Source organism: Diprion similis, chromosome 4 (genome assembly GCF_021155765.1).
Source record: "Diprion similis isolate iyDipSimi1 chromosome 4, iyDipSimi1.1, whole genome shotgun sequence".
Classification (NCBI taxonomy): domain Eukaryota; kingdom Metazoa; phylum Arthropoda; class Insecta; order Hymenoptera; family Diprionidae; genus Diprion; species Diprion similis.
This window is the reverse complement of record NC_060108.1, coordinates 12,915,987-12,986,609: the sequence shown is the minus strand read 5'-3', so window position 1 is coordinate 12,986,609 and position 70,623 is coordinate 12,915,987. Positions and strand designations below refer to the sequence as shown.

At 37.6% G+C, this 70,623-nt stretch overlaps 3 protein-coding genes and 2 long non-coding RNA genes across 11 annotated transcripts; 2 read left to right on the top strand and 3 right to left on the bottom strand.

Moving 5' to 3' along the window:
• Positions 1 to 18,406: 18,406 nt before the first annotated feature.
• On the bottom strand, positions 18,407 to 26,410 carry LOC124405279. Of its 3 annotated transcripts, XR_006929079.1 has the most exons (4): positions 26,275 to 26,410; positions 23,492 to 23,638; positions 20,396 to 20,745; positions 18,407 to 18,602 (listed from the first exon to the last, which is right to left on the bottom strand). It is a non-coding gene; the product is annotated as an uncharacterized LOC124405279 (long non-coding RNA). The 3 variants fall into 3 exon arrangements; XR_006929078.1 differs by lacking the exon at positions 18,407 to 18,602 and having other exon boundaries at positions 20,064 to 20,745; XR_006929080.1 differs by lacking the exons at positions 18,407 to 18,602; positions 26,275 to 26,410 and adding an exon at positions 24,529 to 24,728 and having other exon boundaries at positions 20,064 to 20,745.
• LOC124405278 lies at positions 23,524 to 28,357 on the top strand. Of its 5 annotated transcripts, XM_046880060.1 has the most exons (11): positions 23,639 to 23,657; positions 24,449 to 24,502; positions 24,818 to 24,937; positions 25,226 to 25,324; positions 25,419 to 25,539; positions 25,674 to 26,202; positions 26,277 to 26,482; positions 26,711 to 26,948; positions 27,095 to 27,311; positions 27,406 to 27,578; positions 28,173 to 28,357. In XM_046880060.1, the coding sequence occupies exons 3-11, from the start codon at positions 24,916 to 24,918 to the stop codon at positions 28,269 to 28,271; spliced, it is 1,704 nt and encodes a 567-aa protein (XP_046736016.1). In that variant the 5' UTR covers positions 23,639 to 23,657; positions 24,449 to 24,502; positions 24,818 to 24,915; the 3' UTR covers positions 28,272 to 28,357. The 5 variants fall into 5 exon arrangements, with proteins under 5 accessions (XP_046736013.1, XP_046736012.1, XP_046736014.1 ...); XM_046880057.1 differs by lacking the exon at positions 24,818 to 24,937 and having other exon boundaries at positions 23,524 to 23,657; positions 25,140 to 25,324; XM_046880056.1 differs by lacking the exon at positions 24,818 to 24,937 and having other exon boundaries at positions 23,524 to 23,657; positions 25,125 to 25,324.
• A 3,685-nt stretch (positions 28,358 to 32,042) lies between these two features.
• On the top strand, positions 32,043 to 34,832 carry LOC124405265 (protein starmaker-like). Its single transcript, XM_046880026.1, has 6 exons — positions 32,043 to 32,202; positions 32,391 to 32,534; positions 32,629 to 33,022; positions 33,153 to 33,493; positions 33,578 to 34,333; positions 34,405 to 34,832. Exons 1-6 carry the CDS (start codon positions 32,143 to 32,145, stop codon positions 34,672 to 34,674), a joined length of 1,965 nt encoding a protein of 654 aa, XP_046735982.1. The 5' UTR covers positions 32,043 to 32,142; the 3' UTR covers positions 34,675 to 34,832.
• Positions 34,833 to 41,455: 6,623 nt separating this feature from the next.
• On the bottom strand, positions 41,456 to 57,880 carry LOC124405965. The gene is made up of 2 exons (XR_006929146.1): positions 57,841 to 57,880; positions 41,456 to 41,641 (listed from the first exon to the last, which is right to left on the bottom strand). It is a non-coding gene; the product is annotated as an uncharacterized LOC124405965 (long non-coding RNA).
• Positions 42,895 to 59,246, bottom strand: LOC124405962 (solute carrier organic anion transporter family member 74D). The gene is made up of 13 exons (XM_046881231.1): positions 59,241 to 59,246; positions 53,686 to 53,690; positions 52,424 to 52,893; positions 51,172 to 51,506; positions 49,969 to 50,189; positions 49,486 to 49,626; positions 48,821 to 48,943; positions 45,082 to 45,246; positions 44,763 to 44,958; positions 44,452 to 44,629; positions 44,021 to 44,261; positions 43,579 to 43,707; positions 42,895 to 43,399 (listed from the first exon to the last, which is right to left on the bottom strand). The coding sequence occupies exons 3-13, from the start codon at positions 52,757 to 52,759 to the stop codon at positions 43,233 to 43,235; spliced, it is 2,232 nt and encodes a 743-aa protein (XP_046737187.1). The 5' UTR covers positions 52,760 to 52,893; positions 53,686 to 53,690; positions 59,241 to 59,246; the 3' UTR covers positions 42,895 to 43,232.
• Positions 59,247 to 70,623: the final 11,377 nt, after the last annotated feature.

Below are 70,623 nucleotides of genomic sequence, written 5' to 3'. Positions count from 1 at the left end.
GTTTCGTGGTTTTTCTGCTGCTGGATTTCTGATCGTAATTTCGTATCAACGTATCAAAAGTGACAGCCAAAAAACGCAAGAGGTATTTTCTCAATTTTTCTGCTGCTGGTCTTTGCGTCGCCATTTCTCTGCTGCTGGTCCTACGCTGTTTTTTATGTGTTTTCTGAGTTCCTGGGCGTCGAATTAGTCTAAAAAGCGTCATACTAATCGATTCCCAGACAAAAGATTTTTCGGCCAAAAAAAATCCAAGGCTAACCCCTTTGCATTTTTGGTGAAAATTTCGACGACTTTGAAAAGTGCTGCAATTAAATCTTTAGAGCACTATTCCGACGTAATTTTGCGAGAGAAATCGATTGATCGCAGTCCCAATGCACTGCGAGCAACACCTGTAAAGTTACAGCCGAAAAACTGCAGATTTTCATCGCCATTTCTCTGCTGCTGGTCCTACGCTGTTTTTCATGTGTTTTCTGAGTTCCTGGGCGTCGAATTAGTCTAAAAAGCGTCATACTAATCGATTCCCAGAAAAAAGATTTTTTGGCCAAAAAAAATCCAAGGCTAACCCCTTTGCATTTTTGGTGAAAATTTCGACGACTTTGAAAAGTGCTGCAATTAAATCTTTAGAGCACTATTCCGACGTAATTTTGCGAGAGAAATCGATTGATCGCAGTCCCAATGCGCTGCGAGCAACACCTGTAAAGTTACAGCCGAAAAACTGCAGATTTTCATCGCCATTTCTCTGCTGCTGGTCCTACGCTGTTTTTTATGTGTTTTCTGAGTTCCTGGGCGTCGAATTAGTCTAAAAAGCGTCATACTAATCGATTCCCAGACAAAAGATTTTTCGGCCAAAAAAAATCCAAGGCTAACCCCTTTGCATTTTAGGTGAAAATTTCGACGACTTTGAAAAGTGCTGCAATTAAATCTTTAGAGCACTATTCCGACGTAATTTTGCGAGAGAAATCGATTGATCGCAGTCCCAATGCGCTGCGAGCAACACCTGTAAAGTTACAGCCGAAAAACTGCAGATTTTCATCGCCATTTCTCTGCTGCTGGTCCTACGCTGTTTTTCATGTGTTTTCTGAGTTCCTGGGCGTCGAATTAGTCTAAAAAGCGTCATACTAATCGATTCCCAGACAAAAGATTTTTTGGCCAAAAAAAATCCAAGGCTAACCCCTTTGCATTTTTGGTGAAAATTTCGACGACTTTGAAAAGTGCTGCAATTAAATCTTTAGAGCACTATTCCGACGTAATTTTGCGAGAGAAATCGATTGATCGCAGTCCCAATGCGCTGCGAGCAACACCTGTAAAGTTACAGCTAAAAAACTGCAGATTTTCATCGCCATTTCTCTGCTGCTGGTCCTACGCTGTTTTTCATGTGTTTTCTGAGTTCCTGGGCGTCGAATTAGTCTAAATAGCGTCATACTAATCGATTCCCAGACAAAAGATTTTTCGGCCAAAAAAAATCCAAGGCCCCCTTTGCATTTTTGGTGGAAATTTCGACGACTTTGAAAAGTGCTGCAATTAAATCTTTAGAGCACTATTCCGACGTAATTTTGCGACAGCAATCGATTGACTGCAGTCCGAAGACACAGCGAGCGATGAATCAAAAGTTACGGCCGAAAAACGAGTTACTTTGTAGTCTTATTCTTCTGCTGCTCGTCTTTGCCACGTAATTTTCCTGGTGTAGGTCATACCCTGTAATTACTGTATGTTTTCAGTTCCAGGGGTATCAATTCTTCTGGAAAGGCTCGTACAAACTGATTACGAGACAGAAGATTATTCACTCAAAGAAAATAAAGACTAACCCCCCTGGATTTTGAGGAATATTTCGTGGATTCCATGAGATGCTGCAACCAATTTTCTGATGCACCCTTCCGACGTTTTTTGCGTAGGAATCGATTGCCTTCAGTTTTCACTCGCAGCAAACAACGGATTGGGAAGAACTGCAGCAAAACACGGAATTCGCAACAGGCAGTCAAAAAGATGCGTCAGGAAAATAACAACTACTACAACGTTAGGTTCTGTTTATTGTAAGTTTGAGTTTGCTCAATACGTTCTTATCCTAATACAAGCGTTCAGATAGAAGGGTATAGTATGTCATAAAATTACCGAATATTGTAGAATCGGATAGAGAAAATGTAAAAAAATATGATTTGGTCTTTCATAACAATGCTGACGATGACAATAGGGTTTAAGAGTAAAATACGCTAAGCTGAATGTAAATAGTGGTATATGGAATGGTTATCATTGTGGTTCCTGAATTTATATTAAGAACCGCAGTGCGCACAGGTGCACTGCACCTGCATATGATATGATATGTATATCACTGTATTCTTTTATATAACCTGAATTGAAATAAATGTGAAAATGAACTTCTGTGCGTTTTCTTTATATTTCCTCAACTGTCGGTCCCATGTTTTCTTTGATGTCTTTTTCTGGTTGCTCAATTCTTCCAGCAAGGATCATACAGATCAGTTCAGAGATAAAACTATTCTCACTTAGAAGAAAGTAAAGCTGAATGACGTCTTTGGAGTTTAAGTGTAAATTTTAATTTGAATAATGCTGCCTGAATGCTGATTTTATGTAAAATTGGGTAAATCGGAGAAATTTCTGCAAAAAAATACTCCTGGTATCAGGAGAACATCTGAGCCAAGGAGGTCTTCCAAAAACAGGGACTGATTGATTGACTGCTTGCGACGTTGATACTGTGTGCTTCTATGCATGCCTACTTACTTGAGAAGGCATGCGATCGCTTGCTTACATGCTACAGCCACTTAGAATTAGGCAAATCGGAGAAATTTCAGCGAAAAATTACTCCTGGTATCAGGAGAACATCTCAGCCGAGGAGCTCTTCCAAAAACAGGGACTGATTGATTGACTGCTTGCAACGTTGATACTGTGTGCTTCTATGCATGCCTACTTCCTTGAAAAGGCATGCGATCGCTTGCTTACATGCTACAGCCACTTAGAATTAAGCAAATCGGAGAAATTTCAGCGAGAAATTACTCCTGGTATCAGGAGAACATCTCAGCCGAGGAGCTCTTCCAAAAACAGGGACTGATTGATTGACTGCTTGCGACGTTGATACTGTGTGCTTCTATGCATGCCTACTCACTTGAGAAGGCATGCGATCGCTTGCTTACATGCTACAACCACTTAGAATTAAGCAAATCGGAGAAATTTCAGCGAAAAATTACTCCTGGTATCAGGAGAACATCTCAGCCGAGGAGCTCTTCCAAAAACAGGGACTGATTGATTGACTGCTTGCGACGTTGATACTGTGTGCTTCTATGCATGCCTACTCACTTGAGAAGGCATGCGATCGCTTGCTTACATGCTACAGCCACTTAGAATTAAGCAAATCGGAGAAATTTCAGCGAAAAATTACTCCTGGTATCAGGAGAACATCTCAGCCGAGAAGCTCTTCCAAAAACAGGGACTGATTGATTGACTGCTTGCGACGTTGATACTGTGTGCTTCTATGCATGCCTACTCACTTGAGAAGGCATGCGATCGCTTGCTTACATGCTACAGCCACTGAGAATTAAGCAAATCGGAGAAATTTCAGCGAAAAATTACTCCTGGTATCAGGAGAACATCTCAGCCGAGGAGCTCTTCCAAAAACAGGGACTGATTGATTGACTGCTTGCAACGTTGATACTGTGTGCTTCTATGCATGCCTACTTCCTTGAAAAGGCATGCGATCGCTTGCTTACATGCTACAGCCACTTAGAATTAAGCAAATCGGAGAAATTTCAGCGAAAAATTACTCCTGGTATCAGGAGAACATCTCAGCCGAGGAGCTCTTCCAAAAACAGGGACTGATTGATTGACTGCTTGCGACGTTGATACTGTGTGCTTCTATGCATGCCTACTCACTTGAGAAGGCATGCGATCGCTTGCTTACATGCTACAGCCACTTAGAATTAAGCAAATCGGAGAAATTTCAGCGAAAAATTACTCCTGGTATCAGGAGAACATCTCAGCCGAGGAGCTCTTCCAAAAACAGGGACTGATTGATTGACTGCTTGCGACGTTGATACTGTGTGCTTCTATGCATGCCTACTTCCTTGAAAAGGCATGCGATCGCTTGCTTACATGCTACAGCCACTTAGAATTAAGCAAATCGGAGAAATTTCAGCGAAAAATTACTCCTGGTATCAGGAGAACATCTCAGCCGAGGAGCTCTTCCAAAAACAGGGACTGATTGATTGACTGCTTGCGACGTTGATACTGTGTGCTTCTATGCATGCCTACTTACTTGAGAAGGCATGCGATCGCTTGCTTACATGCTACAACCACTTAGAATTAAGCAAATCGGAGAAATTTCAGCGAAAAGATACTCCTGGTATCAGGAGAACATCTCAGCCGAGGAGCTCTTCCAAAAACAGGGACTGATTGATTGACTGCTTGCAACGTTGATACTGTGTGCTTCCATGCATGCCTACTTCCTTGAAAAGGCATGCGATCGCTTGCTTACATGCTACAGCCACTTAGAATTAAGCAAATCGGAGAAATTTCAGCGAAAAATTACTCCTGGTATCAGGAGAACATCTCAGCCGAGGAGCTCTTCCAAAAACAGGGACTGATTGATTGACTGCTTGCGACGTTGATACTGTGTGCTTCTATGCATGCCTACTCACTTGAGAAGGCATGCGATCGCTTGCTTACATGCTACAGCCACTTAGAATTAAGCAAATCGGAGAAATTTCAGCGAAAAATTACTCCTGGTATCAGGAGAACATCTCAGCCGAGGAGCTCTTCCAAAAACAGTGACTGATTGATTGACTGCTTGCGACGTTGATACTGTGTGCTTCTATGCATGCCTACTTCCTTAAGAAGGCATGCGATCGCTTGCTTACATGCTACAGCCACTTAGAATTAAGCAAATCGGAGAAATTTCAGCGAAAAATTACTCCTGGTATCAGGAGAACATCTCAGACGAGGAGCTCTTCCAAAAACAGGGACTCATTGATTGACTGCTTGCGACGTTGATACTGTGTGCTTCTATGCATGCCTACTTCCTTGAGAAGGCATGCGATCGCTTGCTTACATGCTACAGCCACTTAGAATTAAGCAAATCGGAGAAATTTCAGCGAAAAATTACTCCTGGTATCAGGAGAACATCTCAGCCGAGGAGCTCTTCCAAAAACAGGGACTGATTGATTGACTGCTTGCGACGTTGATACTGTGTGCTTCTATGCATGCCTACTTACTTGAGAAGGCATGCGATCGCTTGCTTACATGCTACAGCCACTTAGAATTAGGCAAATCGGAGAAATTTCAGCGAAAAATTACTCCTGGTATCAGGAGAACATCTCAGCCGAGGAGCTCTTCCAAAAACAGGGACTGATTGATTGACTGCTTGCGACGTTGATACTGTGTGCTTCTATGCATGCCTACTCACTTGAGAAGGCATGCGATCGCTTGCTCACATGCTACAGCCACTGAGAATTAAGCAAATCGAAGAAATTTTAGCGAAAAATTACTCCTGGTATCAGGAGAACATCTCAGCCGAGGAGCTCTTCCAAAAACAGGGACTGATTAATTGACTGCTTGCGACGTTGATACTGTGTGCTTCTATGCATGCCTACTTCCTTAAGAAGGCATGCGATCGCTTGCTTACATGCTACAGCCACTTAGAATTAAGCAAATCGGAGAAATTTCAGCGAAAAATTACTCCTGGTATCAGGAGAACATCTCAGCCGAGGAGCTCTTCCAAAAACAGGGACTGATTGATTGACTGCTTGCGACGTTGATACTGTGTGCTTCTATGCATGCCTACTTACTTGAGAAGGCATGCGATCGCTTGCTTACATGCTACAGCCACTTAGAATTAGGCAAATCGGAGAAATTTCAGCGAAAAATTACTCCTGGTATCAGGAGAACATCTCAGCCGAGGAGCTCTTCCAAAAACGGGGACTGATTGATTGACTGCTTGCGACGTTGATACTGTGTGCTTCTATGCATGCCTACTTACTTGAGAAGGCATGCGATCGCTTGCTTACATGCTACAGCCACTTAGAATTAGGCAAATCGGAGAAATTTCAGCGAAAAATTACTCCTGGTATCAGGAGAACATCTCAGCCGAGGAGCTCTTCCAAAAACAGGGACTGATTGATTGACTGCTTGCGACGTTGATACTGTGTGCTTCTATGCATGCCTACTCACTTGAGAAGGCATGCGATCGCTTGCTTACATGCTACAGCCACTTAGAATTAAGCAAATCGGAGAAATTTCAGCGAAAAATTACTCCTGGTATCAGGAGAACATCTCAGCCGAGGAGCTCTTCCAAAAACAGGGACTGATTGATTGACTGCTTGCGACGTTGATACTGTGTGCTTCTATGCATGCCTGCTTGCTTGAGAAGGCATGCGATCGCTTGCTTACATGCTACAGCCACTTAGAATTAAGCAAATCGGAGAAATTTCAGCGAAAAATTACTCCTAGTATCAGGAGAACATCTCAGCCGAGGAGCTCTTCCAAAAACAGGGACTGATTGATTGACTGCTTGCGACGTTGATACTGTGTGCTTCTTTGCATGCCTACTTTCTTGAGAAGGCATGCGATCGCTTGCTTACATGCTACAGCCACTTAGAATTGAGCAAATCGGAGAAATTTCAGCGAAAAATTACTCCTGGTATCAGGAGAACATCTCAGCCGAGGAGCTCTTCCAAAAACAGGGACTGATTGATTGACTGCTTGCGACGTTGATACTGTGTGCTTCTATGCATGCCTACTTACTTGAGAAGGCATGCGATCGCTTGCTCACATGCTACAGCCACTTAGAATTAGGCAAATCGGAGAAATTTCAGCGAAAAATTACTCCTGGTATCAGGAGAACATCTCAGCCGAGGAGCTCTTCCAAAAACAGGGACTGATTGATTGACTGCTTGCGACGTTGATACTGTGTGCTTCTATGCATGCCTGCTTGCTTGAGAAGGCATGCGATCGCTTGCTTACATGCTACAGCCACTTAGAATTAAGCAAATCGGAGAAATTTCAGCGAAAAATTACTCCTGGTATCAGGAGAACATCTCAGCCGAGGAGCTCTTCCAAAAACAGGGACTGATTGATTGACTGCTTGCGACGTTGATACTGTGTGCTTCTATGCATGCCTACTCACTTGAGAAGGCATGCGATCGCTTGCTTACATGCTACAGCCACTTAGAATTAGGCAAATCGGAGAAATTTCAGCGAAAAATTACTCCTGGTATCAGGAGAACATCTCAGCCGAGGAGCTTTTCCAAAAACAGGGACTGATTGATTGACTGCTTGCGACGTTGATACTGTGTGCTTCTATGCATGCCTACTCACTTGAGAAGGCATGCGATCGCTTGCTTACATGCTACAGCCACTTAGAATTAAGCAAATCGGAGAAATTTCAGCGAAAAATTACTCCTGGTATCAGGAGAACATCTCAGCCGAGGAGCTCTTCCAAAAACAGGGACTGATTGATTGACTGCTTGCGACGTTGATACTGTGTGCTTCTATGCATGCCTACTTCCTTAAGAAGGCATGCGATCGCTTGCTTACATGCTACAGCCACTTAGAATTAAGCAAATCGGAGAAATTTCAGCGAAAAATTACTCCTGGTATCAGGAGAACATCTCAGCCGAGGAGCTCTTCCAAAAACAGGGACTGATTGATTGACTGCTTGCGACGTTGATACTGTGTGCTTCCATGCATGCCTACTTCCTTGAAAAGGCATGCGATCGCTTGCTTACATGCTACAGCCACTTAGAATTAAGCAAATCGGAGAAATTTTAGCGAAAAATTACTCCTGGTATCAGGAGAACATCTCAGCCGAGGAGCTCTTCCAAAAACAGGGACTGATTGATTGACTGCTTGCGACGTTGATACTGGTGCTTCTATGCATGCCTACTCACTTGAGAAGGCATGCGATCGCTTGCTTACATGCTACAGCCACTTAGAATTAAGCAAATCGGAGAAATTTCAGCGAAAAATTACTCCTGGTATCAGGAGAACATCTCAGCCGAGGAGCTCTTCCAAAAACAGGGACTGATTGATTGACTGCTTGCGACGTTGATACTGTGTGCTTCTATGCATGCCTACTTCCTTAAGAAGGCATGCGATCGCTTGCTTACATGCTACAGCCACTTAGAATTAAGCAAATCGGAGAAATTTCAGCGAAAAATTACTCCTGGTATCAGGAGAACATCTCAGCCGAGGAGCTCTTCCAAAAACAGGGACTGATTGATTGACTGCTTGCGACGTTGATACTGGTGCTTCTATGCATGCCTACTCACTTGAGAAGGCATGCGATCGCTTGCTTACATGCTACAGCCACTTAGAATTAAGCAAATCGGAGAAATTTCAGCGAAAAATTACTCCTGGTATCAGGAGAACATCTCAGACGAGGAGCTCTTCCAAAAACAGGGACTCATTGATTGACTGCTTGCGACGTTGATACTGTGTGCTTCTATGCATGCCTACTTCCTTGAGAAGGCATGCGATCGCTTGCTTACATGCTACAGCCACTTAGAATTAAGCAAATCGGAGAAATTTCAGCGAAAAATTACTCCTGGTATCAGGAGAACATCTCAGCCGAGGAGCTCTTCCAAAAACAGGGACTGATTGATTGACTGCTTGCGACGTTGATACTGTGTGCTTCTATGCATGCCTACTTACTTGAGAAGGCATGCGATCGCTTGCTTACATGCTACAGCCACTTAGAATTAGGCAAATCGGAGAAATTTCAGCGAAAAATTACTCCTGGTATCAGGAGAACATCTCAGCCGAGGAGCTCTTCCAAAAACAGGGACTGATTTATTGACTGCTTGCGACGTTGATACTGTGTGCTTCTATGCATGCCTACTTCCTTAAGAAGGCATGCGATCGCTTGCTTACATGCTACAGTTACTGAGAATTAGGCAAATCGGAGAAATTTCAGCGAAAAATCACTCCTGGTATCAGGAGAACATCTCAGCCGAGGAGCTCTTCCAAAAACAGGGACTGATTGATTGACTGCTTGCGACGTTGATACTGTGTGCTTCTATGCATGCCTACTTACTTGAGAAGGCATGCGATCGCTTGCTTACATGCTACAGCCACTTAGAATTAAGCAAATCGGAGAATTTTCAGCGAAAAATTACTCCTGGTATCAGGAGAACATCTCAGCCGAGGAGCTCTTCCAAAAACAGGGACTGATTGATCGACTGCTTGCGACGTTGATACTGTGTGCTTCTTTGCATGCCTACTTACTTGAGAAGGCATGCGATCGCTTGCTTACATGCTACAGCTACTTAGAATTAAGCAAATCGGAGAAATTTCAGCGAAAAATTACTCCTGGTATCAGGAGAACATCTCAGCTGAGGAGCTCTTCCAAAAACAGGGACTTATTGATTGACTGCTTGCGACGTTGATACTGTGTGCTTCTATGCATGCCTACTTCCTTAAGAAGGCATGCGATCGCTTGCTTACATGCTACAGCCACTTAGAATTAAGCAAATCGGAGAAATTTCAGCGAAAAATTACTCCTGGTATCAGGAGAACATCTCAGCCGAGGAGCTCTTCCAAAAACAGGGACTGATTGATTGACTGCTTGCGACGTTGATACTGTGTGCTTCTATGCATGCCTACTTCCTTAAGAAGGCATGCGATCGCTTGCTTACATGCTACAGCTACTTAGAATTAGGCAAATCGGAGAAATTTCAGCGAAAAATTACTCCTGGTATCAGGAGAACATCTCAGCCGAGGAGCTCTTCCAAAAACAGGGACTGATTGATTGACTGCTTGCGACGTTGATACTGTGTGCTTCTATGCATGCCCACTTCCTTGAGAAGGCATGCGATCGCTTGCTTACATGCTACAGCCACTCAGAATTGAGCAAATCGCAGAAATTTCAGCGAAAAATTACTCCTGGTATCAGGAGAACATCTCAGCCGAGGAGCTCTTCCAAAAACAGGGACTGATTGATTGACTGCTTGCGACGTTGATACTGTGTGCTTCTATGCATGCCTACTTACTTGAGAAGGCATGCGATTGCTTGCTCACATGCTACAGCCACTTAGAATTAGGCAAATCGGAGAAATTTCAGCGAAAAATTACTCCTGGTATCAGGAGAACATCTCAGCCGAGGAGCTCTTTCAAAAACAGGGACTGATTGATTGACTGCTTGCGACGTTGATACTGTGTGCTTCTATGCATGCCTACTTACTTGAGAAGGCATGCGATCGCTTGCTTACATGCTACAGCCACTTAGAATTAGGCAAATCGGAGAAATTTCAGCGAAAAATTACTCCTGGTATCAGGAGAACATCTCAGCCGAGGAGCTCTTCCAAAAACAGGGACTGATTGATTGACTGCTTGCGACGTTGATACTGTGTGCTTCTATGCATGCCTACTTACTTGAGAAGGCATGCGATCGCTTGCTTACATGCTACAGCCACTTAGAATTAGGCAAATCGGAGAAATTTCAGCGAAAAATTACTCCTGGTATCAGGAGAACATCTCAGCCGAGGAGCTCTTCCAAAAACAGGGACTGATTGATTGACTGCTTGCGACGTTGATACTGTGTGCTTCTATGCATGCCTACTTACTTGAGAAGGCATGCGATCGCTTGCTTACATGCTACAGCCACTTAGAATTAGGCAAATCGGAGAAATTTCAGCGAAAAATTACTCCTGGTATCAGGAGAACATCTCAGCCGAGGAGCTCTTCCAAAAACAGGGACTGATTGATTGACTGCTTGCGACGTTGATACTGTGTGCTTCTATGCATGCCTACTTCCTTAAGAAGGCATGCGATCGCTTGCTTACATGCTACAGTCACTTAGAATTAGGCAAATCGGAGAAATTTCAGCGAAAAATTACTCCTGGTATCAGGAGAACATCTCAGCCGAGGAGCTCTTCCAAAAACAGGGACTGATTGATTGACTGCTTGCGACGTTGATACTGTGTGCTTCTATGCATGCCTACTTACTTGAGAAGGCATGCGATCGCTTGCTTACATGCTACAACCACTTAGAATTAAGCAAATCGGAGAAATTTCAGCGAAAAATTACTCCTGGTATCAGGAGAACATCTCAGCCGAGGAGCTCTTCCAAAAACAGGGACTGATTGATCGACTGCTTGCGACGTTGATACTGTGTGCTTCTTTGCATGCCTACTTACTTGAGAAGGCATGCGATCGCTTGCTTACATGCTACAGCCACTTAGAATTAAGCAAATCGGAGAAATTTCAGCGAAAAATTACTCCTGGTATCAGGAGAACATCTTAGCCGAGGAGCTCTTCCAAAAACAGGGACTGATTGATTGACTGCTTGCGACGTTGATACTGTGTGCTTCTATGCATGCCTACTTCCTTAAGAAGGCATGCGATCGCTTGCTTACATGCTACAGCCACTTAGAATTAAGCAAATCGGAGAAATTTCAGCGAAAAATCACTCCTGGTATCAGGAGAGCATCTTAGCCGAGGAGCTCTTCCAAAAACAGGGACTTATTGATTGACTGCTTGCGACGTTGATACTGTGTGCTTCTATGCATGCCTACTTCCTTGAGAAGGCATGCGATCGCTTGCTTACATGCTACAGCCACTTAGAATTAAGCAAATCGGAGAAATTTCAGCGAAAAATTACTCCTGGTATCAGGAGAACATCTCAGCCGAGGAGCTCTTCCAAAAACAGGGACTGATTGATTGACTGCTTGCGACGTTGATACTGTGTGCTTCTATGCATGCCTACTCACTTGAGAAGGCATGCGATCGCTTGCTTACATGCTACAGCCACTGAGAATTAAGCAAATCGAAGAAATTTTAGCGAAAAATTACTCCTGGTATCAGGAGAACATCTCAGCCGAGGAGCTCTTCCAAAAACAGGGACTGATTAATTGACTGCTTGCGACGTTGATACTGTGTGCTTCTATGCATGCCTACTTCCTTAAGAAGGCATGCGATCGCTTGCTTACATGCTACAGCCACTTAGAATTAAGCAAATCGGAGAAATTTCAGCGAAAAATTACTCCTGGTATCAGGAGAACATCTCAGCCGAGGAGCTCTTCCAAAAACAGGGACTGATTGATTGACTGCTTGCGACGTTGATACTGTGTGCTTCTATGCATGCCTACTTACTTGAGAAGGCATGCGATCGCTTGCTTACATGCTACAGCCACTTAGAATTAGGCAAATCGGAGAAATTTCAGCGAAAAATTACTCCTGGTATCAGGAGAACATCTCAGCCGAGGAGCTCTTCCAAAAACAGGGACTGATTGATTGACTGCTTGCGACGTTGATACTGTGTGCTTCTATGCATGCCTACTTACTTGAGAAGGCATGCGATCGCTTGCTTACATGCTACAGCCACTTAGAATTAGGCAAATCGGAGAAATTTCAGCGAAAAATTACTCCTGGTATCAGGAGAACATCTCAGCCGAGGAGCTCTTCCAAAAACAGGGACTGATTGATTGACTGCTTGCGACGTTGATACTGTGTGCTTCTATGCATGCCTACTCACTTGAGAAGGCATGCGATCGCTTGCTTACATGCTACAGCCACTTAGAATTAAGCAAATCGGAGAAATTTCAGCGAAAAATTACTCCTGGTATCAGGAGAACATCTCAGCCGAGGAGCTCTTCCAAAAACAGGGACTGATTGATTGACTGCTTGCGACGTTGATACTGTGTGCTTCTATGCATGCCTGCTTGCTTGAGAAGGCATGCGATCGCTTGCTTACATGCTACAGCCACTTAGAATTAGGCAAATCGGAGAAATTTCAGCGAAAAATTACTCCTGGTATCAGGAGAACATCTCAGCCGAGGAGCTCTTCCAAAAACAGGGACTGATTGATTGACTGCTTGCGACGTTGATACTGTGTGCTTCTATGCATGCCTACTTACTTGAGAAGGCATGCGATCGCTTGCTCACATGCTACAGCCACTTAGAATTAGGCAAATCGGAGAAATTTCAGCGAAAAATTACTCCTGGTATCAGGAGAACATCTCAGCCGAGGAGCTCTTCCAAAAACAGGGACTGATTGATTGACTGCTTGCGACGTTGATACTGTGTGCTTCTATGCATGCCTGCTTGCTTGAGAAGGCATGCGATCGCTTGCTTACATGCTACAGCCACTTAGAATTAAGCAAATCGGAGAAATTTCAGCGAAAAATTACTCCTGGTATCAGGAGAACATCTCAGCCGAGGAGCTCTTCCAAAAACAGGGACTGATTGATTGACTGCTTGCGACGTTGATACTGTGTGCTTCTATGCATGCCTACTCACTTGAGAAGGCATGCGATCGCTTGCTTACATGCTACAGCCACTTAGAATTAAGCAAATCGGAGAAATTTCAGCGAAAAATCACTCCTGGTATCAGGAGAACATCTCAGCCGAGGAGCTTTTCCAAAAACAGGGACTGATTGATTGACTGCTTGCGACGTTGATACTGTGTGCTTCTATGCATGCCTACTCACTTGAGAAGGCATGCGATCGCTTGCTTACATGCTACAGCCACTTAGAATTAAGCAAATCGGAGAAATTTCAGCGAAAAATTACTCCTGGTATCAGGAGAACATCTCAGCCGAGGAGCTCTTCCAAAAACAGGGACTGATTGATTGACTGCTTGCGACGTTGATACTGTGTGCTTCTATGCATGCCTACTTCCTTAAGAAGGCATGCGATCGCTTGCTTACATGCTACAGCCACTTAGAATTAAGCAAATCGGAGAAATTTCAGCGAAAAATTACTCCTGGTATCAGGAGAACATCTCAGCCGAGGAGCTCTTCCAAAAACAGGGACTGATTGATTGACTGCTTGCGACGTTGATACTGTGTGCTTCCATGCATGCCTACTTCCTTGAAAAGGCATGCGATCGCTTGCTTACATGCTACAGCCACTTAGAATTAAGCAAATCGGAGAAATTTTAGCGAAAAATTACTCCTGGTATCAGGAGAACATCTCAGCCGAGGAGCTCTTCCAAAAACAGGGACTGATTGATTGACTGCTTGCGACGTTGATACTGGTGCTTCTATGCATGCCTACTCACTTGAGAAGGCATGCGATCGCTTGCTTACATGCTACAGCCACTTAGAATTAAGCAAATCGGAGAAATTTCAGCGAAAAATTACTCCTGGTATCAGGAGAACATCTCAGCCGAGGAGCTCTTCCAAAAACAGGGACTGATTGATTGACTGCTTGCGACGTTGATACTGTGTGCTTCTATGCATGCCTACTTCCTTAAGAAGGCATGCGATCGCTTGCTTACATGCTACAGCCACTTAGAATTAAGCAAATCGGAGAAATTTCAGCGAAAAATTACTCCTGGTATCAGGAGAACATCTCAGCCGAGGAGCTCTTCCAAAAACAGGGACTCATTGATTGACTGCTTGCGACGTTGATACTGTGTGCTTCTATGCATGCCTACTCACTTGAGAAGGCATGCGATCGCTTGCTTACATGCTACAACCACTTAGAATTAAGCAAATCGGAGAAATTTCAGCGAAAAATTACTCCTGGTATCAGGAGAACATCTCAGCCGAGGAGCTCTTCCAAAAACAGGGACTGATTGATTGACTGCTTGCAACGTTGATACTGTGTGCTTCCATGCATGCCTACTTCCTTGAAAAGGCATGCGATCGCTTGCTTACATGCTACAGCCACTTAGAATTAAGCAAATCGGAGAAATTTCAGCGAAAAATTACTCCTGGTATCAGGAGAACATCTCAGACGAGGAGCTCTTCCAAAAACAGGGACTCATTGATTGACTGCTTGCGACGTTGATACTGTGTGCTTCTATGCATGCCTACTTCCTTGAGAAGGCATGCGATCGCTTGCTTACATGCTACAGCCACTTAGAATTAAGCAAATCGGAGAAATTTCAGCGAAAAATTACTCCTGGTATCAGGAGAACATCTCAGCCGAGGAGCTCTTCCAAAAACAGGGACTGATTGATTGACTGCTTGCGACGTTGATACTGTGTGCTTCTATGCATGCCTACTTACTTGAGAAGGCATGCGATCGCTTGCTTACATGCTACAGCCACTTAGAATTAGGCAAATCGGAGAAATTTCAGCGAAAAATTACTCCTGGTATCAGGAGAACATCTCAGCCGAGGAGCTCTTCCAAAAACAGGGACTGATTTATTGACTGCTTGCGACGTTGATACTGTGTGCTTCTATGCATGCCTACTTCCTTAAGAAGGCATGCGATCGCTTGCTTACATGCTACAGTTACTGAGAATTAGGCAAATCGGAGAAATTTCAGCGAAAAATCACTCCTGGTATCAGGAGAACATCTCAGCCGAGGAGCTCTTCCAAAAACAGGGACTGATTGATTGACTGCTTGCGACGTTGATACTGTGTGCTTCTATGCATGCCTACTTACTTGAGAAGGCATGCGATCGCTTGCTTACATGCTACAGCCACTTAGAATTAGGCAAATCGGAGAAATTTCAGCGAAAAATTACTCCTGGTATCAGGAGAACATCTCAGCCGAGGAGCTCTTCCAAAAACAGGGACTGATTGATTGACTGCTTGCGACGTTGATACTGTGTGCTTCTATGCATGCCTACTTCCTTAAGAAGGCATGCGATCGCTTGCTTACATGCTACAGCCACTTAGAATTAAGCAAATCGGAGAAATTTCAGCGAAAAATTACTCCTGGTATCAGGAGAACATCTCAGCCGAAGAGCTCTTCCAAAAACAGGCACTGATTGATCGACTGCTTGCGACGTTGATACTGTGTGCTTTGATGCATGCCTGCTAGCTTGAGAAGGCATGTGATCGCTTGCTTACATGCTGCAGCCAATCAGAATGAAGTAAATCGGAGAAATTTCAACCGAAAATTGCTCCTGGTATCAGGAGAACATTTGAGCTGAGGTTCTCACTTAACGAGATTGGTTGCTTCTAATAAGGCGCTCTTACGTGCCGTAAGATTGGTTGCCTACAATAAGGCACTCCAATGTTACGTAAGGTTGGTTGCCTATAATTAGGCACTCCGCCGGTACGTAAGATGGGTTGCCTATAATTAGGCACTTTTACGCTACTGAAGATTGGTTGCCCATAATTAGGCACTTATTCATTACGTAAGATTGGTTGCCTACAATTAGGCACTTTTACGTCACGTAAGATTGGTTGCCTCTAATTAGGCGGCTTGTAAATGAACCGAAACGGCCCTCGTCGATTACGCTATCATCACCCTGTTACTTAGACAAAATTTTGTGGAAATTTCTGATGACATGCAGTGGGGGCAGGTAAGTCATAAGTCATAAATTCTTTATCCATATTTTTATTCAGGCTTTACAGACATGTTATCAACGATTAGTTCTATGGACGTAGGATCCTTATTTTCCATTCAAATTCACATAAAAATAATAAACAAGAAGATTCATTACAGAAACCAAAAAATAAAATACCTGCAACTATATCTGCAACTATTTTTACATACAGTATTTCGACGTAATTTTGCGAGAGAAATCGATTGGGCGCAGTCCTAATGCGCCGGTTGTATTGAATCACAAGTTACAGCCGAAAAACGAAATGTTTCTTTCGTGTTTTTTCTGCTCCGATCGATCGATTTCCTCTTCACTTTAAAATATCAATTCCGAAGTAGAAGTACCAGCGTTCCCACCTATAATCGCTATGCTTGTAAACTGGAAAATAATGATTTTAGACTTTGATTTTTATAGTTATAATTATATCCTTTGCTCTCGCAAATTTACGCTGATACATTCCGTGTCCAGTCTTATTTCAGCCTGTTCTAAAATCAGTCGAAATTCCTGCAAAACGTAGAGGAGATTCACAATTCCGTTACAAGACCCTTTTATCAAATGACATCAACGAATCGCTACTGATTATGACACATTTTGAATCTCTCACGATTGGTTCTTCTAGTTGTAAGTATTCGTTGCTCGTTTCCGTCAAACTGCTTCAACCAGGCATACATCTAGCGATGCGCCTAACGAGCCCCGAAAAGACAACTTATTATACGTAACAACATACCGGTACTGCAGGAGATAGTGTCTAGGCGCTCATTTTACTTTCTTTGGTGCACCTCAGATTATTTCTATAAATGAATTAGCAATTGTTTTGCGTCTGCTATTGCACCAGTTCCCCTTAGCATCGATGCCTCCATCCAGAAATTCCTCTAATGAGCCTAATAACGAAAGACCCATCTCTTTTATGCTTCTGGGGTGAAACGGTCAAGAAACAGAAAACCGACAGAAGACCGCTTTTTATCTAATCGACGACAGATTGTAATCTCTTCAATGAGAATTCAAGTGTCACAATGAACAAGTGAGATAGGAGATTTTATTCCATGGTACGTTAGATTATGTTACGATCACAATTCAATAATTGAAATGCATTATCCGGTTGACGGTTTTTTCCACTGTCTCATGGGTTTATTTTATCTACATCCTCCATAACACTCTATAAGTGAAAAGACTGTCAATTAAAAACTACGAAACAGTAAAATACTCAGCTGACACATAAATTACTTGGAAGGAAATACGCATTACATGGTTGTAAAAGATATCGTTCTCTGCATTTCTTCTTATTTGCGTTTCTTTTTCATCCTCTCTTATAATTACTACTGCATTCCGACCTATGTTTTTCGCTTATACGTAATAGACTATTAATATCTTAAGTAAGAATAATGTATAGCAATAACAATAATGATGATATCCGTGTTTCGTTGATACGCATATATAAGTTTTACAAATAATTGTTTCCACGATTCCTCAACTGAAATTTTACTCAGTTCTTTATTCAATTTTTCTTTGCAATACTAATACATTTTAATAACAGGCCGTCTCATTTACTCCATGTGTAATATCTATACACTATAATATACATCGAACTCCCTTGAATTATAATGTGAGTCTAGTAGTATTCTCATATTAATCATCGATCAATTTTCTCGAATGGGTCGATTTCTTTTGGATAATAACTACAAGGGAAATATATTTCGAACCCTAAACTGACGAGAACCAAGAGTAAGTTTCGATCCGCAGAATTTATAAGTTTCAAACAAGATCAATCAAGTTAAAGATAGTAGCTCATTGTCAGAGCTCATTCGTGCATACCAACACGCTCCGCGGTTTGTTTTTAAAAATTTAACGTCATAACACTCGCAATCGTGTTATGATATTTAAGTAGAGATATTTCATGATTCCTTTCTCCTTGAAAACACATACTTTAAAAAACAAAAATCAACATTGAACAAAATTAAGTCCCAAAATGCAGTAGAATATTGTCGACTGATAAAATAACTAATAAAAACATTGATCAAGAAACACAGACATTTCATGAAAAAAATATATTAGTTAAGCGAGGAATTAGTAAATTCCATAGTTTTGGTATGTCTATGCACCAGACTGCCGGTATAGAAGCCAATAGAGCCTCGTAACTCCTGTACGCTCCGTCCGAATATAGCATACAGATGCTGCCTGCGCAACTGGAAATCGGGTGGAGAGGGAAGAGCTCGGAACTACGCATCGCGCAGTAACTTTAGTTTCAGTTCTTCTCATCGTCAGTCTTCACCATAAGTTGTCTGTCCTGTTGCCTGTGAGTCCTTTTGCCGGCTAAGCATTACGCCATGCGTTGCTCCTCATGTCCGTGAATGGAGGCGTATTTACCAGTCCCAACTCGATCCTAACGTGTACAAAAACGTTTCAATAATGTTGTACAATGGTTTGCAAGTTTTGACATTAACACGAGACAACAGTGAATCCTGCTACTCATCGACAGTGCGACAAATTCCTAAAAACATGCGGCTCTCTTTGCTGGAGTGAGGTAATATTGTAATTATACCGAGTTCTGGCCTTTATAAGCGGCTAATCGTCGGTTACCGAGTCAAATGCCGTTTGCTGCGTGCCGTGCTTGCCGACACCTAATATACTCGAGTTCAGTGCTTGTAACGGGTGCAAGGAAGATAGATTCCGACCGATTCATGGTCACTCGTGTCGTCCGCTAGCACCTATTAATACTACAAAGCATAACAGTCACCGGTGGCTTCGAGTCGGTAAGATCAACACGTTAGTGATTCGTAATTCTTCTACGATTATTGAAGAATCGATCTTTGTGAACTTGGATTAATCGATATTATTCGATCTTTCAAAGTTTCGGTTATCACCGAATCGATTCTTTGTCCCCACGAACTTGTCCCCATCAACGGCATGTAGCAGTCCTACCTTTACCGACTGAGCAAGCTCACGAAATTTGAACGGCGCATAGATCTTTCGTAGCGCAATCGAGAAGTGTTACTCATATCCCGAAAATCGTTCGTATTAAGACGGTCGTATTAAATAACGACCGTCTCTCATAATTCATCAAACAAAGTCATTTACTGTTCCTGTTATCTGATTACGTGAAAAATGTGATAGAAAACTTGGAAATAGTGCTTATTTGCTGCCAACAATAATACACCGAATAATAGTACTAATGCTGTCAATAATAAGTACACTATTCCTAAACCGTGGCCAAGATAAATTCTTGTTATAATACGTAATCTTCATTATTTTCAATTAGCTCATTTGTTTTAAAAATATTATGCCGATTATTCAGAATCTGTGATATTTTCATCCGATATATCTATTCTCAGAATCGGAGGAACGAATGTAATTTTTTCAATTTTCAGAACCGATTCTTTTATTTTCTCGAATCACTACACACGTGCAGCCACTTATACCCTAGCCATTCTATTGACGAGAATTTAGCGCCAATAATAACAATTAAGTCCACATTTCTAGAATAATTTTCATTGATAATGAGCCTTGTAAGGACTTCTATTCCACTGATGAACTTATTCGTACTGTCGAAGATTTACTAGTCGGTGTCCTAAACACCGCCATTTGAATCTAATGGTCACCCGAAATGATTATACCTATGCCTGTATGACGAATATCGATCGGTATATCCGAATGAGAAAGGAACCAGAATGATATTTACTTTGAATACCTGTGAATATAATTCGTCTCTAGGTCACGTAATAATAGCCTTCGTGCAGCAGACGTTCGACGAAGTTTCACATGGTTATTTACCGGCGAATATTCTATTGAGTATTGATCCTGTATCAGAGCACCTCATTATATAAGTTTCTTACAGTACGGCTTGTTTCAATTCGTCGCAGTACGTTTTTGTCGAAAGATAATTATACCTGCAGTCAATACAAAACTGGCTCTAACTGTGTTTTTCCTAACAATCAATTTAACTTACAAAGAAACTTGCATACAGTTTTTAGACGACCTGCAGAATTGGATTTGGCGTCCAAAAATCTACCCCGAGGCTAGTGTAGTGGCTCTTAGAAAAATAAGTATTAATAATGAGAACGCGACGAATGGTTTAAAAAAGTGTAATTCTCAATCAAAAACTACCCGCTTTTTCAATTCGCTACTTGCGACGGCGGGAAAACAACCAGGCATCGAATCTAAGTCATGTCTACCAACCTCATAAACAGCATTCGGAGTTTTATCGATCGGTCCTCGGCTCTTCGAAGGGTTGATACTCCACCCTGTCTCTTTAGAACGTTTGGTGAGGCACTGGCGATTGGCGAAGACTTCTGGAGTCTGAAAGACATCTGTATTAAGAAAACGTCCAGATCTTGGAAATGTGCGATAATGTTCAACCCAGTGCCATTTCGCCAACTTTCAGGTTTCTCAGCCTGTTCCACCCCATTCTTCGTAATTCTCACCTCTTTGCCTGAACTCACATCGTCAAACCATCACGACGACGGCGCACTGAACGTTTCCGAGCAGTCCAATCATCGGCGCTAAGTTTCTCCTGGTTTTCACCCCATCTGCAACGAGGAAAACGTAGACATGTTCATTGTTCATAATCTGTGTAGCTAGCTAGTTCATGCACTTTATAATCCAGTGTATGTATGCTGTCTGCTGTTACAGAGTAATCCAGAAATTGATGTGTAATCGTGTTACTGGTCACTGGTCGTGGGCGGCGTGGGTTAGGCATCCGGTGTTCCTATCGCTTTTCGCTCGTGGTCTCTTGATACGCAGCAGTAACTTCAAACCATAACCAAACCTCGACAGCATTAGCCAATGTTCGAATTATTTATTCAATTCGGCTTTCCTTCGAACAAACGTTGTGTATACTCGATTATTACCCCCGTTTCTGCATCGAAGAAACGATATGTAAGTACATCAATTTTTCGCACTGTAATTAGTGGTCGAATGTTCGTGATAATTAATGGTGACTAACATTATAACTTTGTTATAATGATTAAAAACTTTGTTATAATACGTATATTGCTTATGTTTATTGATGTGGGTGAATTTGATCTGTTTTCGCTTACAGTTTTACTTCGTTTACATCGGAATTATTAATATCGTGATAATACTGGCATAATTTGAATGGAAACAACATCGGCGACGATACTTGTAATCGCAATGAACGGTTGCTGTGTATATGCTGTGTATAAATTATTTTTAAACCTTGATAATCGTGTTTCACTGTAATTATAATTCTTGCAGTATTAACAACACAAACAAACATTCCAGTTTTGATTTAAGCTAATTTAACATCTATATTAGCACCGTTGATAATGATCTTTGAAGAAGTTAGCTTTCTCGATGTTAACAGCTTTCACGCATTGCACCATTGAGCCACGCTTGACTGTTAATTTTTTGCATCTTGCGGCGTAAAGGTTGATACTAGCGTCGCTTTTAAACTGAGGAAATGGTAATTTGTTATCACTGTAAAGATTAGCAAAACTTATCTTCCTTCATTATTTTTTTTCTCCTTCTTTCTTTCTTTATTTTTCAACGTTTTGACCATTACGATAAGCTGAGTAAAAAATTCCCGGATCTTTGGTCATTTATTTTTTGTGACATCGGGTCCAAATTTATTAAGGAGGAAAGCCACCGAAAAACTAGCTGATTTTTAAGATTCCTTTTCACACGGATAACTAATTAATGAAGGGCCGGAATTATTGGTAATTTATTAAGTGCATGTTAAACTTGTTTTATATACATTTTCACTGAAAAATATTTAAAATTAACAAAGATGTGGGCTTTAACTTAACGACTAATAAAAAACTTCCTCTCCATCCTGGCATTGATATATCGGTAAAGGGTTATCTGAGCATAAAAAACAAAAATTTATCAATGTCTATACATATATGTAGCTATCGTTGTACGGGGCTACCTTTGTTAATTTTGAATATTTTTTAGTGAAAATGTATATAAAACAAGTTTAATGTGCATTTAATAAAATACAAACAATCCTATACCTTTATTAATTAGTCATCCCTGTAAAAAAAAATCTTAAAAATCGGTCAGTTTTTCGGCGGTCACATTGGCCTTCTTCTTTAATATACTTGAACTCAACGTTACAAAGAATGAATGACTAAAATACCCGGGAATGTTTGACTAGGCTTAACGTTATGGCCAAAGCAATATATACTATATATAATGTATAATTGTTGAATAATATAATTATTCATTACAATTATACATTTATTATATATGATGTAGATATGAATAATGTAACAGAATGAAGAAAGAAAGAAAATAATGCAGGAAAATAAGGTGTGTAAATCTTCACCGCGATAACGAATGAACATTTCCTTAGCTTTACAAGCGACGCTGGTATCAAACTTTCCATTGTAAGGTAAAAAAAAATTAACACTTAAGTTAGTTATTTTTTCTGCAGTCACAGTGGCCTTCTCCTTTAATAAATGTAAACGTTTAACACGTCTGATTATAGCTGGCACCGATCGTTTGAAACGTTATAAAAAAAAAAAATATATGTTTGTACTAAAGAATGGTTATCACTTTACTTAAAATACCTCAGCAAATAAATTTCACCTTTCTAACAACCCATGAAAGTACTCTTAAAGTGTAAATGTGAATATGACGTCATTGTAAACATTTGCAGTGCATTTGAGGGTTTAAGAGGGTATCCCTATCTTAAGAGTTAAAAATTTGAAGAACTTTCCAATAACTGTGTCAATAAAATAAATAAGACACATTCATCGCGATGTTCACCAATGAAATTAATTGAATCCTATAATTAGACGTTTAATAAATTACATATTACGGAGAAATGGATCGAGATACCAGATTGAAGAACTTTGATTCTTAACTTGAAAAATCTCTCCGACTTCTTCTTTAAATGTTATCTGGATCATTCAGTCACGTTTTTGCTTGAGCAAGATATCTGATTTTTACTCACGATATAAAATTCGAAAGGTGATCCGGAACTTTTGCACGGTGCTACATGGTGTATAGTGTATACTGCACAATTCGTGTTAATTTGATAATTTATATTACGTGAACACGAAACTCAGTATAAGCTTGAATATTGCCTGCAATCCTCAAAACTGCCAAACAGTAGCAATTCGGTTACCAAAGCTTTGAGCTGGATATAGATATCGCCTTTACGCATGGTGTAAGACTATTCACCCAAATTGATCGATCCATTTTAATTATCATGTGTAATAATTATGGAAATACATTCATGCATACGTATTATCTATTTTAATTACTCACACAAACGTGTAATATATAATAAATTTTTCTCATACTTACAGATTCAATGCGTGTAGTTAGATAACTGCAAAATGAGAGTTGCTTTGTTCTACCCTCGGCGCTTCGCTTTCGCCCTCTTCCTGGTAGCACTCGTCTATTGCGTAATCCAGGCCTTGAGATCGGAACTAGGATTCAACGACGTAGATACTTCAAATATAGACAGACTGTGAGTTACAGCTGTTTCTTTTTTTTTAAATACAAATAGCTCACAGTAATTGTAAATATGATTTGCTTCTCAGTTTTTTATTCAAATTATTGTTATTATACCAATATTAATCGTTACGCGTTGAGGGCTGAGCTTTAATAAAATGCATGTCAGATACTGCATTCAAGCGTAAAAAAACTGCGGGGATTTTCAGAAAATTACCGTTTAACAAATAAACTGAATCGCAATCATATAAGCCACTCGAAAATTTTACTCAAATTCAAATGGAGAATTGACATGTATCGTCTCACGATTAAAAATTTTCAGAATTGCCCATGGAATTATAGGTATAATCTAATTTAGCTAGTTACTGTTTTCTGGGTGTCAGTAGATTAGCAATGCCGATTCTAAACACAGATTCCTAGACTAAAATTTTACCGACACTTTGCGAAGATACAAACTTTTTTCTACAATGTTCAAGGATGGAGGATTTCCTCACTCTGACTGACTTTGTAAATTATTCGTTTATTCAATTGCTCTACCTTACTGACAAGTTGCCCTAGTCAGGCAAAATCCCTTGAAATTGCGCTTTGCCTTACCATAATTTCAATCCCCATAGATGCGATTCAGATTCCAGAAGATCCTTTCTAAGTTAGCCGAAATTCTTTGATCTTTGCAAGCCTGCCAACGTGTCAATTTGCCGTCTCATGTCAAGACCTATATGACGGTGATTCAGTACTATTTTGACTATATATTAAATAGAAATTTAAAAAACATTTATTATTCAGTATTTAATGTGTGTTTCATGACAGCGCTTACATATCACAAATGATCAAATCTTCAGCGGAAAATTCGCCGTATATCGGGTAAGCTAATATTAAAAATGGTGAACCATATTGTCTCTGTATCTTTGTAGTGAGCACTGAAATCCTCGCATGAAAACGAACAAGATTTTATTTATAAGTCACGACATACCTAACAAAACAACTACTGCTGTTTGATTGCATGATGTGTACAGTACCTAATATTATCAATTAATACTTATCTCTGATCAGTTTGGATGGTCGATAATTTACTCATTTCGCACTCGAAAGTTAGTTAATGTACTCTCCAAGTCTGATTTCATTTTGGATATACCACTCAAGGAAGAAATTTGTAGAATAATCTCTTCACAATATCAGGGATGCTTGCCTGGGTTTAATATTCAATGTACGATTATGTATATACAGATGGGCTTCAATCTTCCTGATCACTGACTGTTTGTAGTTTAACTTTCCGCATGCATGGGGCTTATTTTTGGGGTCTGATTCTCTTGACATCTCTGTAAAAAAATTGATCCGAATATCTTTATTTATATTTATCTCGAAAACGATATGCAGCTTTTTGCCGATCTCTACGTGAAAAATTATTACTGACATGTTCGATGACTTAATTACTTTTACACAAATTATCCTCGATCTTCTAACTTCCCATTGGTTTTGAAAATAGATGGTTATTGCGCAGTGATGGGGTTGCGGCGTGCAGGCACCCTGACTTGGAGCTATTGAATCCAGAAATAATGAAATTCATAAAAGATGTTCCTCCCCTAGAATGCACTCCAGAGGACTGGGTTATAGTAAATCGTTCGACCCTGGTCGTTACAGAGAAAGCCACGAAGCGATTTGGCCCCATAACTTGTGCTTTCAAGGGTAGGTCATTAGAGCTATTTCGATACCCTGTATCTACGCAATCGAATCAACGATTAACCCTCATCCATCAACCAGTTGTAATTTTCATTCGCAGAAATCATCCGCGTTGACGACTACACGAATAAATTGACCAACTCCGTCGAATCGCAAGTTTCCTACACTTTGAAAGACAGTGATTACGCCGAAGTCGACTGTCAATCTGAAACTGGAAAACAGTTAGTATAATAACAGTATAACAGTTCAAATGATCTCTTGAGAACGACCCTTTTCCCGCAAACTTTCGTATTCAGTATATTTATAATAATAACTCTGATTTCTCGTAAAAAATCTTTCCCACAATGTTATGCAGATGGCACAGCGTTTTGGCAGGCGTGCAAAGCGATCCGTTGGCAAAAACGAAATGGGATTGGGCCAAAGTGCCGAACGATGGTCTGAAGTTGAACGTTCTGATGTTCGGGTTCGACTCGCTGTCGCGAAACACGTTCATAAGGAAGCTGCCAAAGTCTTACAGATACCTGAAGCAAAATTTGAACGCGTTGGTTCTCGAAGGTTACAACATCGTGGGCGATGGAACGCCGCAAGCTTTGATACCAATTCTGACGGGGAAGATAGAACCGGAATTACCGGAAACGAGGAAGCGCATGGGTGCCAAAGCGAACTACGTCAACGTTTATCCGTTCGTTTGGAACGAGTATAAAAAGAGCGGATACATGACCGGGTTCTTCGAGGACGTTCCTGATATTGGAACATTCACGTACCGCCTCAAGGGTTTCAAAGACCAACCGACTGACCACTACATGAGGACATATTACCTCAACGCTAGTCCCCACTTTAAATATCAGAAGAAGTTTTGCATGGGCGGGCTGCCCCGTCATTCGGTAATAATAAACGCAAATTCGATCTTCATCTGACATGTTATGAACAAGTAACACCAGTTTTTTCTTACTTACAGTTGATGATGAATCACATTAAAGACGTCTTTGATACTTATCCAAATCAACCGAAATTCGTTTTCGGTTTTCACGGTGAACTTTCTCACGATTCCTACAATGATATTGGAGCTGCTGATGATGACGTGTACAAGTGGATAAAATCACTGAACGACTCTGGTCATCTGAATAACACGGTTCTAATTATCATGAGCGATCACGGGCATAGGTGAACAATATTTTCATACTTATTTACTGGCGTGTATTTCTCTGTGCACGATTGCCAAAAGATGATTTTATAAGCTCATTTTTCGTTCACTCGACGCTTTGGAAAATTCGATTAGTACCAAGTATAAAATGTGAACATAGTTCTAGAAAATTTGGTCAAAACAATATCGTGGCGTTTAAATAACTTCACTGATTGTGTGTTACGTTTTTGACGACGTGAACGTTACAGATTTGCCGAGATTCGCAACACTCTTCAAGGTAAACAGGAGGAGAGGTTGCCATTTTTTTCATTCACATTTCCAAGTTGGTTTAAGCAGGCATATCCACATGCATATGCTAATTTTGTCTATAATACCCAAGATTTAACGACACCGTTCGACATCCACAAAACGTTGGAGAGTATATTGAAATTTGAAACCCCGAAAGAAGGAGATCGCACTCAACGAGCAATAAGCTTGTTCAACAAGGTATTTGGACCGAAAAATTGCTAGAGCTTGTGAGAGATTTTCGTCCGACAGATATTACTAAAACTAATCATGCTTGCTAGAGAAGAAAGTTCACCCTGTACAATATTCTTACTTCACATCATTTCGAAACTTTGCTGGCTGTTTAGATTCCACTGGAAAGGACTTGTGCAGATGCCTTCATAGAGCCTCACTGGTGTGCTTGTCTGGGGTGGGAAGAAGTTGACAAAAATAATGTGACCGTAGTTGAAGCTGCAAAATACTTCGTTAAGTTCCTGAATGATTATCTGTCGCCTTATCGAAATACCTGCGAAATTTTGAAACTAAGTAAAATTCTGTGGGCGGCGAAACTGATTCCAACGAAAGGTGCCGATAGTGTAAAGTTAACAGCATGAGTATTATAATTTACATTTCTGATTTCTAATTTACGCGTGCTTTTGTTTTTACCCCCCAATTACAGGGTTACTGAAATTCGAAAAAGCTGGTGATCTGGATGGTTTTCTTGGAGATTTTAGTGCCAAGACGAAAATAACCACAGAGTTGTATCAGCTCAAAGTTAGTACGGAACCAGGGAATGGGCTGTTCGAAGTGAGCATAAACCACAACCTGATTGACAATTCGTACACGACGCGGGTACGTACGAAATGATAATTTTTTCATGTAACTTTACTTGATTTTCTAAATTAAATCAAACCAACAAGTGCTCGAACTCTGGTGTACTGTGCATGAAGAATGTTTGAACTCTCTCAGAGTCCCATCTAGTCATTATTTTGAAGTTACGTGTATTTCATTAAAGTCCTGAAAAATGATTCGATGTTTGTATTGGAAATCACATAGAGATATTAAAATATTTAAAAATCCTTTCTAATCGTGTTACAGTCACGTTAAATCGTAGGAAGTCATTCATAGTAATTTGCCATAGCTTATACTCAACCAATCCTTTGCAGTTCTTCAACGGTATTCAAAATCTTGAAATTTTTTTAAGGCAACTGAAATGGTTTTGAGGTCTTGTAAGGAATCTCTAATCAATTTTTTGGATAAACGAAATCGATTCATGTCTCACGTCTTGGTTTTACCTGTTTAACATCACAAAAATAATTAGATATAATAGAAATTATATATACATATTTGTGTAAGATATTTTTTTAGTCTAGTTGTAATAAAGTACTCGTACATTTTTATAAATATGTTACAACTGTTTTTCTAATAATTTGTCATTAATTCCAGATTACTGACGTCAGTAGAATAAACAAATATGGATCTCAAGCTAGATGTATAGAAAATAGCCAATATCACTTAAGGAAATATTGTTACTGTAAGGATTGATAACTACATACCAATGAATAGTTTTTCAGTAACAGTAAACCTTAGTCGGCGAAACTCTTAACTTTCAACATACATCATATGAAATCGAGCTGAAAGAATGATCAATAAATTACGACAGTGATATTAATTTCTTAGTCTCGTAAGTATTAGACTAATGATAATTCAAATAACGACAGCAGTACGAAGAAATATACCTTAACTTATTATAAAGCATATGTAAAAACCTATTTTTCTGAAGAATGATGTGTAATAATTAAATGAGAGCCAAGTGTTGGATATAAATCAACGGAAAACATCGATGTTCCGAAAATGAATGTTACGATTATAGGTATTAAAATAATTTATATATTATACATTAGCTGGAAGAAGAGTTTTTTTGATTCTATACACATACAGATATGCCGTTTGAAAAACAATCTTCCTCTCTGTTAAGAATAGCTTGTTCTTACGTAATTTTATTACTTAGGAGGTAATGTACTTTTAATGTATTATAATTGCCAAACATAAGTACTTACTATATAGATGTATGGTGTTTCGCGAGAACCGATCATATCCATTATTGACTATGGAAAATATTAAAGAAGTCATAACAATTACGTGAAAAAACAAATTCTCGATGTAATTGTGGGTTAACGCGTTGCGTATTGTCATCTTAAATATTTTGAGTTGAGCATATTACAAAGACAAGACAGCATACGCGTTAGTACGTGAATCTCGTATAATAGTATGAGAAATGCCAAAGTTATTTTTCATCTTATAGGTGTATTTGTTTCTTTAATTTTGATTAGATTTTTTCTATAAAAACCTATGAAATCCATACGACGTATTTTTTTTATGTCTACCTTTCATTGAGAAACTTAATGTATCATGTATTTTATTAGGGTTTCAAATCAACCGCTTATCGAAACTAACAATTTGAGACAACAAACGAAAAATCTAAGTGTTGAAATAATTACATTCCATATACTCCTTTAAGTTAACTAAAATAGTTCTAACTGTTCCTGCAAAATTCTTGTCATTAATTGTGTAATTATTATACGTGTTTTTCCAATTAAAAATATTTGCATCAAATGATATTGGTCGTTTTTATATTCGCAGTCACTTCATTAGTGTCGTGAGTGAATGCAATCGCACATCAAATAAGATGAAAAAAATTGAACGTATACAACCAGTTTCATGAAAAATTGCAAGTCGAACATTTTTGGTCTTAAACTTTTTTCGATAGCACTTATATGGTAGCTGCTATAGCGGTATAAGCGATATAAATGATTCCAACGATAAAACGAGCCATTTTGAAAACAAATACGTTCTAGATATAGATTTTTCGTATTGAAAAGTATTGAAAAAAAAAAAAAAAAAAAAAATTTATCGCTGAACCTCATTTTAGCGTGTGAAAAATTTTTTACCTTTATTTTGCAAATTTTCCGAAACACGGAAGGACTAACCGTTTCAGGAAACGGCACGTGACGGAAGGATGGTTTTTCTTCTCTCTTTGGTGTGCCTACACTTATTGGATATTATTTGGGCAAGGTTATCAATATAGTGGTAAAATCTCGTTACTGCACGCCCACTTTTCAGAGAAGCTGGAGAAGATAAGATAGAGGAGACAAAAAAAAAAAAAAAAATAGACATAACGGTTTACAAAAATATAGAAAAAAAAACTTGAATCTGTAGAAGAGAGATTGTACAGGACGGAAATCGGATACTAAAGGTGTAATTGAAAATCACTTTTTATTAGATATAAAATGCGATTTTACTTTTGCGTTTTTCTCGAAACAACCTTTTTCACAATGTCTGTGAAAAAATCTCACCGACTGCTTGTCCGATTTACTTCAAATTTGGGTTACATATTCTTTATAAAATTATCTAAAGTATAACGATACGCTTAACCATTTGTTTAATATAAATTTTTTAAGTATAATATCTTTTTTGGGTCGAACCGAACGAGAGTTGTACTGAACACAATAATTTTTGTCTTTGAATCCTGATGCTATACCATAGCTACATTATCGCTGAATGAGAAATTTCTTGTTTTTTAGATTTAGACAAATCTGCACCTCGGAAAAATAAAAACCATCAGAAACGTAAAAACAGACGATTTTGGCTGCCTACAGAAATTGAACAAAAGACACTATTTCTCAAGGAACTATAACTAAAATATTATTGTACAAGACTCTTCTAGAACTTTTCAGATCCATCGACTTATACCGACAGAACTGTGCAGACCGTGGAGCGCAACAGTGACCTAAAGAAATGGAACATGAATGTAATTAACCCACCATGCATATCTAATGTTCCAATCAACTGCAGGTACTCGCATCTGAATTAACTGTAGATTCAAATTTGATTCACGCCTCGTCATATCCAGAGAACACATTAGGTTACCATTCCGTTTATTACGATTCAATTCTAATAGCATCTATCGTCACCTGATTTGATGTTTTAATGTTAATTTTATCATGAATAAAAATTACGATGTTAAATTTTTATGCTCCAGTGTCACTGTTGTGAATTTCTTTAACATCTTATTTTTAACGAAGAAATCGATGGTGATAAATAATCAAAATTCCTGACAATAAGTAAGGCAATAAAGAAAAAAAAAATAATAAGTTGGAATAATTAAGTGCATTGCGGGTGAATTTTTACGGTGAAAATAGTATGAAAATTTGAAATTTTTTAAAATAAGTAAATAAGAACTTTTAACTTTAATTGATACAATTACGATTTGATCAAATATAACTCGCAAGGAAGGTATCCCATGTTGACCTCTTCGATTTTATAGTAGACTAAAAACTAAGCGACGCGTGTTTTTTTATCTGCCTTTGGACACTTTAAAGGGGTGAAAGCACCTTCCGAAGAAAAGCATGTCAAGAGGCAATTTGGCAGATTTTTTTTTTGTTTTCTGTTCTCTCTTAATTGAGAAAAATACTTTTTAAGAGGATTTTTTTAAAAATATTATGTGTTTGTGGGTGAAACTGCCAAATCGCTCCTTGACATGCCTTACTTTGAAGGATGGTTTCACCCCCTTAAAGTATTTGATGGCAGCTAAAAAAAATACGTGTCGCTTAGTAGGTTCTCAGTCTCATAGTAGGTGAATACCGGGCTAAAATTTGAAGTTTTTAAGTAACACGAAAGGCTCGGATTCAAAACTAGCAAAAATAAAAGTAACCGACGTTTGAAATAGCAAAATCTCAATTTCACGTTTAAAGAATGAAAATATCATTGTGAGGGCAGTCAATAGCTAGTTTTAATTATACTACTTAATGAACCGTTGTGATAAACTGGCGAGCCGAGAACCAACGCTGTTTGTTGTGTTCCTGTAATTTGATTACTGCATATCTTGCCATGGACACTAACAACTAAATTACGCAGCACAGATACGTGGATATTAGAAATATTTCTAATCATAATTTTTACATGATATGCTACTGACCGGTTTTTTCACCAGATACTACGTATTGGGCTTCTTCACTTTGTTAGGTACAGATACTTATAAAGTAAACACTTTTCGTAAGACAGTATTAGAGGACTGCTATTCGAGTTGTAAAAGAATTTTGCATTGTTTATATTGAGGAAAATTTTTTTACAGTTGAAATAGACGAGCGACATAAATTCACGATAAGTTTAAGCGTGTGAATTCTACATCGGCTTTAATTAAGATTACGATGCAAATCAGCCTTACCAATGGATGACGAATGTGTGACGGGCTGGTGTTGCTAATTGTTGATTTGGTTGTCGGCGGACCTTGTTGATATGCGATTGTTATCGGGAATCGGTTTGCACCTATAAACACATATCAACACCGGAAAATTTCTCATTGTTAGAATTGTTCCGGCAAGAGTGCCTGACAGAGTAGCCAAAGAAGAAAATCATGGCTCGCCCGTCGATTTTGGTAGCCTTAGTGCTGTTCAGCATTATTGCTTGCATCCAGGTAACCCGGAAGGCTGATAAAAAGAAGTCTGTCGAACGTTATCCGTGCAATGTGCCAATGTATCTAAATTATGAACAAAGTTTTTAAATCGCACAAGCCTGTCAGTGAAAATATGGCTAATTTTATGGTCTCAATATAATTGCTATATCAAACTGCTGCAAGCACTTAATATATATTTTTGGCAACAGGGAAAACCTAAGGGGCATGATTCCGTGAACAAAAATGAGAATACGAACGAGCTTTTACGACGGAGTTTCAATAATGGTTCGAACACGAATTCGTTGTCCTCACAAACGCCCAAGACTCCCAGATCCGGTAACAACCCCGAAAAGGTAAGTAGTTATCGTCTGGGATTTCTGCTATATCACCCCACTCCTCAATCCCTCGCTAGAATGATTTGAAAAATGAAAAACAAAAAATTGTTAGATTAACACAGCCGCTGTGACGGCGCGGGCAAGTCATGACGAGACGTCCGAATCAACGACGGCTGACAACACGATGACCAAAACACCGATAGAAAGGTCTGATTCGGTTGTAACTGATGCCGACGCCGAATCGGATGCCGAAGCCCTTGAGTTGAAAAAAACCAAGGATTTAATAAAGGCTTTAAACGAGGCGTCCGGAGATAAACTGAGTAAAGAGAATGCGCTGGCCTTAATCACAGCTATGGGCTCTTTGCTGGAGAAACTCGACAACGCTACAAAGACCGGACAAATAGCAAGGCGTGATTACAATAAAAATATAAACAAAAATACTTTCAAACCGAGAATGCCGATGCAATACGTGAACCCGCAGCCTTTGGGAATTGATACCAGCAACCGTGAGTCTGCCTCAGAGTATTGCAGGACATATATTTTCTATCGTCAATTTGCACTCGCCTCGAACTGGAAAGATAAGTAAGCATATGTGTAGAAGATAAAATGAATTTCAAGTAATAATGTATTTTATAGTTGCTCGTCAAAACATTAACCAAGGGCAAGCCATGGAGAACAAGACCGATGCCATCGAAGGTGATTCTCGAACCGATCAGGATAATGATAGCCACGATTCTGATGATAATGAGGATGATGGTGAAGGTCGTAGTGAGGATCATAGCGAGGATGATAGTAAGCGTGACAATGAGGATCATAGCGAGGATGATAGTAAGCGTGACAATGAGGATCATAGCGAGGATGATAGTAAGCGTGACAATGAGGATCATACTGAGGATGATAGTAAGCGTGACAATGAAGATCATGCCGAGGATCATACTGAGGCTGATAGTAAGCGTGACAATGAGGATCATAGCGAGGATGATAGTAAGCGTGACACTGAGGATCATAGTGAGGATGATAGTAAGCGTGACAATGAAGATCATGCCGAGGATCATACTGAGGATGATAGTAAGCGTGATAATGAGGATCATAGTGAGGATGATAGTAAGCGCGATAATGAGGATCATAGTGAGGATGATAGTAAGCGTGATAATGAGGATCATAGTGAGGATGATAGTAAGCGTGACAATGAAGATCATGCCGAGGATCATACTGAGGATGATAGTAAGCGTGATAATGAGGATCATAGTGAGGATGATAGTAAGCGCGACAATGAGGATCATAGTGAGGATGATAGTAAGCGTGACAATGAGGATGATAGTGAGGATGATAGTAAGCGTGACAATGAAGATCATAGTGAGGATGATAGTAAGCGCGATAATGAGGATCATAGTGAGGATGATAGTAAGCGTGACAATGAGGATGATAGTGAGGATGATAGTAAGCGTGACAATGAGGATCATGCTGAGGATGATAGTAAGCGTGACAATGAGGATGATAGTGAGGATGATAGTAAGCGTGACAATGAGGATCATGCTGAGGATCATAGTAAGGATCATAGTGAGGTGAGTGAGGACCGTAGTGAGCATCAAAGTGATGAGGGCGAAGATAGTTCTCGCCAGGAAGACCACCACGAGGAAGACAATGAGGATGACGATTCAGATGAGAGCAGCGACGAATCTCCCGAGTCGGGGAGATTATTGGTGAATGAAAACTTCAATTACAACAAGAACGTCAACCAATTTGGCCTCCAAGGCAAGAAGGATGATGAATATTATAAAAATCTATTTCGGCGACGACTGACTAATAATATACAGGTCGGTACCGCACGTAAAGCATTTTTCTATAACAGTCAACCTCTTTTGATTCTTCGTTTAATTTCTACCAGGGTTTGGAATCGTCAAAAAAGAACTTGAATCATCTCAGAAGAGGCGTTAACATCAATGAGAATACGAACGATTTGCCGTACTTGGAGTCAAGACGCAACATTGGAAGCAACGAAGAGAGCAGAGAAAACTTCTCCGAAAAAGTTGGCAACATTGACAAAGATTTTAGTAAAATTATGAACACGAAGAAAGACACAAATGTCAACTATAACGAGAACTTGAATCTCTTCAGGCCGGCCAATTCAGGCCTTGCACCCCATCAGCCTAGTTAGAAATGACGACTAATCATCAAGCACGAGATTGTTAGACCGAGGAACAACCTGAAAGATAAATGATATCTGCAGCTTGATCGCGTCTTTGTATAATACAATATCTGCAAAGTAAAAATTGGGTGTTATTGTATTGCAGTATGACTCTATATAAACTGTTTAAATTACGAAACCCACTGTACCCATATACAGCTTCCTAAATTACAATTCCAGACTAGCTTTCGTTTAAATTGTTATCCGTCAGGTTAACATAAACGAGTTAATGCTGTTTTTGTTATACTTCAAATTCGATCATTTCGGAATTGCAATTCTCGATACATACCGATATAGAGAGTTTGTAGTTGATTATTTCTGCGTTAACTTTTTTTCTATGTCTTAAGATTGTAACGTCAAATACGTTTTAGGTATTCATTACCAGATGTGGGTTATTCCATAAAATTTCTTCGTCCAATCAAGAAGCAGTTTAATTTTTGAAAATCATTCAAGAAATGTCATACGTGCTGGCTTGTCTAGTCAAAAACACGATTTGATCACGAAGATGCGAACGATCACTAATTGTTTTCGATCTTAGGATCCATACAAATGTCTCGAGAAGTTTAACACCGTCAATGATCTGTAAATTACAATTCATGAAACCAAAATGATCCAATCAGATTACGCTGATTTGCTGTGATGTATCAGGCAGTCATTTCGTGGTGCTAGAAGACCAAAAGACCAAAATTTATGGAATTACTGTGTAATGATCAAGTGATAAATGTATGGTGACTGTTCTACATAGAATGATAAGCCAAGTATTTAGCTGATTCGATTCCTCGATTGAAAAATTGCAAACTATTCTTATTCACCGTATGTTGACCTCCTACCTTACAATTGGAGGATAAGCTATAGGTCGTTTTAGTATGATATTTGATCTTGATTTGTATTAGTGGTGATAGAACTAACCTTGAGCTCTCTAGTGAAAATGGTCTCACCAACTTCGATGGCAGCTGGCAACAGTATAATGAATATGTAGCAATAAGGGTAGCACCTTCGGCGTATCCACAGATTTTTTTTCCACATTCGAAAAACCTCCATACCGAAATTGCATCCCTGAAACACCATGAAGTAAAGTGAATATGACTGCGACTGAAACTCAAGCGTTGTTTAAAAGACGCTTGATGATTGTATTAAGAGAATTTTAGGAGTCTTTCTGTAGATTCTTCTGCCGAGTAAACAGTCATTTGAAATTTCCAAAGTCTCAGATTCCTGAAGCCAGGCTAGAATGTCGAATTCCCTAAGATGTTCTGAAATTTTTCATCATGTTTCAGGCTCTGTGACACGCTACCGCTATGATATTTATATGTAAAACAAGTACAATTTATGGGCTGTTCTTATTGTCATCATTCTCATTCCATAATTCTTGTTTCTGTATTACTATTACTTATATACGACTAATGCTATCATTATCATTCTTATTATTTTTAGCTGCATTGGCTCTATTCTATTAAAAAAATAGTATAGGATTGTCATTTGACCGCTGATGTCGATACATCATGTCGACGTATCATCAAAGATTTACCGTGATAATGACGAATGGCAAAATAATTTGGGCTAATAGGGTAAAGTTAAATCGATTAGACCATAATTGAGAGAAACGTATAAGGCACTACACTTTCACGAACCAAGATCTCAGTTTCAAGATTTCCATCCACTGCACGATGCAATAATGAGTATAAGCCTCGGTAAAATTTAACCGATGATCGGCGTTTTACTTTGCGTAACATTTATTATTTAAGAAATAATATATACATTTTTTTAAATTACCGCTTTAAATTGCCTTTTATTAAAAACAAAGTCGTTAATTATAATTAGAAACAACGTGTATGTGTGTGTGTGTTTATGTTGAAACTGTATTGTGTATACGTATAATATTAATTGAAAAATATGTAGTAGTACATTGGCATTCCTTTATGCGTGTTGCTGAATCAGTTTTCGCATTGTGTGTATATAACGTATATGTATAATTAAAACAATAACGTAAGAGGTATAATTGTGATGTAACATTTACGTAACGGATTGAGTCGTGTCTAATGTAAAAATCAAGATATTTATAATGTAGTACGTACATTACCACAAATGTATGTGGATTCGGAAGTAAAATATGTAAAGAGTAGTCGAGTAAAATAATAATCATGCCCGAGCAACTAAGGTGATCAGTTAAAAATATGCTAGATACTTCGAGTGAACAAGAAAAATAAAATCATTTCTGCGTTCACGAATGGAAAAAAAAAAAGAGAGAACCATGATATAAGAATAAAATTTGTCAATGCTTACACCCTTCTTCTATTTACAGGATTGATTTTTTAAATTTGTAATATGAGTCTCACCATAGCTCTCAAATACGTATAATATTATCAAATGTTGAAAACGCGAATACCACGATAATAGTAATAATAATCACCTGATTAGACTATTTTATAATTCAATTCTATCATAGATTTATAAAGTAAAATAATAAAAATTAAGAAAAAATTCAAAATCATTCACCAAATGCCTATACAGCGCTCCATTTACGTAAAGACAGCTGATTAAAATATTCATGCTGATATATCCAAGTTTCACATCACATGCACACATACATTATATTAATATAATTACAATTACGTTTCTTAATTCGAGAAAAAAAAAAAAAAAAAAAAAACAGACGAATAAATTTTATATATAAAACATATGTATAAGAATCAAAACATTTTATAAATCATGTACTATATCGTATGTATACGTGTAATAATAATAATAATAATAATAATAATATGATATAATATTCGATCATATTTTCATTTTATCTACATCTAGGTATGGTAATAACAATCATTATAATATATGGCAATTATCATTTCGTATTTGTCTGCATGTAGGTACATGTATTATACATATAGGTATATTTAGTTTTATATACCTATACTAAACGCACATTCGCCCACCCTAATTGTGAAAATGTTTACATATGTAAACGCTATATATTATTTAAAGACTAGCACTTATGTTTCAGTAGCAAGACCGAAAGCTACACTGTGTCATACTCATTTGTATGTATATACTATTAGGGGGTAGAACTCTTTTGAGTTTTGATATTATTCTTATGCTACGTACATTACGCTAGATCCTTATTAAAAAAAAAAAAAAGCAAACTTTGTTTTACTGAAAATATAAAATCCTGGTACCAACAGTTATTTCTCATCATTATACGAGAAATTCATCATTAAATTAAACACAAACCAATGTGTTTCATGAAATCACAATGTACCGAGTTCAAAATTTGAATAAATACACGTGTTTTCGGTTTTAATGATGAGATAACGACAGAGTTCGAAAATAGTTAAGGGCTGTACCACTAACTTCTAATCGATCGTCGATAATCGGGATCCTTAATGTACGCAATATACTTTTCTGCACACTCAATACTATTTATTACGCTCCTAAAGTCTTACTTCCTCAATTATTCATTCGTTTTTCTTCGATTTTGCAATATCTCATATTTCTTTTCGACTATATCCATATTATTCACTACCTGAGCAGCAATAAGATATTATTCATTATTCTAGCATCGTAATCATTATAATGGTATATATAATATAATAACGATATTTGTGTTTACTTGGGCGTATGTATGAATGTATATACATTATACATACGAATTAAGGGGAAAAAAAAAAAAAAAAAAAAAAAATGGAAATTTCAAGAATACATAACATCATTACGAAATGGAAAAATTGTATACTTAAACCCGCAAGTGAGTGAACCTGACAGTTTAGACTATTTTCATAGATGGTATTTAGTCGTTGATCAGGCTGTGCTTATACACTCGTTTTATACCGCGAAATACAAATATATTGGCAATTACTCAGTGTGGAAAATTGATTGACAGTAGAAGCATAAAAAAAAAAAGTAATTGGAACAACACAATTCACAATATATTAAGTAATAAACAGCCAAAATTGCGCAGCTCCAAAAAAACGCGGATCTGTACTGATTACATCTTACACGTTATATATATTATTCATATTTAGATGTAATTTTGTAATGTTATCCTACATTATTCTATATGCATGCGTGCGTGTATGTTTGTGTTTTATCTTTGTTCGTCAGTATAGTGATGCGTGATTTGAGATAAAATGAAATATGTAAGTATGACCGCGCGTACCTTAATATCATATACATATTATATTGTATCATGTATAATATATTATACATTTACGGTAATGGTTAGATATAAAAATATGATTTCTGAGGAAGATTATTGTTATTGTTATTGTTATTGTTATTATTATTATTATTAATATTATCATATCAGTTTCCTAATAAATGATGTTAATCTTGACTTTATTTCATCGTCGTCATCAAGTCTTTTGTATTATATTATATAGATATAGGTAATTACGACTATTAATGAATGTTACATTAACCCGTTATACCTATATAGGTATATATCTATGTGTATGTATAGATGCATACATGGATGTAAAATGATGATTAGTGCCAGATTAAAATATGCTTCGCGGCAGTAAAAAAAATATTTATCTCGCCTTTTTTCCGGCTTCTTCCTTCTAATAATTTTCAAAACGTTATACATATAATTATAAATTGTTTCGTTACATATATATATATACAGGGGTTCCAAACCAACTTAAGAAACTTCCGACTCTCAACCCATTCGATTTCGTTGCTGATATGTTATTACATTCCTTAGGACAATTCGAGTTCTTTACTTTAAAGATCGGATTTGGTATTCAGAAGTTATAATCGTGAATTAAAAATATTGTTCAGCTCGCAAAATGTCTAAATTGAAAATTTCAGATTACCGAAAACTTTGCGACAAAAAGAAATTTGGAAGAATAGTGAGTATATATATTTTGTCGTAAAGAATGTAATAATAAGAAAAAAAAAAAAAAAATAGCAAGAAAATTGTAAAATGGTTAAGGTCGGACTTTTGTCAAGTTCGTACGGACTTCCTCTGTATGTGTGTATGTATTCGACGTCCAAGCATGCTATATCGGCCATAGATGCATGCTAAGCAACTTGTTATTGATTTAATATTGCAAGTATACATGCACGTGTGCTCGTATGTATGTATGTATGTATGTATGTATGTATTTATGCATGACTTTATGTAGAGAATTTCTCATTTTTTGTTCTTTCTTAATTACCGTTGCTTCGTAACGCGTATAGTAAAGTATGTTCGTATCGATAAAATCACGTTAATCATACCGTTACACTCAATTCTGAAAAGACAATAGTAAAAAATTAAGTCTGTTGAAAATATTTTTCGAAAGACGATTAAAGTGTAGAGAACGATTTTCCTAATGAATCTATTGTATTATTGTGTATTGTGAGTGAGATATACTTATGGTTGGGAATTATTTTGCAATTTAACCCTCCATCGCACAGGCGGATTCGTTTAATACCCCGTCAAAGTCATAGTATATTCAATTCTAAAGACAATTTGAGCATGTAGTAGAAGTGCGGATGAGTAACAATGAATTATTTCAAAATTTTCAGAAGCTTTCAGGAAATAAAAATGACATGACGGACATGAACGATTCACCTGTGTGACGAAAGCGGTAAAAATAAATTTTATAACGGAGGGTTAAAATAACATCTCTTAATTTTTTTTCCAATAAAATAAATTGTGAAAGAATTGTTCTTTTTACAGTTTTGAGGTGTTCAGATAGTTTTTTGTAAGCCGATTGCTGTGTATTATACGTATACCTTTTGTTTGAATATATTCCTATAAAGTTGATAGAAAATAATGCAACATATTGTCATAACCCTAACTGGTCACTCTTGGTGAATTTTGCCCTAAACATTTTTCGAGTCCAGAAATAAACTTTCAGCTTTATTGCTCGAAGTAAATTCTGTAAGAAAGAAAAATTCCATACAATTTTTTTTTTCCAATTTACGTTAACTTTGCCGATGTTTTACAATATTCAAACAATCAATTTTGGAAAAAGTGAGAGAGCTTTTTTTATGATCCTTACACAATACCATGATATTGTTTTTCAGATTTTTAGAACTCATTATTTAAGTGGAATGTCACTTCTTTGGAGCTGGAGTGAATTTCACCTGGTATAACCGCTATGCGATTCTACTGAGTTGTAACCAATTAGGATTAATTCAGTCATATACAAATTTTTGTATTAATATGACTCGGGTGAGGGGAAAAAAGCTGGTACAATATTTCGTAGAGTTGCTTTAAAGGTCTATCCCCAGAATATTTCGTCAAAAAAAGTATTACTACGTGACAAATTTTACTCAGAATCGACTTACATTCGAAGCAATACGATAATATAAAATACCCTATATTTTCCGACGATTCGTAAGAATACATTTTTTTAAACATATTTTTAATATGTAAAATTGCGCTTCAAAGTATATTCTTAACTCATCACATACTGGTAGGTTTTTATTTTATATGCACGATACTCTGTCACCGAGTCTTCACCAAAATGAGTTACGAAAAAGGTTAAACCATATAGGACACGCGTTTCATGCGTATTTTGCGTGTGTAAAGTGCACCATATTAAAATACATTTTTTTTTCGTTTCTAAATTGTCTTTTCTTCTTTTATTATACATGTGCTTCCTCAAAATTATTACTCTCCCGCATAAAACGTCACGGTAATATTTATGCTACATTATAAATACAATTTTTTGTTTAATATTCATCAAATTTCGTTTAAAAAAATATCTCGTGTATTTTTTGTATGTATGGTTGTGTATTGAATTTGTATTTGTGTAATTGTTGGTTTTTTTTTAGTGAATACTTTTCTTTGATTTTTATTCTTTTACGAATTCGTCACTTCTAGACTTCTCTTCCTCCCCTCACCTATTTCTATATCTTCTCTCAGATGATTATAAATTTAATCAATATAATAATAAACTCTCATTTCTTCTATGTACATACGATACGTGAAGGTATATATAAAATTGAACTACTAAAACACTGCACCCCGATTAACATAAATAATATAAATAATCGGGAAGGGAAGTGATAAAATGAAAATGTAATGTGATTCTTTCTTCAAAGCAGAACCTGTCAATCAACCTAAAACTCCCAATGTCCTCGACAGATATACGGCAATAACAATAAAAATATGATGCTCTCCAACTGAGCATGGATCAATAATATTTAATACGGTAACCTTGTGATCCTAATTCAGCTGATTTGCTGTAAGAATTCTTGTAAAAATAATTATCGTAATTGTACCTACATAGCTCAGCGCAATTATCAATCAATTAATTAATTACAATTGAAATTTGTATAATTATACATATATGCATGTATACGTATTGGATGTGTATATAGGGTGAATTGCTAACGAAGAAGTGGTTTAATGGAATTTTAGCGCATGCGCATTAAACCAGTCAGTCGTTACCAATGCACTCTGTATAAAGTTGCAAATGTAAAATGTACAGTATCACACTTTTACCGTATATATATATTACGATGTAAAAATATGGTGCCAGTCACAATCCCAATTAGGCACGAAAGTCGCAATAACTTAAGCACACACGATTGATAACAAGATAGAAAAAAAAAAATTAAACAAAATTACAGAAGTGAAATATAAATTCCTCTTTGCAATACTCAAAACGTATTTGTTATAGTTACCTATATCCACTGAGATTAAACTAATCCTAGAACAGGTGTATAACATTCTCACACTCTCTTTCACTCACTCTTACTCTCTTTTCTCTTTTTCTCCCTCACACTTTTATACTTCGATTCTGCACTTTCAGTCAGTCAGTTTTGTTTTGTTTTTCCTTTTTTTCTTCTTCGTACCCTTGTAAAGTGAGTGTGTGATGTAACTGGTATAATTACTCCCAAATATCTCTTCACATGTAATATGCGTATATATATATATATATATATATATATATATATATATATATATCCCGCCCTTTGCATCAGTTCAATAATTTTTTGTTGCATTTTCTTTTTTTAGTCTTCTTTTTCACGCCTGTATTTTCTCGTATTTTCATTCGAAAACGACACGTCAGTCGTACGCAGTCAACACCACGCACGCGTTTAAAAATTATTTACAAATATGGCATTTTTTCCGCGCTGAGCATCATAGTTGTACATAATTTTACCTATATACATGCGACTTCGTATATTATATTATCATGCGCTCGAATAAAGATCTATCGTTTGGATACGTTTTTTCACTTCATTTTCTTTCCATTTTAGTAAACCAAATGAGACTCGTATAACAGGTTGTTAAAATGTCGTTGTAGTAACCGTCTATAGGCGTGATTGACGCCAATATATCATTTAAATGATAATAACGGTTGACCGTCATTCGCTCGACTACCCGAAGCGCAGTTCCAACGTTTAAAAACACAAGTTCTCACGTACAAAATGGATCGTACAACGAGTACAATACCATTTCACAAGCACCTTTGTCTTTGATTCATGTATGTATATATGTAATTTAAAAAAGCAACAAGAAATGCAATCTCTGCCTTGTCTTCCATCGCCTCGCCGAAGGAATTCTTCCTTGTCGGTTTTTTTTTTACCGTTTACAGGTAATCGTTCTCGGGTGCCCGTTGTCGATCCGACCTCTTCAAATTCACCATTTCCTCTGCCGTTCCTTCCTCGTTCTCGTCCGCAAAGTTTATACTGCCTGCTTTGTACCATACGACAAGGTCAGTAATGAATGCGCACAGCAAAATACCGCCCGTAGTACCTGAATATCGAATGAAAAATGGGTGTTGTTTCTTTTCTACCTTTGGTTGTTAGATCTATCATACATTGTGTTACCACATACGGTGTATATCATTGTAAAACTAAGCGTGAAATTCTTTCTTTAATGTTTGATGCTGTAACAAAAGCGGCGAATATTTTATCGTCACGTTTTTAACTTACCATGATAAAACATTCGGAATATGTTAGAATCGTAGAGCCAACAGGCACCACGTTCACCGCACGCAACTTCCCACACAAGACAAGCCGAGTCTACAACAGCACCGTAAACTATGGGGCAAGGAACGTTACCTGAAAGAATAGTAAATAGTGATGCATACAATTAAACAACAGAGATAAAGAAGGAAAAAAAGAGAATGCGTATTATTGAACGTTTTCATAGCTTTATCAATCAAAGACGACACATTTGAAACCGTTCAGTTGCAATCTGTATATATTGTTCGCAATTGCATATTGAAAAATGGTCAAATTCGCAATTTCCTTTTACAAACTTTTGTTTCTAAAACACCCACAACGAAATTATCAAGATGATTCTTTTTCTTTCTCCACGCTGAGGAAACATTTCTAAGGAAGTGGAAGGAAGATTTTTGTCGCCTCTGCTCACCGAAAAGGCCAATTGCGAATTGTATCAACCCCAAAGCCATGGCCTTGTCCCTAGGGTCGACACATCGGAGTATCAGTAACATGGAGCCAACTTCACTGGTAGAATGAATGAAAACAAAGACTGAGAATAGAATCATGTAGACCCAGAAGTTGTTGCAGTCTAAATCACAGTAACCAATTGTTGCAGTGTCCAGTGGATCGGGGTGAGTAGAATTCTGATCGATGCACTGACAGTCCGAATACTACAACGTGATAGCAAAAATATCTTGTCAATAGTGAAAAATAATAACAATATACACATTGATATAGGAACCTTGAATATGGAATCTTGATAGAATAGAGAAAGAAAATAAGCGAGAATATGCAACAATATTGACATATTTGTACAAAATGGTTTTTTTAATGAAAATAAATAAATAACTTAGTACTTACGGAAACTACTTTATCGTTTTCAACAACGTAGTTAGAACAGCCCGCGTGACATGCCGAGTAGTAAGTTTTACCATCAGATCCACAGATCGGGCTAAATCTGTTGTAATCACATTCGCAATCTGTTTCACAGGTCAGTGCAAAACTAGACATCCTGAAGACGTTTTTATCTTCAACTTTCCTGGAATCATGTTAAGTAATCGTCAAGATTACAATATTTTAAGGTCATGGTACTGGCTTGAGAAGAAAAAAAAATTCAAACAAATTCTAAAATCGTTTGCACACGCATTTAAAAAATAGCCTGATATACTGACTGTTCGGGATGTAACACAAGTCCTGCAAAATCATCCATCGGACATCCGATGAACATCAAAATCCCCATGCCAACAGCATATACGATAGCTGTGAAGGCGATCCAGGCAGCGACTAGTCTGGCATTGGGTTTCATTTTCAGAATAAATACTCCGCTGAGCACTATACCAAGGCCCATGACAAGGATACCTCCAACTCCTGGTTAAAAATGTTATCATGTTTACTTTCAAACATATCAGTTAGTTATTTAGCAATATTTTTGATTCAGACCACCCGAAAGTCGGGATGAGCCTAAATTTTATAACTGATATCCATACCAACCTGAAATCATATTAGCATGATGAGCTGGAAGTCGGAATTGGCTCTCCAGATATTTTGGTAGAAAAGTGTAGAGGCCAGCGATAGGTAAAATATGCAGGACGCTGCTCGCAGTTCGAAACATGAGTATATCATTCTTGAGTAACCTTTTGACAGCTTTTGGAAAGTCTAAAACCAAAGATATTCAAAATCGAATTAGAAACTTGACGAATATCATGAAAAATTATATTCATTGCATTGTAAGTTATTATAATGAATTACGAACGGGTGAGGATTAACAACTACAATTGTGAGGTATTTAAGAGTAACTACAATAAACACCGACTTCAAAAGACCGTTTAATCGTTAATAAAAAATTGGCAACATTAATTTGGTTAACAAGTTTAATCCAGAAAAACTAAGACTCGTTGACCTGCAGTAACTCGTGTCGTGCGTCGTTACACGCACGTATATAATAATACAAGCATACCTCGGTATGGAGCTTATTGACAAAAGCGCTACCGTTCAGAGTTCTACGAGATCAGAAGAATATATATTCACAGTACAATATACATTCACAGTATAGATATACACAAGAATAGTAACAGAAGGAAAGGAATACATATGATTCTGGGATTGTTGAACGGCTTCGTATGAGTTATCTAAATGCGAGATCTTATTTTTTTATCACACCAAAAATTAAATCATTTTCAAAGCGGACAATAATTATGTCTAATCATCATTTTTATTATTAAAAAATTCATGTAAATGTATTTCAAATTTCAAATGAAATTTTATTCGTCAAAAGTTTCGTATGAAAAAAATTAAAAAACAAATGCAACAATTGTATTGTATCGTGTCAATCGTTTGCGATTCAAAGGCGCGTATATTAGAGTGAATTGAAATACAAAAAAAGTGTTTCCAAATTAGATTTCACGAACTCGTTTCATTCTACTGTGTGGATATTCAATCTTTGTTATATTTTTCTTGCTTCTCAAAGAAAATCATCAACGCAGGATATGATTAGGCTCGATCTCAAAAACTTTACCTAACAACATCTGAACGAGCCGATCCATCAATTTTCGGCCAGGTTTTTGGGATAAAAATCTTAATTTGGACTCAATTGGGATATGTTAAAGTATAAACTAAGATATTAAAATCCCCCAATTTTCCTGATATCATGCTTCACTTTGTCTTTGTATTTTCAAACCACTTCCTGCCATTGGAAAAAAATATCATCTAGTGTAATTTTTGTGTAAAAAACAGTTTGACCTTCTAGATGCTTATGAGGTATCAAAAACAAGTTTTCGAGTATTTTAGAATATTTTCAGAATGAAATGAAAATGGGATCTGAATCAAATTGGTATATTATCATTCCAGGGATATCGAATGTTCTGAATTTAATATTTTTAAACGAAAAACAATTAAAATTAGTTGTTTTTGGGCTTTCGCATGCACAGGACTGAAAATGTTGACAAAAAATTGCTCAATTTCTAAGATTTTAAGGATCCAGCTTGAAATGAATTTCATATTCGAAACAATCAGACATTTTTGCGCACAAAAACACATTAGCTCATATTTTTTCCGACAGCAGGGAGTGCTAAAAATTCGATGACAAAGGTTCAATACGGCAAACACATTAAACCGACCAACGTGTTTCGTACAAATAGTAATGCTTAAAAGCCAAAAAATTTTAAGATTTCAAATCTCAGTGTACACCATAAGAAATCTGAATTGCAGTCAGATCGAAATATTGAGCTTAAAAAAAAGGCTAACAATAAATTGGCAGATCGGCCCGCAAAACATCTACATTACGGAATCATTCACAGTAGAACCTTGCGACATGTTCCGTTTTTCGTTTCCAATATATCTTCCCTCCACGCATATTGCTAAAAAATCCGCAAGATGTCGTAGCAAGCATTCGAATTGCAGGAACGTGATTAGTGAATTTTGGATGCAGGTCGCGTCTCAAGATTCGGCAACAGCGGAATGGTGGATGATGGGAGGAAAAGGGTGAGGAGGGGAAGGAGGTCCCTCAAATTATTGAGAGATTTGCTTTATTGTTAGTCTCAGACTTTGCCTCTCTGCTTCTTCGCATCGCGGCAAACCTCTATTATACAGACGCATATGTTACATGTATTTGTACACATATGTATTATGTATAGGTATATAGTATTCGCGGTTAATACCTAGTCGCTCGGTCGTTTCGCCGCAGCGGCCGGCCGCGAGTCAAGTCGAGTCGTTCATACACACAATCAACAACTTCTGATGGTGTATTTTCATCCATGGAGTGCTGCTTTATGTATATATAGATATATTATACAGGCGCGTGTGTTCGTTCATGAGGTACACGTACGTGAAAACGACCCTGAACTTGCCCCACCTAACAGACGGCTATATATGTATACCATACGCGTTCATTATGTTATTATGTATAAACGCGTGCCATTTCGTGGTCAGCCAATGCGTCACAACGATAAAACGACGATCAGAGTCCCGAAATCACTGAGTTTTTTCTATATATTTTACACACAACAAACGCATTTGTATTAATTATTATCAAAGCTGCGTGCAGAATAATGAGAAGATAATAAAAATAACAATAACGAATCGATAAGATTCTGGATATTAAAGTTTCAGATATGGAAATTGTTATCCCGGCATGTATTTTTTAATCTACTTTTCTCGTCTCATCGTCAAGAGAGAATGTATCAGAATAATTATACTTTTTCGAGCAGATGGAAGATACAAATTGTTGATCGAATCCGCGTGATAAGCAGCTCATTCTCACCGTAAAAACAAATAAAAATCCGCAAAGTGATTTGCCTAATTTGCCTGTTATTTTTCCCTTTTTGATTTTTTCGGGTCCGATACTTCAAAATACTCGAAAAGCTTCGTTTCTCCCGGAGTTTGGTCTACATCAATAACCCCGCGAGCGTGTTTTACAAATATCCGATTCAAATCTGATTGTATTAATAAGTATTTTTCACACTACCGACATGATATAACGAATTTAAAATAGCCCGATTTCTAAACAGATACGTTCGCTCGGCACTGGAAACAACTTGTTTAAATTTCGAATCATTACCGTATGTTCGAATCGTTGTGTTGAAAATTAGCATGTCGTTTTAAAGTTGATTCTACATGTGTCATAAGTCTCAGTGTAAATAGCCTGAAACGTCTGTTAAACGGCAAATTTAACAGAAGTTGGATAAATTCAGCACGATTACGATCAGGCTTAGACTGAGTTTTAAGTCACATCTGGAATAAAAATTTCAAACCTCTTGTGTTTTATTTGAGTGCGAAGCAACGGGACATGTGCGAGTCATGCAAGAAAAGACACATAATCACTGCCTTGACTTTACTTCGCGTTGATTTTGGCGATGAATAAATTACGTGAGAAATTTTTAGGGCGAAATCTGAATTGACATGGATTTTTGAACACCTCAGATTCGCTGGAATATTTATAGAACGTATCGACAGCCTTTCACTAATATTTAATAGTATGAAATATGTATCACAGTTCCAACTAGAAAGTAGTGAGTATATATAATTTATAACGATATTACAAACAACAGAGAGAATGCTCGATCTTGAAAATCGTTTCACAAAAAAGAAAAGAAACGATCCAGCCGCGATACTTTCTTATTTACAATAATTCGCAATCGTTGTCATTGGCAGTAATTATAATTAATTATACTTAATAATTTTAGAAAATAAAAACGAAACTATATTTTTATAAAATGCGAAATTGTTAGCTTACCTTTGAGACTCGGCTTGTTCGCATCATCACGCCGAAGCGGTGCTTTGCTAGACGGCAAGCGACGAGGAAATGCGAACATAGCAACGCTGGCCAACAGTAGCATCGCCGAAACGAGTACCAAACCTGTAAAAAATGAAATCATGCCGTCGTTAATCATCAATGTACAGTGTTTCACGTTAACTGAATAGTTTTATCTTAACAAACACCATCATCTTATAGACAAATTCACTTCACATTTTATCCCATAGAGATAATATCAGTCGAGTTCAACTTTCATATTGATTTAGGTAAATCTGATGTTAATCTTAGACTTTATTTACGGTATAAAAATAAGATAAAAGATTATGTAAACGAAAATAATAATAATGTTATACTTCACCAGAGTTAACAGCATGAGAAAAATCTCCTTTTTTATAAAGTAATAATACTTGTAACTTTGTACAACTCTGTCGATAAATTACTAAGAAAATAGAGAAACTTTCGCTATACCATTAAAATCAAATACTAGCAAAGAACGAAGAAAACTTTCGTATTTTTACCTACGTATAATATAATACATTACTTTACAAAGCATTTAGATTGTGTACTTAAATGAATAGGAGAAGGCAAGGAATTGTTGTTTAAATCACTAAATACAGCCTGTAATAAAAGAGTAATAAACTCACCCAGCCACCAGGCACCCACCCACCGCGGATCTGAAGGCGTAATTTCCGGAGTTACGGACAAATCCGCGTACAACATTGTGCAGAGCGATCCAAGTATAAAACCGAGAGCTGGTCCGAGTATTCTCACGCCGATTGTGATTGCTGCAATTTTAGTATCAAATCATAAATTTCACCTTCTAAGATTAAAAAAAAAAAAAAACACACATACGACAGGTACGCAAAAATTAGTATCAATTTTATCATTAGAAATTTACAAATACAAGATTCACTCGTTGACACTGAAATGTATATAAATTAATTCTAATATTCGGCAGAACTTGTACAGTTTGTGAATGTAAAATAAATTTTTATAACTACACATATACATCCTTCTACGTGACAAGAGAAACAATTTTCATATAATATTCAGAATAATGATGACAAATAAGGATGAAAATTAATTAAAGAAGCAATAAATGTCGAGAGTAAGAGGTACTGAATTACCAAAATAGAGAGGACTCTCTCTGCTAGCAACGTTGTCGTCGATATAAGGAATCCCAAGAGTGTAAACGGCCGTCTGTCCCATCCCGACGCCGAGTAAAGAGACAAAAAATATAGCCAAAACTATCATCGTGATTTTGCTCTGTATCCTCTGTTCCTCTAAGAAGTCTTCCTTGCAGTAAGTTGAAGACAGATTCCGCATCACCGACGTAGTATCCCTCGTCCTGCGAACGTCGTAATTATTTTATTATGCCTAAATATAAAATAATAATGATTTTATTTTTCAATCGTTCCATGCGTTGCTGTTACGCCAGTTTCAAATAAAAATTCGAAATCCTTTGCCAGCGAGAAGATGCGAAAATCAAAGATCCCAAGACAATTAGAACTTGGATGACAAGTCACGCATGGAGGTGCATATATAAAACATCCAGACTTATAACTGCGAGGGTCGGAAATATTAATTAAAATTAGAAGCCAGACGGTCGGTCAAAGGACGGTCAAATAATGGTCAGACGGGTGTGTTATTAGCTGTTATGCTTAAACGACGTATTAAATGTACCTTATACACAGATATGACATACATGTATGTATATAAAAGCGAGGTCAGAATTGGTCAGAATACACATCCCGGACAGCATTTCTGCACATCTTTTATAACCGCGTCCGTGTTTGCGTTGCTACATAGGTAAACTTTTATCAATCGTTTCATTGTGTATTATATTGTAAATACATACTCCCAAGTATTCAATACGACTATTTTCCATGCGGCAAAAGTTCGTTGTTAATCAAGTTGACGTGCGTCTGCCCGATTTGACTTGCACTTAATCGCATACCATTTGTGTCAATTTTTGCTTCTCTTACATGTACCTATCTATATGAATTTATAATACGCGGATGATCTACTTGTAATATTTAAATAAAGAACCACATAATACATACTTGTAAAATGAATTCATACCATGAGATAATTGGTTTGGTTATAACTTTTTTTTTTTTTTCTTTCAATAAAAAACATCCTCTTTTGTCTGTCTCGTTTCATATTTTACTCCAATAATGTTAATGTAATAATCTCATGCCTTGTGCATCTCTTTTTCCACATTGTATCTCGTTTAAAAAAAACAAGAAAAAAAAAAAAAAAAAATCAAATATGCTTAAAACAATAACGAAAGAAAAGTATGAATGACGTTCTTTCCATAGTTTACTCACGTGTTTGCATCCCATTGGTCGTCAAGTTTGCATAAGTTTGGTGGAACGAGGCCGTTCGTGTGGAGCATTTCATTTTGCCGCATAAGCTTATCACCGAATATGAAGTGCGGCATGGAACAGGAGAAGGAACTTACAGCGAACAAAATCATCCCCCACGCGATCCATTTAGGCCTGTGACCTTGACCCCCGTAGTAAGTCAACAGAAGCGACGAACCGATTTGCCCGATCTCGGTTGCCGACATTATTATACCCGTAGTTTTGGACTGTATTTGAAACAACTTCTCTATCGTTGTTATTACAGATACGAAATAGGTGTAGTACATACCCTGGAGGACCTGAAAATTTCAAAATTACATCGATTTTAGATAATTAAGAAAATCGAAAGTTGACTTTTTTTTCCTCAAACTTCATATTTTTTCACCAATTTCAATAAGAATTGTTAAACATAAGTTAAAAATCGTATTTTCATTCAAGTCGTTGATTATAATTGAAAGAATTTAAAATTCTCAGGGAAAAAAAATGTCATCATAATTTATATAAATATTATACTGATAATATCAAAAATCAATTTGCCCAATACGAATAGAACGAGATGTAATGAAATAATAATTAGTCAGACCGTAGAATTCTTTCAGGATGAAAAATAAATCTTACTAGGTAATCTTCGTAAGAAATTCCATACCAAAAATTCTCTTTCACTATTATTTCATAATTTTTCTCTTTCGCAAGTACGATGAGATTGAAAGGTCATATGTACCAACTTTTGGAATATATTGACAAATGTCAATGAACCTGTTTAAATTAAAATAAATTTTCGCGTTTGCTATCCGGTTTCTTAAGATGTGAGCAGATTCCATCAACTCAATAACCGCCGTTTTGCGTCTAGTTACCAGATTTTCATATTCACTTTTAAGACCCCAATTTTCAATTTCATTCCAATAACCATAAAAAACTATTTGAAATTTTGAGAAAAAATTTTCAGAGTTTTACGTTCAGTAACTATTATGGGAACAGAAAAATTGGTCAAAATTTTATTATAAATATGTTTGTCTGCGTCAAGAAGTACACAGTAAGACAAAAAAAAAAAAATAAGAAAGAAACTTTTGAAAATTGCATCGTGTAACGTGTGAAAATCTCAGAAATTATTACCTAGTTATTGAACATTCAATAAAGTAAAAAGCGTAGTCAAAAATTGTATTAATTTCTCAAATTTTTACCACCAATGTTATATTATTAATGCCATTATGCTTACCCAGGTGATACAAAAGATGACTAAGAATGCCTGTTTCGAAGCAAAGCACTGCATCCACTTAGGTGTAAAGAGACTTCCCCATCCGCAGCTGACATCTTCGTCAGAAAATTCTACGGTGGTTGTGCCGTTTGAATTTTTATCGCCAGCCTGTGGTTTACCGTTCGAAACAATTTCGATCGGTTTTCCGTTCGGCATAAGTCCATTGTTATTGTGCTTCGATATCGTGTTGCATATTACACCGCTGCCCGGCCCACTCAAAAGTATTGAACTCGGTGATATTATCGTCAGAGAATCCACCGTCTCGTCCCCCAGCATCTGCCCGTCTCCGACCGCCATTTTTATTATACCCTTTTGCAAAATTTTGCTTTTCTTTTCTTTTTAAGTTCCTCTCCTTATCCTCTGTCCACTCTTCGCCTGTGTCAACTACGGACCTTGCTAAGGAGCCAGGCTAACCGGCTCGTCGCTTCAGTCTGTAAAAGATAAAAAAAAAAAAAGATGCGCGATATTAGAAAAATCATTTTATAGTTATGATATGCTAAAGAAGTTTTAATATAAGGAAAAGAAGAATTGAGGTGAGTTGAATAAAAAAAAAAAAAAAAAAAAAACACTTTTCGTCTCTCTTGGATCTCCGTGTTCGCGTTGTGAAGATAAACCGTAATAAAGGACGCGATGGGAAACCAGTTCACTTTCATTACTACAAGTAAGAATAACCACTTTCCCGGTTTCTATGTAACGATGAGACTCTATACATCACATGCACATCGATCAGATAGATCATAGAATAGGACAGCCTGCAGTAGCGTTGATCGATGACCATATCGGAAAGGATAGCATTTTTGTGCATTCAAATAACATGTAATTCAAGAAAAAAAGAAATTAATTGGAATAAAGTTCGACTTGATTCAAAAGCATTACCGACAGTTTGTTTCAATCTTTCGTATTACTGCGTTTTCGTTTCATCTATAGGTATTCCATTGGGTGAGTCGTTTTTGCGTAAACGAGGGAAAAACAAGACTTGTATAAGAAAAAAGAAAAAAAAAATTCCGTAACAATGTAACAAGTCATATTGTCATTGTCGTTACTCCATCAGCTGTAAGCCAAGTGATGTAAAAAGCGCAGGCAGCGAACGTCCATCTGTCTCTCTGGCAACAGTCTCTGAAAGACTTGGTCTAGGTCGCTCCTTTCACTGTCCTACTCGCGTCTCCTGGTTAGCACCAGCCAGCAGTAGCAGCAGCTGGTTACCCTGCCTCGTGTACTGTCACCGATCCTCTCCTCCCCCGCACCAACCGTCCTAATTCTCTTAGGTTATACTCTCAATTAATCCGAACGTATCCTCGTCGTCATATTCTGCATTCACGAGTATGTGATTAGACTGTTTTTTGGGGGGAACCTGATATTGTGGAGTCGCAAAATCAAGATGTCGGCAACAAAAGTGTGAAAACTTGACAAACTATGAGAATTTAGTTTGCTAAAAAACAGCGTTGTCTTCAAGAGGAAACTTTGAAAGTAGCTTGAGTATGTGGAAAAGTGGTTTTACTGGAGATATGAACGATTGTTATTATTGAAAACTCGACAGAGGTTAGAGAAAATCTGATTGTGAACAGCTATTCGTTATGGATAACGTGACAAAGAATTTTTAACGGTTCCGAACGGTTTAAATCCACTTCAAGCTATTTCGAACTGATTTCAAACAACTTGGAAACGATTCCGAACGGTTTATATCGACTTCGAGCTATTTCGAACTGATTTAAAACAGCTTAAAAACGATTCGAAACGGTTTATATCGATTTCGAGCTATTTCGAACTGATTTCAAACAGCTTCAAAACGATTCGGAATGATTTCAAAGTGATTTCAAACGGTTCCAAGCAGTTTGAAAATTATTCTAACCTGTTTTAAAACTATTTCAAGGAATTTCAAGGAGTTTCAAGGGGTTTTGAATTGATTCTCAGTGATTTTAAACGGTTTTAAACAAATTTCTGAAAGTATCAAACGTTGTTGAATTGGATTCAAGCAAATCTAAACAATTTCATATCATTTACGAGCTATTCCAATTAACATTGTCTTGCTATTTCAACGAATTAGCAATTTCACGGGAAATTCTATTCAACTCACCTCGCGTTTTCTCGAATTCTTAATTCTTTCTTCCAAAGGAAAAATCTTACTTTTTCTAACAGATCGTTCAACCCAGTTTCCGATAGATTAATTACCAACCTCTAACTTCGGCGAAAATTTAATGGTATAAAAACCCTACCAAAACGAATGAAAAAATAAGTGAATAATATGGCGTCTCGATGATATCGGCTACATCGCAGCCTAAGACAGCGACCTGCAACGCTGCAAAATTGTGTGTCAAGTGATCGGCAAGTACGATTATAAGTAGCGCCGCAGAGCGAAGGCGAAGGTGAAAAACGTGCGCGGTAAAAGTCCATAGTTCAAAGATAGGAGGAGGCTAGCTCATGCAGCTGCTGGGTCGATCGCATACGTAACTGCAGTAGCAACGACAACTAATAACATCGCGGTGGGGCAAGGGTGACCCAGTTAGGAGTGCAGAGAAGAAAATTCCTACTGGTAATGGGTATAAACGATCATATACGTTTTAAACGACGACCATCGCTACACGGTGGAAGGATTACGAAATGGAATGTGATCAAGCAACAACATATATATATATATTAATCGGCCACTTTCACAGCTGCCGAAATATATCGTTCAATTGCATGATCATATTATAAGCTGTAGTCACAAGATGGAGGCATATAACCAGAGTATTTCCCTGAAGAAACAAAGACAAATTTCTTACAACAAAAGCGATTCTTTTATTATCTACTTGAGCCAGTGGATTTAAGTGTTAGAATGCGAGTAGTTTTTGTAAGAAAACCAAGTTGTGCGCAAAAATTTTGATAATCGGTGGTTCGCTATCGGCGGCTAGATTTCTGATTATTATCATTATTACTGATGGTTTTTGTTTGATAAATATTAACGGACAAAATTTTATGAGAAACAAAATTCAGCTGATAGAATTTCCGATGAATCCTAATAAACTGGAATAACTCTATCTGCGTTACGATTGCCAATATTTTGTGTACGAAATCCTATTCCCTTATCAACGTAATACAAATTTAATCAAAATACAATAATATTACTAAAAATGTTTAGCGATCCAGCTTTTGCACAGCGATACAAAAAGTCATTTTGTAGGTAAAAAAAAAAGAAAAATTTATCCGATTTCCAGGTTATGTTAAATAATCCCCTGACCTTTTAACAATTTTTCTTCATATGCGTAAAGAAATTTCCAGACTACTCCATGTTTCCCACGCTGCGCAATAAACCCTGATCAATCGAGCAAGGTCCAATGTTTTCGGCACGATATTGAGAATTTCAAGCCCCCCCCCCCCCCCCCCCCCCCCTAAAAAACAAACCTTGCGACGAGCAACTGCTACTAAACCGAATATAATGAAAGGATAAAAGATCCTCTTGAGTTGCATCGTAGCTGGGTGAAAGAAACAAGAAACAAAAAAAAAAAAAAAAACCACCCACACAACACGTGAAAGTAATTATTATTCCCTGGAGAATGGTTGGCGAGAAAGGGGCCGGAGAATCGTAGAATCAACATCGGTAGTAATTTCAAGAAAATCTGCAAATAGCTCCAAGTCACAGCCTATAAAATTGTCCTTTAAATAACCTGGACGGTTTGCTGTGCAGCAGCAACAGCATCAGCGAAAGCTTTCAGTCGTCTTTTAACCTACGCCGTTGCAGATGCAGCGCTCGCCTCATCGACCGAACTCGGAGACAGTCGGTCTACCTCCTCCTCCTCTACCTCCTCCTCCTCTTCTTCCTCCTCCTCCACCTCCACCCTCCACCCTTCGCCCTCCTTCGCCCTCCTCCTCTCGACGCCCGCGGATCGACGAGCAGCTTCGGTTTCGACCTGCTGCAGCTCGCGTAGTGCACAGCACATGTACGCACGTGGGGCACGTGTGCATCGCGACGGTATATATGAATGTAAACGGAAGAGAGATTGAACTGGGTCAACGAGACACACCGCCGGCGCTTTTACGTATATCTGACGGTATGAAATGCGTTTATACACGACGCGCGTGCGTACAAGACTAGTAATTACATGTGTGGGTGTCTGAATAATCATATCGTATACCTATATGTATGCATACATACATAGCCTGTATTTAAATAAGAAACGAAGGAAGAAAATAACTCGCGTCATTTGGTTCGATTCAATGCCCAACACCATTTACTTCGATCATTCTTTTTTCTTGTTACATATATATGTATAGGTAAGTATGCTACAATCGTACACGGAGTTTCGATATTCAGCGATTCACGCTGCCGCCGACAGGTGAACGCAACTGCAGTCCGTTCTCTCGCAGTTAAAGTCAAAGTGACTTGACGAGCGGCTGGGTTAAATTGAAATCTCGTTAGTCCGGGTTGTTGCCGTCGGTAACTTACCGACGCATTTCTCATTATACAGAATAAGATTTGAATACAGGTTTTTCGAATAATTTTTTTAAGGTATACATTTCGAAAGTTCGACAACAGACTGAGACACGGAAAAATCTTCTTGGCAATTGGAGATTCCGTGTTTTGTTAGTTTCACTGATGACGTGAGATGTGCTGTAATTGTATAATACGATAGAGGAACGGATTATGATTGGCGATAACAAAAGCGATTAGAATTTATTTCAAAACGTAAAAGAATCCTCGCGATGTTCTCTTCTTTCTTTTTAATCTTCACCGAATGACAACATCCACCAACACGTAAGAAGCAAAATAAATTTATTATCAACTCGCTCGAACTCGCTGAGTATAATAAAGTTAGAAATCTGAAACAAATGTGTAAATTGTACCAATTATTTAAATAATCTGCACTCGTGTGACCACAATACGTTAAAAAAAATTCATCACAGGGTAATTTTCACCTGTTGAAAGGGCGTTGAAATTATCTAATTAAATAACCGCCCGGTGATATAACAATCAAACACATTCGAAGGTCTTTAAACCTCCAACAGTAGTTACACAGATCTGGCGAATCACGGAAGTAGCAATGTTGGTCTCCTAACTCCTGTGACGAGGCGGATTTACAGAATGTGCAAGCCAGTTTTTCGACCGAGCTAAGACAACGAGATGAAAAAAAGGAGCAACAAACAAACACCAAAACGACCACCAAAGAGAATCGGAAAGAAAAGGATCTGGCAAAAATTTAACCCGGCGGGGGATGGTGGGGGGGGGTTCTCTCACAGGCTGCAGATAGTCATCGAATAATGATTCCGGTTGCTTTCATATATACAGATACACACACACACACACACACAGTCACATGCGGATCCAGAGGAACAGAAAAAATTGCCTGCAGTCATCACGCACGGAGTGAATAAATATGCCTGTACACGTGTTTACAGCAGACATATATATATATATATATATATATATTATGTACGTAGATACGTATGTACGTATTACATTATACGTGTACGTATACCTATATACATATATACGTATATTCGGCAAGAGTGTTTTTACTTTTGACGGGAGGATGACTAACAACAGAGCCTTGGGCGTTTGCCATTTTTCTGTCTAGTCACCAGTCGCCTCGTCGCCGCCTGCTTGCTGCTGCACGCTCCGATGGGTTATAATACATGCATACATACATGTGTGTATATATATATATATATATGTTCATACACCAGCCTCCGATCTGTGAAAATTGGCCAGGTGTTCCGCTCTGTTCGAAACCGGGTGACCCTGATTATGGTCGGTGAATAAAAGAGGCAAAAGCGAATTGAGAATCAAAGAGAGAACAAAAAGATAACGTAGTTTTAATATTATTATTTTTTTTTTTTTCGTTTTTGTGTTTGTGTTTGTTTTTTTTACCCCACTCCACTCCACTCCCCTTTTTAACTCGGTTCGCGCCCGCATGATCGACGTGAAAAAAATAACTAGATACATGTATGTACGTTACATGTGAAGATGTGTGCTCGGTATATCCAGTATTTCGTAAGTATATTGTACGTATAGATATTACAGACGTGAGAGTGTTAAGATCCGCCATTTTTAAACCACGAGAAGAAAGTTTCGTATTTCGTGATACACGTGTATATGTATATATATATATATTATATACATATATGCAGTATGTAGGCACGATATATAACCTATGTTATTGATGAGGCCAAAAATAAAAGGAAAGAAAAGGAGGAAAAAGATTTACAAAAAAATGTCCTGCCGTCGTCTCCGTTCCAAAATAGGTATCTACATACCCACACACGACGATTCGGCGCGCGATTGAGAGTCATCAGTTTTTAACCAGCCATATCTAGATATGAAAGATTTTTTCTTTCTTTTTTCTTTGTTTTTTTTCTTCTTACTTCTTGTTCTCTTCTTTTTATTCCATCGAATCCGCCCGACCGATTGGGGCTACAGTCCTCGACTGCAGAACTCCTCTTAGCTGCAGCTTTCTTTAATTCTTTCGCAGTCCGAGCAATATTCACAACTCACCGCAGAATTCCGCCAAATTATACGTACGTTGAGATAAATTTAGATAGTCACGAGTTGTTAGAAATTTTTTTTTGTAAAATGGATATAGTTATAATAAAACGTTTAAAACGTGTGGTTAGAATATATGTTACAAGCGGTTGAAAAAACTTGTTTTCACTTTGTATCCAGAATTATTCGGTTACGGTACAAAAAAAAATAAAAATAATCAAGTAGCGTCTAATTACTTCGAAACGTAGAGAAATTTTTTTCATCGTAAATTTGTATTTGAAAATTATAACTTACGGCACCTGAAGCGTAAATAAAGTTTACCAGATACTATCAACAGAAATTAGATTGTGAAAGAAGTAAGCAAAAAAGAACTAACACACGCGCTGTGGGTATAAGCCGAAAAATATTACGTGTAACACAATCGATGTAGAAATTTTTATCTCCGTCAAATCGAACGACGGAACGCTTGTAGCCTGGGGGTGATCGAATACTCCTGTACACACCCGGTACACTTACAATTAGACGATGAACAGAACGGAGAAAGTACGAAAGTGTATCGCCGTCGTCGTCGTCGTCGTCGTCGTCGTCGTCATCGTTTGTTGTTTTATCGGCACGTAGAGCGTGTACCGGGAGCATGTGAAGCGCATCGGACGGACACCTTATCTCGTATCTTGTTATTTATACAGACCTACACGCCTAGATATTCTTGTTTCAACTTTAAGCGGTTCTTCGCGTCCCATCACATCTTGCCGTCCGACTACCGTCAATTGTTTTCAACAGTTTCGGTCTTATTTGCCGATCGATCGTTTTATTCGTGAGAAAAAATCGTTTTTACGTCATGGGCATTGAAAAGTTCACTTTTTGTGGCAGTTTTCGTTCCGTAAAGTGACGCTTTATACGGCAGCGAACAAAGTTGCGGAATAAAGTCTTTATTCCGCAGTTGCGATGCGCAGTTCGAAGTGCGCATCCCAAACTGCCGAATAAAGTAGCTTCGTCGAAGAGATCGCGACATAACCTCACTCTTTGTTTTGCTTTTCAATGCCCATACCGTAAAAAATATTGTACGTCGCATGCCCGTAAACCGTTTTTTGCCTCGGATAATTTCAGTACTCGCTTCCGGCTCGCCTTCAGCTCGTCCTGAAATCTTTATCCTTGCCAAAAAAACAGGCGGTTTACGGGCAGGCCACATAAATAGCTATTAAACGCAATTTTTGAACGGTTTTAACGGAGTTGGATTTTCAAAATAACGAATATGTTTTGACTAGAATGGTTTACTAAATTTCGGACATTGCTAAAAGTGCGAATTAACGATTTTTCCTAAACATGCATCGTCACAGTAACGTTACTAACTTTATTCTCATTTTAATTCGCGATCGAACGATGTCGATACACTTTTCTGTCTGTATATTTCACACGACATCAGTTGAACATAATTCGCTGTATGCACGCTCATTGTTCATTAGTTTCGATCGATCGAACTTTGTTATTATACACAGAGTTCCACTTACTCGTCAAAAATGTATCGTTAAATGTGAATATTGATGAAATTGAAGTTAGTTATTGATGAACCTTGATCGATCGTAACTGAAGGTACACCTTCCAAGATGGATTCTAGCCGATTCAAAGCCACCGGTGTCGTCTGCTACGCAGGCTGAATAGATGGTAGCAGGCGACAGCGGTGGCCTTGAATCGGTCAGAATCCACCTCCTTATGTGTACCATAAAATCATAAATTCTTGATAGTATTATATGATTTCTTGAACAGTCGTACGTGTAGTCAAGAAATTTCGCCATGTAAAATGCAACTTCGGTTTGTTAAGAGATACGCTCTTTTTTCTCTTCCTCCTCCTCGAATTCTTCTCCTCCTCCTTCTTCTTCTTCTTCTTCTTCTTCTTCCCTCAGTTAGCAACACAGTAAATATAAAGTGGCGAGTCGGGTTTGCGCCGTTGCGCGTTCACATTAATGTTGTACATCGTCGTTGTCGCACGTCGGTGGCAAAACAGCCGATATTTCCCTGACACTTCGCAGCATCTTCGTGACAGTCACCCTTGTCGGAATAGATAGATACGTATATATTATAATCTCGAAGTCGTTGCTGTCCCAACGCAAGATGAGATAGAAGCGAGTGACGTATGTAAGTATATATACATAACAAATGTGTGGGTGCGAATGTAGGTTTAACAAATAATAGCGGCTCGGCACACGAGATAGATTAAGATAGTGCATCGGCAGTACGCATACGTTACGAAACTTTAAGGGCAGAGCCGAGTATCCGCAGGCGAGAACGAGGCGTCGGAAAATGATGTATTTTCGATGCCGGACGCGCAGTTTCACAATGTTTATCAAAACGTTGTGGATATTTTTCGATTAACCAGCTGATCTCTTGATTGCGAGAGCTGAAAGTGCTGGATGAAATTAATTCTACGTGATCAAAGAAGTTGGTATAAATAAGAGATCATCAACACTTCGGTCAGAAAATTAATTACTATCAACAATCTTACTACATACAGCAATAATATGTTTTAGACGATTGTAACCAGAAGCAGAAAAAATTTCTGCGACAAAGGACCCTGCAGAATCCTTACGGAAATTGGCTGAAATTTTAGTACGCTTTAGTACTAACCTTCCGATCAAAAGTTCTCACGGGAAAAATTGTCGAAAATCAGTAGTTTCTTAGATGCAGGCCTCAGAATGAGGGGGAAAGGGGGGAGGCGAATTTTTTGGTATCTCTGGATCACGCAATTTTGACGAATTACAAAGCTTCGAGAGGACTTGAAATGGAATATTATATCATTCAAAATATTGAAGGATCGATTCTCATCAATCGAAGATGAGCAGGAAGCTGCGATTGATTCGATCCATGAACTCGTTGATTTACTGGAAGGAGGTGCAACATCGGATTTCGCGTGAAAAACGAGGCCCTCCGACTCTTAGAATAATCGACTTGTCCTGTTATTCACGCGTGTGCTGAGTCTCTGTGAATCGTTTGTGCAGTGAAAATGAGATAAAAAATATTTCTATCAAGACAGAAGCCAGCAATTTAACTGTGTCCGCAGACCCGTGTAAACTGAGAGAACAACGAAGGGATATAAATAAACGGAAACTGCATTATTGACAGGGTATCACCCTCGTTGCTACTGCGGTATTAAATGAACTTGCTTGCATGAGACAGAACGAGAAAGTTCGTTGGACGAACAGAGTTTTGACCCAAGTAGACGGGTTGTAAATGTTTCATTACACTTGTGCTCGTATTTTGGAATGTTGAAAGCTTCGGAGAGACAAAGAAAAAGAAGAAGAAGAAGGAGAAGAATAACTCGGATAAAGAAAGAAGATTGAGAAAAAACACTATTGGTCAGAGGTATTATTTTTGTCACCCATACTGCACATATTATTTTGATAATACGAAATCGCTATCACGCGATAACCTGCAGGCATGCAGCGCGATGCAGTGATAAAGTGATGGCGCGGGGGCAGGCGGGCTTATCGCAAAGTAAACAAAATTCTAGAGATACGGTGGCCGATAGTACGAGAAGGATAAAAAGAACGAGCGTGCACAACCGCGGAATTTCGTTCTTAAGGCCGCGTAGTATTCCTACCTTTACCGACCGAGCAAACTCACCCTTACAATTCGTTTATTGAACAAAGAAATGAAAGAGACCGGTTTGAGTTTCGGTTTTCGGTCGTTTTCCGACACGCATCACTATTTTCGCATTTTTCCCATTTTTGGGGCGATCGAGTCCGTAGCAGAGAATACATCCACCTACGTCCCTGCACACGAGCTGTCGCCAGCCGCCCAGATAAGTTACCGAAGCGCTACTTCGTGCTGCGGCAACTACGCCAACCAAGGAATGCCTAGTCGAGATTATTTTGTTGAAGAAATTATTACAAGTTGTATTTCTCGTTTGGTAAAATAAAATATAGAATTAAAATATTCCTACGATGGGTTATTTTGCTCTTAGTTCTGTTCAGAATTGCCAAAAGTCACTTGTCCACGGACTTTACGACCCCAGAAATGCGGGAAATGCAAAAACTGCAACGCGTGTCAAAAAACTACCAATTTTATTGTTGTTTTTTGGGATATCGGTAACTTCCCTGAGTTCTGTTATAACAGAGCGACGCACTGCCGACATTCAACCGTTTCCCCTCGTTTATTTATTTATCGATTAAACGAAAAATAATTATGAATTTGCTCAGTCGGTACGGGTAAAAGTACTTTGTGGCCTTAAAAACTGGACGATCGAAAAAAAGCTTCAATTCTTCATTTGGACGGGTGTTAAAAAGAAAAACTAAAAAATGTGTTAGAACTATACTATAAAATTAAAGTGAGAAAAATCTAGTTTGTTATAGTAAAATAAGAATACTTGGCAGATTTATTCCTCAATATTGTATCGTTTTCTCACTCCCCGAAAGTCTTTCAGACGTATTACTCGCTGGATATTATCTATTAATTTCAGCGTCATCATTAATTTTATGAATATAGAATGGTTGATCGGCGTGTTTAGTTTACCACACTTTTTACAGTTAAATAAGGTATTCAAGTCGTCAATTATTGTTGCACCATCATTAAATTATCGCAATAGTTACAAAAAAAAAAAAAAAAAAAAAAAAAAATACAGTACGGGTGGCCGTAATCAAAAACAATAAACAGCAAGAATTACCAGATTCTCTGACTACACCTAAAAAACACTAATTTTCATTTCGTATCGAGAACCATACTTTTCGTTCGAATTGAAGAAGAAAAAAAAAAACAAAAAAAAAAAGGAATTATTAGGACCGTAGAGTAATGGCGAATAAAAATTTCTCTCCATTTACATAAACACGGTTTGCAGATTCTGCGCCGGTGCCAAGTGCCGAGGAGCAAGGTGACGGACCTGAACACCGCTGGTATAGTCAGTCAGGATCAGCTGTTTCCGCGCACCGTCGGCGAACGAAGGGTGAAAGTAGTCTAATTGTAAGTTATAGTGGCAAAACGACACCGCGCCGCGTTATATATATATATATTAGACTGTATCAAGAAATTGACATTTTTTTTTTTTAATGGTATACTGAAAATATTGTTCAAGATGACGAAAAAGAAATACCATAAAAATTTCAGATTTTAATATTGATATTTAGAGGTGCCTCATCGCGATTTTCTACTTTCCATAAGAATAACATGGCAAAAATGGTTCTTGCTTCTTGCGATTTTTATAACTAGATAACGACGCGTCGTACAGAAAATTCATAAGCATGTTTTTGTAGGAAATTGAACGTTCTACAAAAAAGGTCTCTTGTCATTTTACGATAAATCTATTCTTCCAAAAGTTATTTGAGGTCAAACATTAACAAAGGAGAAATTTATTTAAATACCGTTTCGATCAACGATCAGTGTTAGCCGCTTAACAATATCAACATTCAAAGTTAAATAAATGTCAGGAATAAACATAAAGCCGGATAAAGGTAAAAAATGTAAAAATTCAAAATAACAGACTTAAGGATATAACAGTTTTTGCGTACTATAAATATTGTCTATAAAACAAAATGAAAAGTAATTTGTATATTATCAATTCATTCTCAATTCCATATCAATTCCACGTAGCGAATAATTAGAATGATACTAAAATTTTCACGACCTTTTATATCGTAATACCTACTCAAGACAAAATAGTATACAATTCGAAAGTTCACTTTTCACTTTGTCGCACGACAAGTTGTCTTCATTTTTTACTCGTTATAACGCGAAAATAAAATTTCCATTAAAAATGCGACAACAAGTAAAAGGCGAATCGAGAAAATCGTAAGAATCGAAGGCCAAAGCAGAGAAGCGCGCACCAGAATAAACCCCTTGTTTTATCTACAAGATCATCGAGGTTCACCTGCGCATATAGATATATATACTAAGCATGCATACATATCCGGTGTAAATGGATGCCGAGAGGGGCACAAGTCAGATGCAGCTGTCCGTATGATAATCCTTTTCGTTTTGTCGAATGGGAAAATTCTCAAAAACTGGTTTTCTGGTTGCAGGAATCGAGCCGTTTAATACTCCCCGAAATTTTACACACCTTCGACCCTTTCAAGTCCGATCCACGAAACTCCCTGGATCCCCAATAATTTACTGCATGTATATAAGTATGCGTGTGTATAGAATACACATTATATGTATATACATAACAAAACGGAGGCGAAAATCGTCGCTGGAAGTGCCTTAGGGTCGAGAAGAAAGAAGAGCAATTTGGTCGAGGATTCTTTATCGATAGATGCGTCGTAGCTCGAAGTGAGAAAAAATTATTAAAAAAGACACGATTTTACACTGTTAGTTTGATTCTTCTTTTCATTCATTATTATTGTTGTTTATTTTGTTCGTTTTTTTTACGATTTTTTTTTTTTCAGTTTATTTGCTTCCAAAAATAATGATTTTTACATTATATCGCAATAGTTACTCGCTCGAGTATTAAAAACCTGTTAGGATAATATCAGAAATAGGAAAAATAAAATATAAATATAAATATAAGAGATATGTTAAAAGATTCTCTAAATATACGAAAAATCGATATAAAATAATAGATAGAAAGAATCCTTATCGTTGTTACTCGACTCAAATTGGGTTAAGAAGGATAAACAAATTGAATGAAATGAGAAATAATCCAGCAAGGCATTATAAATTGATCCATATATAATACAGTTTCTCCTATATACGGTCATTACATAAGGATGTTGAAGTTGTTGTTTTTTTTTTTTTTTTTTCTTTCTTTCTTTCTTTTTTATCCACCGAGTCTATTACCGACCATATATCTGACGCATTATTAAAGACGAAGAGTAAGATAATAATGATTTCGACGGTGATTTTAAAGTTGATAATGAAGTTTTGTCGCCTCTTAAATAATATGCATACATCATATTATACCCTTTGCAAGTAAATGTGTAGAATACGTGTGACACTATATAACAATAAGTCAATGCATATACCTATATAGCACACAAATGTCTCTCTCTGTGAGAATAAATTAGTCATCGGAAGATGAATACCCACATCGTTGCGCCTGCCTGACTGCCTCATTCATGGTTTTCTCTCCATTTCTACTACGCTTTAAGCAAACACAAACACAAACGACGTCAGCCGATCGAGTCACCGCGAGAACTCATACAATATTCTACTTGGCCAACAGCATCAGCAGCAGTTCCTTCGTCAAATCTGTGGGCGGACCGGCGATTTAGTTGGTACTGAAGAGATGAAGCGTGGTGGAGGAAGGAAAGAAGAAGGAGATGGAGATGGAGATGGAGATAGAGATAGAGATAGAGGGAGATAACGTGTGTGCGAACCGTTTCGATGGTATAAATGGACGTAGATTGTTATTTGAACTAGACTTTATCATTGCGGTGTAAGTAATGCGTTCCTATTAACGATGACAAAATGTTTCTGGTATACTTGATAGCCAAGTGATGGTGAAACAGTGTGTATTATATACAGAATGGAATGAACAAATTGTCGTTACAATCATTGGATGACATAAATCAATCAAATAATGAGCTTCAAATTCGTAACGTTGATGTAACGATGCGTTTAAAAAAAAAAATAGTCATTTCACAATTTTTTGATTACATGAAATTTTATTAACCGCATTAGAGACCATTCAATAATTACGTAAGGATCCCAAGGGCGAGAAGGGGGTTTAAAAAATCTATACATGGACTTACCTAGCGGGAAAGGGGGGTAAAAGTCATTCTTACGTTATATTTTACAAGTCGGAATGTGCATAATAGTTGTGAGACAAAATGTCCGTAGAGAAATGTCTCAGGAAGCAAAAATCGTAGTACAGAAAATTAAAGGGCAGTTTAAAAAAAACTGCGAAAAATTTCTATTCAGTCGTACGACAAATTATGAGATCTATTTTTTCATCTTTAATATATAATTTCATTTGTATATTGTTATTGTAAAATTTTTTATTTCATAATAAGTTTTTAAAATCGCTAATGTGTACATTTTTGCACATTTTGAAGCTTATAAATGAAAATTATAGGTAAAATCCTACGTAAGAAGTGGGGGAGAGAGTCCAAGAAGTCTTATATGTTCTTACATGGGGGTAGAGGGAGGGGTTTAGAAATGGCTAAAATCATCCTCAGGTAATCAATGAATGGCTCCTTACAGTATCGACATACTCATATTTCGCAAAATGAGAAAAATTTCTAAAGCAAAAGATCCGCGCTGACGAATGTTTCGATTTGAAAAATGATGGGAGCAGCTTTACAAAACTATTATTTTCGGCAATAAGAAAAAAAATCATAATCACTTACATATTAAACGTTCGATTAACCTCGGATTTAATTGATTGTAGAATATATTTACATAATCCAGAAGAATGTTTCTGGATTAAGGTTTCTATAATATTTGTATGTACGTATTTGTTTCATAAATTGCATGGAAATAGAATAAAATTTTCTGGTCTTCATCTTCTTCTAATCTCTCATTGTACGACAAGTGTCCGTAACTTAAATATCGCTAGTTCGACACGTCTTACAATTAGTCAGTAAACTTAGCGCATATATTCTTGAATTCAGGTTTCTGACGCTTGTTTTGAAAATTTCGTGACGAAGTGTAGTCAATTTATTATAAAAATTGACGATTGTTAGAGCGTGTCGAGAAAAGGATGAAGAAAAAAGATAATCGCATCGCTGAATCGTATGTATAGATGACGTAGCCTACATCGCATTAACGCTGCGCAACTGGGTTGTTTGAAAAGAAGTATGAAGAAAAAATAAAAAAAAATTTCTTCAAACTGCTTGAAAATTGGCTGACGAGTCAATGACCTGGCAAAAAAAACTTTTTCTCTCTTTTTTTTTTTCCATCTCGTTAGGTCAATTTAGATTTGCGGTGAACGGGCGTTGCACGCGATGCCGCCGCCGCTGCGACGACGACGACGACGACGACGAACGACGTGCGCAAAACTACAGAGGTGAATTACGGGTAATTTTGTAGATTCAAAAATTGGTCTAGCAGCTATATGTATACATATATACGTCGTCTATGATACGTAGACACTTCCATAGCCTAAGTATGTGTAAAGCTAACTCGAATATTCGACGAATCCCCGCCGTTTATAGACTTTAAAAGAAAAAAAAAAAAGCATTCAAAATTCTTCAAGATCTAATAATTTTCAAATTTGAGTATATGGATATTCCGTCATCCCACGTGAATAAAAATCTGCACGTAGTCTTTTTATTGTTTAATATAAATTCTGTTCAGGGTCGCTGACCATCAAGTTACGCCAAAAAAATTACCGAAGATATTATAACTTCCGGAATGGCTAAAACTTCGTTTAGGATAAATAACTCCACTAAATTTCATTTTAAACGGTTCTCTCTCCGGTTTCCTTGTTTAACATCTCAGGTCGGCGTAATAAAAATTGCACATTTATCTCTAGCTCGGTGATTTATATTCAAAATTCATTCATCATCATGCATCATGCGATTTGGAATGCGGAAAGGAGACACGTAGAATAAGAAAAATGAAGGATGTAAGTCAATCAAGCCGGATTGGAGACTAGCGGATTTTTCCATTCAAAGAGCTGTCTGCCCCCCCCCCCCCCCCCCCCTCTTCTGCTATCTATCTTCCCGCAAAATGTGGTTGTTTTTATCCACGGTTGCAAAGCTGAATGCCTTTTAGATTTGTCACAAGGAAAAATGTATCTTCGGCGAGAAGAGAAAAAGAGTAGAATAAATAAATAAATAAAAATTCTCTTCGTCAACTTGCAAACATGTTTCCAACACCACGAGCCGCAGACTTGTGCCTGTTTTCTAGCACATTATTTCAGACATCCGTGAAGTCAGTTGATTTACGTCGCGTGAGAATTCTGTGAATACGAAACTTGACAGACTTCCAAAAACTCAGGTTTCTTATCCTGCACTTACGTACTTACGTCAAACTTTTCGTCGAGTTTTTGGTAGGTGATACGGAACTCGAAAGATTGATCATATCCGATGTTTGTATTTATGAAAATGGATCTTGGTAAAAGCATTTTATATCGATTTAGTATGAAATTAAAGCTTATAACGTTGATCAGGAGAGATTGACGAGTTTGAAAATCAATACTTTTTCGCTCATTTTATTATACAAGATAGTCGCACATTCAGGATTTATTAAATTTACATATTCGTAAGCTTAAAAGATTTTCCTGAAACTGGACGAAAAAAATACCAGAATTACGAATTACAGTTTGGATTTCGTTTTAAAAATCTAATAGGTTCGTTCGAAGCCATTCGTGATTTTTGATGAGAAAGTTATTTTCTACACTCCAACTGATGTGAGACGCGGTTTTTTTTTTTTTTTATCCTTTTAGTATTGTTAATTATTTAATTTTCTTCAAAATTGCACTGATATTGATTTTATACAGCGTTATTAAAATTACTTATGTAAAAAAAAAAAAAGATAAACCCGATTTTGCGAGTTATTAAAAAATCATTAGCCCAACAAACTGAATGGTTGTAATATGAAATTAGGCAATAAACTATTTTAAAACGATTAAAAATGAAACATCAATATCCAAGCTGCAGTTTACAATTTCATTATAGTTTTTCTTTATTTCTGAGAAAAGTCATTGTACCTTACCGGTCTTCTTATAAATTGAATGAATTCCTAAGGTTTGTCCATCTCGTAAACACATTAACGAAAACTTGCTGAATCTTTTAGCTTTATCAGCCTCAAGTATATTTTTAGAAGTATAATTTGAGGTAAAGAAAAATATCATTATTTCGCTATTATAGAATGTTCGATAAACCATAGCAAGCAAGAAATAGATATACATATATATATATATATATATATAATTATATTGTACAATATCGATACAACTAAAAGATAAAATTTTCAAAACGGTCTAATAGTTTCAGACATATATCACCTTGTAATTTAGTAACGATGAATACCTTGATACTAGTTTCAGTAAAAAGTAAAACCTTTAAGGACCCGTGAATATAACATAAATTTAAGAATCGCGGTTCCAGCCACGCACACACGTAATATTCGAACGTTTCTTACAAGTGGTTCGTACATGTGTATAAAACAACGTATTTCCAACAGTGATCGTCAGGTGTTTTCTTCGCGGGTATTATAACAAACCCAAGATATGAAATGCGCGCGCGTTCACAGCTGGCGAATCGGGAATACCACAGAGATCGTCTAATCCGTCGTTCGAGACGTCGCGCGGCGATTTCGCGCCTAAACAACAAACGACGAGTGTGCAAACAAGCGAGCGAGGTAAGGTAGACAGACGCAGACATGCACGCGCACCTGGTTCACAGCTTTCCAGAAAAAATAGAAATCGCAACACGTGAATGAAGAAAGGAAGGATAAAAGGGAGGATTTGACATACGAACGTCACACGTAGATACTAAGTGTAACTAAACTACATACACAGGGTGTGCGAGGAGAAATAGATGCGTAAGCATGCGTCCGTAAGCCGCGGATTGTCGAGCTAAGCGCCCGTGGCCGTATAGCGAGACTATTACAGAGTTTAAAAAACAAGCGAGATCACCTTGAGACGCCTTTCTAAAAATGTCAGGACGGGTCATCGCGCGCGCGCCCGCCGTCGGAATCGCTCACGTGTATTTGCAATATAACGCGTGTATCGGGGGTCCAAAGGTGTAATAAAGAGAGCGCAGCGACACAATTTCAAGCACAAGGAATAAGAATGGAGTCGCGGGAAATTCGAATAAAAATTCGAACCCGC

Coding starts and splice junctions, on each gene's coding strand:
- LOC124405265 (XM_046880026.1), top strand. CDS start 32,143: ATGGCTCGCCCGTCGATTTTGGTAGCCTTAGTGCTGTTCAGCATTATT. Junction 33,494..33,577: donor ACAATGAGGATCATAGCGAG/GATGATAGTAAG, acceptor GATCATACTGAG/GATGATAGTAAGCGTGATAA. Junction 34,334..34,404: donor GACTGACTAATAATATACAG/GTCGGTACCGCA, acceptor AATTTCTACCAG/GGTTTGGAATCGTCAAAAAA.
- LOC124405278 (XM_046880056.1), top strand. CDS start 23,524: ATGAGAGTTGCTTTGTTCTACCCTCGGCGCTTCGCTTTCGCCCTCTTC. Junction 24,503..25,124: donor GAAAATTCGCCGTATATCGG/GTAAGCTAATAT, acceptor TTTTGAAAATAG/ATGGTTATTGCGCAGTGATG. Junction 25,325..25,418: donor CATAACTTGTGCTTTCAAGG/GTAGGTCATTAG, acceptor TTTCATTCGCAG/AAATCATCCGCGTTGACGAC.
- LOC124405962 (XM_046881231.1), bottom strand. CDS start 52,759: ATGGCGGTCGGAGACGGGCAGATGCTGGGGGACGAGACGGTGGATTCT. Junction 51,507..52,423: donor TCATCTTTTGTATCACCTGG/GTAAGCATAATG, acceptor TGAAATTTTCAG/GTCCTCCAGGGTATGTACTA. Junction 43,400..43,578: donor ATTCCGAATGTTTTATCATG/GTAAGTTAAAAA, acceptor TTCGATATTCAG/GTACTACGGGCGGTATTTTG.